This window comes from Eleutherodactylus coqui, chromosome 6 (genome assembly GCF_035609145.1).
Source record: "Eleutherodactylus coqui strain aEleCoq1 chromosome 6, aEleCoq1.hap1, whole genome shotgun sequence".
Taxonomy (NCBI): domain Eukaryota; kingdom Metazoa; phylum Chordata; class Amphibia; order Anura; family Eleutherodactylidae; genus Eleutherodactylus; species Eleutherodactylus coqui.
The window spans coordinates 95,129,545-95,201,633 of record NC_089842.1 but is presented as its reverse complement, the minus strand read 5'-3'; the positions used below and the strand labels follow the sequence as shown (position 1 = coordinate 95,201,633).

Sequence of the window (72,089 nt, the reverse complement as noted above, 5' to 3'; positions counted from 1 at the left end):
TGGAGTACCCCATTCTAGTGATCCGGTAGCAAGTCCAGCAGTTACACTCCCAGCAACTTAGCATTTATCATCTAACCACAGGTAATAAATAGAGATGAGCGAGCACCAAAATGCTCGGGTGTTCGTTACTCGAGTCGAACTTCCTGCGATGCTCGAGGGTTCGTTTCGAGTAACGAACCCCATTGAAGTCAATGGGCGACCCGAGCATTTTTGTATGGGACCTATGCTCCGCTAAGGTTTTCATTGGTGAAAATCTGGGAAATTCAAGAAAGTGATGGGAACGACACAGAAACGGATAGGGTAGGCGAGGGGATACATGTTGGGCTGCATCTCAAGTTCCCAGGTCCCACTATTAAGTCACAATAGCGGCAAGAGTGCCCCCCCCTCCCAACAATTTTTACTTCTGAAAAACCCTCATTAGCAAGGCATACCTTAGCTAAGCACCACACTACCTCCAACAAAGCACAATCACTGCCTGCATTACACTCCGCTGCCACTTCTCCTGGGTAACATGCTGCCCAACCGCCCATTTCAGTAATAGTAGCAGTCAAGACAGGCCCCAGTAACAATTCCAAAGCAGCAGTATAGGGGGAGTACAGTATTAGTTCCATTTCAGTAGTAGTAGCAGTCTGGGGTATTAATGAGCGACTACTACCCCCAGCAGACACGCAGTAAACTGAACATGGTCACAGGCAGCCCAAAGATTTTTTTTTCCAATTTTTTTTGAAAAAGCCCACTGCCTATATAGCCAGTATATCTCTTTCCCTGTACCACTGTCCCTGCCTCACCAGTACTGCCCCTATACTCAGTAAAATGACTGCAGACTGAAGACGCTATGGTCTGCACGCCCGATATAGAAAAAAAAAAAAAATGTGCAAAACTGCTAAAAGCAGCCTCAACAGTACTACACACAGTCAGATGTGGCCCTAAGGACCGTTGGGGCTCTTGAAGACGAAGATAACAGCCTAACACTCTCCCTATAGCAGCTACAGCAGGACGGCACTTTCCCTAATGTCTCTCAGCATGCATCTGTGGCGAGCCGCGGCCGGCCCCAGTTTAGATACTCGGGTGTCACCTGATCTCCCCAGCCACTCACTGCAGGGGGGTGGGATAGGGCTGGAACTTCACAGGAGGAAGTTGTAATGCCTTCCCTGTCTTTCTATTGACCAGAAAATGACGCAACCTTTTCTGGGAAGAAAATGGAAGTGACTCGAACACCGCATGGTGCTCGTCTCGAGTAACGAGCATCTCGAGTACCCTAATACTCGAACGAGCATCAAGCTCCGACGAGTATGCTCACTCATCTCTAGTGATAAACAGAATATCACTTTCTATGGAACAAAAAATGCACATCAAACAGTAAATTAATTTAGTTCTGACCTTTGTTGATGATTCTGACTCAGAAAGGCAACTATAGGAGCTGCTGAAAAAACAGTCATGCCTAGGCCCTTATGCTTCTGTTATATCAGAAGACACCAGTATTACATACAGCACATAGTAGCTGTCAGGCCGTTTGTGTTGGGCCAATGTCAGCACCCGGAAACCCAGGCAGATGTCAGGGCCCAATGAGCCAGGGTGGCGCACTCCACCTGCTGATGAGAAATGAGTCACAAGGGGTCCCAGCCTAAATATCACATGATCGCACAATGCAGGAGTCGGGGGGAATAGCGTGCCCATTACAGCTGCCAATGGTGCGACACAAGAGGGGAGTATGTTATTTTTTCTTTTTCAAATAAAATACAAGGGGACATTGGGGCATGATCTCTAAAAAGGGAGCATTATAACTAAAAGGAGGCATTATTACTAAAAGGGAGCATTTATACTGAAAAGAGGGCATTATTACTGTATTACTAAAAGGGGGCATTGATGAAAAGGGGGCATTATTTCTGAAAAGGAGCAAACAAAGACATTATTTCAGAAAGTGGGCAAACAAACATTATTTCTGAAAGCTGGCAAAATCGGGCATTATTGCTAAAAAGGGCCATTGTTAGTAAATGGGGACAAAGGGGGCAGTACTCCTGAGTGGAGGTAAAAAGGCACTATTGCTAAGTGGGGGCATTTTTACTGGGTGAGGCGCACTACAAGCAGCACATACTATGTGGGGCCAACAGTGGGAACAAAAAATGAGACAGAACTACTGCTTTGGGTCTCACAGGTGGCATTATTGCTATCTTGGGTACCATAGGAGGGAAGATTGTGTAAATGTGTATCTATATATATAAAATTGAATGTCTGTCTGTCTGTCTGTCTGTCTGTCTGTCTGTGTGTCTGTTTGTCCTTTATGCGCTACTACACCATTCATCCGATCGCCATGAAACTTTGGGAAGTTGTCGAGTACACTCCTGGGAAGATTATAGGCATAGTACAACTATCCTACGATAAATGGCGCGCGCGCGAGCGTCGTCGAAAGTTACGCCCCCCCCCACGTAGATCGAATAAGTAAGCCACCTGCTACTGTGATGTCATCACTGCCATTGTGATGTCATCACTGCTGAGGTAACATGAAAGCTGCGCTGTGATTGGTTGTTATATATTATACCACTGAGGTAACCTAAAAAAGCTGCGCTGTGATTGGTTGTTATCTAGATATATAAAAACGAATGTATGTCTGTCTGTCTTCGCAGCAACGCCCCCCCCCCACGTAGATCGTTCGATTTCCATCACTGCCACTAATTCTCTCACTTTCCAATGTCGTAGAAACATGAAATTTGGCAGGAGCATTGATTATGTCATAAATAGGAAAAACTAATGGGTCCCAACTCGATTATTCAATTCTAAGCGCCAAAGAATTAGCGTCCAAATTTTTACGTACGGAATCTAATTTTCTCGCTTCCCAATGTCATAGAAACGTGAAATTTGGCACGAGCATTGATTATGTCATAAATAGGAAAAGCTAATGGGTCCCAACTCGATTATTCAATTCTATGCGCAAAAGAATTAGCATCCAAATTTTATGTACGGAATCTAATTTTCTCACATAGAAACTTGAAATTTGGCACGGGCATTAAATATGTCATAAATAGGAAAAGGTAATGGGTCCCAACTCGATTATTCAATTCTATGCGCCAAAGAATTAGCGTCCAAATTTTACGTACGGAATCGAATTCTCTCTCTTCTTAATGTAATAGAAATGTGAAATTTGGCACGGGCATTGATTATGTCATAAATAGGAAAAGTTAATGTCTCCCAACTCGATTATTCAATTCTATGCGCAAAAGAATTAGCGTCCAAATTTTACGTACGGAATCTAATTTTCTCACTTTCCGGTGTCATAGAAACTTGAAATTTGGCACGAGCATTGATTATGTCATAAATAGGAAAAGTTAATGGGTCCCAACTCGATTATTCAATGCTATGTGCAAAAGAATTAGCGTCCAAATTTTACGTACGGAATCTAATTCTCTCACTTTGCAATATCATAGAAGCGTGAAATTTGGCACAAGCATTGATTATGTCATAAATAGGAAAAGTTAAAGGGTCCCAACTCGATTATTCAATTCTAAGCGCAAAAGAATTAGCGTCCAAATTTTAAGTACGGAATCTAATTTTCTAACTTCTCAATGTCATAGAAACTTAAAATTTGGCATGAGCATTGATTATGTCATAAATAGGAAAAGTTAATGGGTCCCAACTCGATTATTCAATTCTAAGCGCCCAAAAATTAGCGTCAAAATTTTACGTACGGAATCTAATTCTCTCACTTCCTGATGTCATCTATATATTTAAAAATGAATGTCTGTCTGTCTGTCTGTCCTTTATGCATTACTTCACCATTCATCCAATCGCCATGAAACTTTGGGAAGTTTTTGAGCACATTCCTGGGAAGATTACTGGCATAGTACATCTATCCTACGATAGGTGGTGCGCGTGCGAGCATCGTCGACAGTTATGCCCCCCAGACAAAGATCGTTTAAATTCCATCTCAAGCGCGAAAGCAAAAAGCATTACGAATGACGAGATGCGTGTTTAACTACAAAATGATGCATCCGCCGAACGTTTCGCAAGACAATTGCTGGATATTGAGAATGCTGAGGTAAAATGAAAGCTGTGCTGTGATTGGTTGCTATTTCTTATACTGCTGGGGCAACATGAAAGCTGTGCTGTAATTGGTTGCTACTTCTTATACTACTGAGGTTACATGAAAGCTGCGCTGCGATTCGTTGTTATATATTATACCACTGAGGTAACATGAAAGCTGTGCTGTGATTGGTTGCTATATATTATACCACTGAGGTAAAATGAATGAATAAAAGTTGCGTTGTGATTGGTTGTTATATATTATACCGCTGAGGTAACTTGAAAGCTGCGCTGTGATTGGTTGTTATCTAGATATATAAAAACAAATGTATGTATGTCTTCGCAGCAACGCGTGACGGGTAAGCTAGTATAATATACAGAAGGTGATAGAAAAGCAAGGATCCAGAGATCTCTGTGTATCAAATTCCACAGAGACACGTTGCGGCTTGGAGAAGTTGTCATGATGGTCTGGGCCAGATACAGAATAAAGGAAACCGAATGACTCCAGTCAGAGAGGACATCACCTGTGATCACTGGATATAATGGTACTGTAATCACTTATATGGTCTGCAAAGCACCTGTGTAAAGCTGGTATTTACCATTATATGGTCAATGTATGCACCGTTGCAGATTTACTGCCGCATGTGTCATGACACACTGCAAAGGGGCCCACCGAGACTCTAGTCTGGCCATCTCTAATGCTGAGTCTTTTGTATAATGTACAGATAATAATACTGCACGCTTCCTTTGACACAATACAATGATAGGAAAAACTGTTTAGAAATAGATCACATTTTCTATTTAAGTCGTGGCAGGTGAACTATTAAAATGAAACCATCTGTTGAGAAAAAGATACAGAAACTCAGACTTCTGTCTAATGAAGCATCTATTCCTATCGAGTGGCTTTAATGGTGCCGGTGACATCCTGCTCTGTTGTGCTAAAGTGCCACGCAGCTGACCAAGATTGTTAGCGCCTGAAGGTAGAGAAATAGAATAGCACTGTGCCCAGGCTTGCATGCCCCGCAGGTCGTGATGAGGCATTTGTTGCTCTCATAGGTGCACGAGTGTTAATATTTTACATCCTGAATGTCAGATCCTAGTCCCAGAAGCTGTGTTTCATTTCATTGTCTCTGGTGGGGCATCCCAGGTGACTAGCAGAACAAGAAGGCCCACACACAGCGAGGAGAACAGATTTGTGCTGACACAGATTGTGACCATCCAGCTGTAACCTGAGTGCTCTATACATTATAAATTAAGAACTACTCAAGCAACGAGCAAGTGTACTTATGTAGGAGCAGAGCAAGCTGCCACATCTGTAATGACAATCCCTGTCTGATAAGAGGAAGACAATGGACTAGAAAGGAAAACACCACTCAGAGGCTATGATTCCAGCTCGAGAACATCATCTCCTCTCTACCTGCTCTGCACACAGTGGTACTGCATGTACGATAAAGATCTTGACTGAGCCATCGGGCGCGGGTGTACTTACCATATAGGTGGAGTCCAATTTTGGTCCATATAGGCTTGCACATGGCCTTAGGCTCAAGAATTAAACAAGTCAAACCCACACTGTTACAGGGGGGGAAAAAAGTCATGCCGCTCTTGTGCCCTTCAATAGAGGAAAAAAAGGCAGAGACTAACCACTCATTGAGTAGGATATAGGGGTATGAAGGTGTAAATGAACACAAGGAGGAGGACCCGATTTTGATTTTTGATATGGAGCCCTTAACTTCTACAACTAGGCATTCATGAAGCTGTACATACTATAAAATAAATAAAGTTAGACAGTCTCTGGCCTTAAGCTATATATTGCATTATGACAACATGCATGTAACTTATATATCTGAAAGCAATGCTCCGGTCCTGCACAGATATGGCCGCACCAGTTCTCTGACTGCCTAAGTATACATCATTAGTCTAAATCACTACAGGCTTTTTTGATTAGTTAGTACTACTCAAGAGAGCAGCACTGGCCAGTCAGAGTAGCATGTAGTGCCTTTAACTACTGGGGCATACTAATACCCAGTATGCATCAGGTAGTCGGAGAAGCGATGCAGCCATCTTTGTTTGTCCAGGACCGGAGTGTCAGTTTAAAGGAGATGTCTCGAGGAAGCAGTGAATTTTTTTTTTTGCCCAGTCCCCCTAATTAAACATACATTACTAATTACCCCTGTAAATGACTTTCCTAGCTGGTTTCTACTTACCGTTCCAGCGTTTCAGCAACTTATAAAACTTTTTCCCAAGATGGCCGCCAGCTCTTTTCGCATCGCTTGCTGTAGCCCGACGTGCGCGCTCCCGAGACGCTGCCAGCTGTGTCTCCATGGCAACCAGACGCCCCGCAGCCGCCGACCGGACCCCTGGAGTGAACACGGCCGACCTGTCACCCACCGCCAGGCAGAAGGTAACCGGCGCAGCCCCCCCCCCATCACAGCGGCAGCCCCCCCGGCCCAGCGACAGCCCCCCCCGGCCCAGCGCTAGTTCCCCCGACGCAGCGACAGCCCCCCCCCCGGCCCAGCGCTAGTTCCCCTGGCCCAGCGCTAGTTCCCCCGGCGCAGCGACAGCCCCCCCCCCGGCCCAGTGCTAGTTCCCCCGGCCCAGCGCTAGTTCCCCCGGCGCAGCGACAGCCCCCCCCCGGCCCAGCGCTAGTTCCCCCGGCCCAGCGCTAGTTCCCCCGGCGCAGCGACAGCCCCCCCCCCCCGGCCCAGCGCTAGTTCCCCCGGCCCAGCGCTAGTTCCCCCGGCGCAGCGACAGCCCCCCCCCCGGCCCAGCGCTAGTTCCCCCGGCGCAGCGACAGCCCCCCCCCGGCCCAGCGCTAGTTCCCCCGGCCCAGCGCTAGTTCCCCCAACGCAGCGACAGCCCCCCCCCGGCCCAGCGCTAGTTCCCCCGTCCCAGCGCTAGTTCCCCCGGCGCAGCGACAGCCCCCCCCGGCCCAGCGCTAGTTCCCCCGGCCCAGCGCTAGTTCCCCCGGCGCAGCGACAGCCCCCCCCCCGGCCCAGCGCTAGTTCCCCCGGCCCAGCGCTAGTTCCCCCGGCGCAGCGACAGCCCCCCCCCGGCCCAGCGCTAGTTCCCCCGTCCCAGCGCTAGTTCCCCCGGCGCAGCGACAGCCCCCCCCGGCCCAGCGCTAGTTCCCCCGGCCCAGCGCTAGTTCCCCCGGCGCAGCGACAGCCCCCCCCGGCCCAGCGCTAGTTCCCCCGGCCCAGCGCTAGTTCCCCCGGCGCAGCGACAGCCCCCCCCGGCCCAGCGCTAGTTCCCCCGGCCCAGCGCTAGTTCCCCCGGCCCAGCGCTAGTTCCCCCGGCGCAGCGACAGCCCCCCCCCGGCCCAGCGCTAGTTCCCCCGGCGCAGCGACAGCCCCCCCCGGCCCAGCGCTAGTTCCCCCGGCCTAGCGACAGCCCCCCCCGGCCCAGCGACAGCCCCCCCCCCGGCCCAGCGACAGCCCCCCCCCCGGCCCAGCGCTAGTTCCCCCGGCGCAGCGACAGCCCCCCCCGGCCCAGCGCTAGTTCCCCCGGCCCAGCGCTAGTTTCCCCGGCGCAGCGACAGCCCCCCCCCGGCCCAGCGACAGCCCCCCCCCCCCGGCCCAGCGACAGCCCCCCCCGGCCCAGCGACAGCCCCCCCCGGCCCAGCGCTAGTTCCCCGGCACAGCGACAGCCCCCCCATCGCAGCGGCAGCCCTTCCCCCCGGCGCAGCCCGGCGCAGCGGAAGCCCCCCCGGCCCATCACTTACCAGGACAGCTGGACGGCGGGACAGCTGGGCGGCTTCTCCGGACAGCTCGGCAGCTCTGCACCTTCCTCTAACAGAGGAAGGTACAGAATGGCCGCTCCAGCGCGCTCCCGAGCAGTGACAGCTCGTCTGCGCATGCGCAGAAGAGCTGTAGCGGGGAGCACACTGAAGCGGCTCGTGCTGAAACTAGAAGACCGGACTGCGCAAGCGCGTCTAAAAAAGCAAGCTGCCAGCGAATTTAGACGGAACCATGGAGACGAGGACGCTAGCAACGGAGCAGGTAAGTGGAATAACTTCTGTATGGCTCATATTTAATGCACGATGTACATTACAAAGTGCATTAATATGGCCATACGGAAGTGTATAACCCCACTTGGTTTCGCGAGACCACCCCTTTAAGGCTACTTTCATAGCTGTGGTGGGGGTTCCATTTTCCTGCTCCTTTATGGGTTCCCCTGACTAATGGACTTTTACAGTACAGTCCTCATTCATAACCTCACAATAACCGCTGATATCTGCCAATTACTCAAAACATCATCAAAATTGTCTACCCGCTGTCATCTTCAAAGTATTAGCCAGCTCTCATAATCTACTGAATCATGTGATCCCATCCTCTTAGGTTGTAAATTAACTTGTTTGTCTCTTGTATCTGTACTTCTTAACCCCGTAAAGGGGTTTAGGTCATTTAAAAAATAAAATCAATACTCACCTATTCCTCCCCAGGCAGTCTTCTTACTGCCTCTTCTTCTCGCTGAGCTTCTCCAGTCCCCTGGGTCACCTCACTGCAAGCTATCCGGATCCTCTACTTCTTGTTATGGAGCATTCTTTCTTCTTACGGCAGGTCAGTGAAGGTTACATCACTAGTGATGTAACCTTCACTGCCTAGGAAGGAATGCCGACCTATGGCCGAGACTGTGTATACGCACTGTCTTGCCACGAGAGTTCATATACTATTGCAGAGAGACAGCGTGGCACTCCCTGCTGGGCTATGAATGTTACGTCACTAGTGACATAGCATACATTGCCTTGCAGAAGGGAGCCTGCAGAGAATGGACGCTTTCTAACCGGAAGACGAAGAATTGTCCGGCTAGAGGTGAGGTCACCCGGGGGGACTGCAGGAGACGGAAGAAGATGTGGTAAGAAGACTGACGGGGAAGGAATAGGTGAGTATAGAATTTTTGGTTTTAAAGACAGAACCCCTTTAAGGATGCGGCCCTTTTTTTTCAGTTTCAGTTTCTTCTTCCCACTTTTAAGAAATCATAAGTTTTTTATTTATCCATCGACGTTGCTGTCTGAAGGCTTGTTTTTTGCTGGACAAGTTGTATTTTTCAATGGTACTATATAATATACCATACAATGTATTTAAAAACATTAAAAAAAATTCTAGGTGGAGTGAAATTGAGAATAATAAACAGCATTCCACCATCTTGGGGGAAGGGGAGGGGGCTTGTTTCTATGATTTACAAAAATGACATAATAACCTTATTCTACGGGTCTTTTTGTAAAAAAAATGACGTTATTTTCTGCCGATATTTTCTGACAGCCATAACTTTTTTGATTTTTCCATTTACATAGTTGTGTGAGGACTTGTTTTTTGCAGGACATCCTATCGTATCTACTGGTACCAATCTGGAGTACATATGACTTCTTGATCACTTTTTATTCCATTTTTTGTAGAGATGCGGTAACCAAAAAAGCGCAATTCTGACATTGTGTATTTTTTTTCTGATGATGTTCACCGCATGGGGTGAATAATGTATTACTTTGATGGATCTGACTTTTATGGACACAGCAATACCAAATATGTTTTTTGTGGTTAGATTTTTTATTATAAATAAGTTTTTTATTGCCAATGAGGAAAAGTTTTTTTTTTTTAACTTTTATTACCTTTTTAAAAAAAACTATTAATAAAACCTTTAATATCATAGTATTACATTATACCACAATCTGACAGGCAATCTATCAAGCCACGTCACAGGCATAGCTTGGTCTTGCAGATAGACAATCTGCAATGGCAGCCCTAGGGCTTTCAGAAGACCCCCAGCTGCCATGGACCCCCAAACTCTGATCAGAACATTAAAGGGTTAACAGCTGTGATCGGTGACAGTACAGGTGTCATCTGTAAGAAACAGATGGCGCCATCCTTGTATTAAGTGGGATCGGCTCCTGATTCACCTCCATACAAACCCCATACCTCCATGACGTTACTGTATGTCATAGAGCGTTAAGGGGTTAAAGAAAGATTCCAGACAAAACTGATACATCTGTTTAATGCAAGACCTAAGGAGGCGGAGCATGATACCGAGACTCAAAGAGTGCCGAAGAGAGAATCCTTGTGTCATGCTCCACCCCCTCAGGCCTTGGCAGTATATCTAGTTTTATCTGGGAAAATGCCAGACAGCATGACGGTATACTAATGGACCCATTCTAATTAATGAGGTTTATTCAGAGCCATTTGTTTTTAACAATAAATTATACTTAGTGAGGAACCTGAGAGGGTGGGGCACGACATAAACAAAAGTCCTGTGTCATGTACTGCCCCCTCTGGTCTTGTACTAGGCATAGCACAGTGTATCAGATTTCCCTGTAGTGTTCGTTTAACATAGTAAACTTAGTAAAGGTAAGGTTGTGTAAGATCTTTATGGAGTTCTGCAGACTCCCTAATATATACTTCATAGACGAAAGTATTGTGACCCCCACCAATCTTGTGCTGTCAGGCGAAGGGGATATGCAAATTGGATGTGTGAGCGTAAGGTATAAAGGAGAGTATCACACAGGCATATCCCAGTACTGAAACCATCAGAATGCCACGAGGTGTAGAGTTGACCGACAAACAGGAGTAGGATGGTGGGATATCACCTGAGCAACTAATCCGTAAGGGATTTTACAGCACTTTTGGACCTCCAAAGTCCACTTTTCAATTTTTTTCAGAAATGGGAAATATCTGGCATATGTGCAATGCAGTCAAGTTTGGGGAGATCTCTAAAACTGACAGAACATGGACAATTGAACCTTGTATGAGCTGTGAAGTTACCATGGATGACTGGCTGCACACAAGCCCAATATCACAACCTCCGATGGTACTTGGAGAGTTGCTTTTGGACTCTGAATCACATTGCACCAGTATCACAGTATTGTGAACAGCTGAATCACAGTGCACCATCTTCCAATCAGATGACCGCACTTGGGTGTGACAGATGGCTGGAGAGCGGTTTGTTCGCAACTGCGTCATACTAATAGTGAAGTTTGGAGGAGGTTCTGCTATGAGTGCTTCTCCTAGGAAGGACTATAAAGTCCACTGTCAACGCCAATGGGTACAGAGACATTCTAAACAATGTGGCATTACCTATCCTGCGGCAATACTTTGGTACAGCTCTGTGTCTGTACCAACATGACCGAGAACAATGTCATACAGCATGCAGTATTGAGGCTTAGGCCCAATGTCCATGAGCGGAATTGAATTGCGGGATCATCCATTCCCCCACACGGACGATCCACAGTTCAAGCCACCCATAGAGAATCATAGGTGCCCACAGCTGCATTTAAGCATGCAGATTTGATTTGCGGACCTCTTGGTTCGGAAAACAAATTGCAGCATGCTCCATTTTGCTGCGGGTACTGCACAGACAGCTTCCATTGGAATCAATGGAAGCTGTCCAATCCGCAGTCCGCCCACAGCTAGCACTGCAGGCGGGCCGCAGATCCTGCAAGAAAGCAGGAGATTTAAACAAAAAAAAAACTCCACTGCGCCCGCCCACATCCACAGTGGAGGAGATGGAAGACCTGCACAGCCAGAGGATCCGGACGACTAAGTAATGTCCTCTTACCGTGGGCAGGGTTGTCGCAATACTTTTGTCAACATAGTGTATTTGTGTATATGCTATTTGATAGGGAGTCACCAGAATATGTACTCAGTCACAGACAGTGGGTTATACCCCAGATCCTCCGTGTACCTGTAGAAATCAGCCGCGTCACATGCTTTACTACAGATACTACGGGTACTGCTAATCATATTTTATGTAACCAAAAGACTGAGAAACAACAACTAATATCAAATTTGATGTCATGGTCCAGATTTTCATACTGTGGAGTATTGTGTATTATTACCAGGGGCTGCTGGCACATTTTAGCCTGGGGGGACAAGCACACAGCACTGGAGCATGAGAAGCATCCTACCCCGTGGGTGGAAGCACAAAGTCCAGCTGGCTACACCTAACCAAAGTGTGGTCACACAGATTACTAGCAAAATCATACGACATGGGGATGGTTTGGCCATGTGCAGCCAGACACACTATGTCCTTCCACTTTTAACCAGTTTATCTATTTAACATAAATACAGCACCAGAACTAACGATACACAGCACCAGAACCAAACTCATAACATAAATACAGAACAAAGAGCAAAGTAAAATCATGTATACTGCACCAGACCCAAGTTCACACCATTAATACAGTACCAGGGCCAAGCTCATATAATAAATACAGCCAAGATTATTGCAGAAATACAGTACCAGAACTGAGTTCATTACATAAATACAGTACCAGAATGAAGCTCATGACATAAATGTAGCATTGGAACCAAGAACTATATTCTTTCTCTATATGGCCTGTTTCAGACTAGCATATTATGGGTGCATTTTACAGACGAGTATTCCGGCTCGACTGTAGGTGTATATTTTATAGTTGTTTATTTCTTCTCTCTGCACCCAGACCACCACTAAGACTTCTTTTAGCCAAAACTTGCCTCTGACCGCTCTCTTGATCCTCCTGCCACAACCCCTAATAATCTTCTCTCAGTTAATAGCAATGCACCAACTGTAGTCCTACTAAGTAATAGTGGCCCGATTAAGCAATAGTGCCTCTACTTTGGCCCCACTAAGCAATAGTGACTCTGCTGTGGTCCTACTAAGCAATAGTGCCATGGCTGTGGTCCCACTCAGGAATAGTGCCACTGCTGTGGTCCCATTAAGTAATAGTGAACCTCTTTAGCTTCACTTAGTAATAGTGACCACCTCCATGCACCAATCTTTTCTCCTTAGGGAGAGCACCTAGAGGGTGGGAGAGGAGACTCAAAAGGCCATTGATGCTCCTCTGGGTAATATGCAAATAAGGGAGATTGCAAAATTACCCCCGCAGTGCCACCTATCCGAAGGCAGCATTCCTACAAGCCAAAGTTAGGCTCTTTATACAAGCCTTGTAAGGAATGCCTTGAAGGAATGCTGCCTTCCAATATGTGGCACTGTGGAGGTATTATTCCAATTAGTCATAGGACACCCTCTGTGCACCAATTCAAAATTAGACCCCTCTCTTTGCTCCAATTAGTAATAGCACCTCTTTATGCTCCAATTAGTATGGGGCTTCTTCTATAGCCTAGACTTTCATGGCATATCCGAAAGGGCAATATTCCTTTAACTCTATGACTAACCCCAATAGTTGTAGAATTACATACTGTAGATAACAATGAGGACAACATGGCTATCCCTATTATATGTCAGCTTTCTTCATGCACATAAGAAGGTAGCCATATCCTCCTTGTGGTGTGGAAAACATCCTTCTTGGCATCAAAAAAATGCCAGTCACATTAGACCACTTCATTATATACTACAGTGATATTCTCTAGTCTTAGCCCCCCCCCCCGCCCCCAAGTAAGTGACATAGGCTGTCAGCGGAACAGTTAATGCAGGTCAGCTGTTCTCTAGGGTCATAGCAGCAGATGTCAACATTCATGGGGAGCCCCTTATTATCACAATGCTTATTCAGGAGGAAGTATAATTTTAGAGCTAATTAATAAATCTGGGTCAAGACTGTTTACATTTCCCAGACTCGTTGTATATGTGACTAGCTGGACATATTTACACGGGTCTGCGAGAACCTATCAAGGACTAGCTTGATATCAAATCCTATAAAATTATTTATTTACATGTTTTATCTCCAGGGTATAAAAAAAAACCCATCAGCCATAAAATGTGCACTATTATAATTGTTTACACAGAGAATTGTTATCTCCTGCCTTACTGGTCCGAGTCATGATACTCAAGTGATCTTCAAGTGGATGACTTAGAAGTTCATAACCCTACTGAGTGCAGGTGATGATAATGCTATGTATTAGAGCAGTGGTCTCCAGTCTATGGCTTTCCAGTTGTGGTGAAACTACAACTCCCAGCATTCCCTGTGCATGCTGGACACAAGTTGGAGTCTACGGCATCAGAGGAAGCACACATGTAGAGCTACCAAGATCTCTCCAATACTGGATTCCAGGTAAATATGGTTTGGACAAGTGAGATATTGACCCTAACCCGGTCAAAACTGGACATTTCCATTCTGTCTAGATTTTAATTTATGCATTTCGTTAAAGCGAGAAAAAGGATAATATCTAGCAGGTCATGAAAACGTTACAATTATGAAATTTAGAACTCCGACTTTTTAAACACTTTTGCTTTCCACAGCAAACAATGGAAGGGAACGGAATAGATAACATAGTGGAGACATTGACGACCCAACATGGTAAACTGCTGTCGCAGAGCAGGTATGTCTCAATTCTGTGCTCCTAACACCGTTGGCTGGCAGAGGCATTTTGCCTAATACTGCTGTGTGTCAAATACAAGACCTCGTTTAGTGATTATGTATTTGCAGCCTGGTTTGGACCCTGACGATAGTTGACAGGCCCTGCCAGAAACCTTAGTGGCTCTCTCTTCACCCAACAGACCATGGCTGATAGTCAGGGACTGCTGTATTCCTTCCTCATCTTCTATCTCTTTATTACTCTTTCCTCTGCCCTCCCTTCCGCATGCATTCCCCTACTCCCTCCCTTTTTGTATCTCTCTTTTTTTTCCCCTCTCCCACCCATCCCCCAACCATTCTGTAGAATTAAGTTCAAACATGACATTAATGGTTAGTACAAGTGTCACCAAGATGAACCATCCTGTTGGTTTTTCATAGCTCCCAGAACTTATTTATTCATTACTGCTTCAGAGTGGCACAGTCATTTGGAGCGACTGCCAGCTGTGGGTGAAGAAGACCCATATGTGTGTGGAGAGCAACCAAGAACTTCAGCCGCTGAAAGGTGATATAGAGCTACACACTTCTTACTCTGCTTCAGACCTACTGTAGGGCTAAGTGACTATTGTACGGGCACATGTATGCTTCATAGTATTATTCTTTATATCAACTATTTTTCTGAATATGTGCTTGTAATTTGGATATTTACCTTATATAGGGTCCTTATTGGAAAATAACAGATATTTTATATGGGCCTATATATACAGAATATCTATCTATCTATCTATCTATCTATCTATCTATCTATCTATCTATCTATCTATCTATCTATCTATCTATCTATCTATCTATCTATCTCCTATCTATCTATCTATCTATCTATCTATCTATCTATCTATCTATCTATCTATCTATCTCCTATCTATCTATCTATCTATCTATCTATCTATCATCTATCTATCTACTATGTTGAACTTTTATTGATAGATCATTAGAGTAAGATATTTTTTAATGCAGATTTTTGGTATTTAACTCCAATTACATTTTTCAGTGGATAGGTCAATTTTGTATTAGCATTTGTATTCTAAAACAAATGCAAAACATGTATTAAAAATGTAACAAAAATCAAACTTTTCCATTTAATATAAATAAATATATCTATTTAATTATTTAGAATTTCTTATTGTATTTGGATTATTATATCTTTTCTGCTTTTTAACTGTGATAGTAAGAAGAAACAGCCAGCGAGTCTTCCTAAATTGTTATTCCTCACTCAGTTGAATATGTTTCTTCCTGTTGAATGTATATGACAAACTTCTGACCTTGAGAGTAAAGCCAGTAAAGGTACACTACAGAACTTTATAGGAGCTCGGAGCTGTTTCATTCCCACTTGACACAGTAATTGGCCGTTTTTTTATGGCAGGCATGAGATTCTTGGTCTAAATTGCACTGATCTATACAGAGGGATCGGAATAATAGAAGTGATTATTGTTGGCTGCCCAGTGGCGATCTCATTTTTGTTTGATGAGCCTGGTTGGAGACTGATTGACCAGAGGCAAAGGAGCCCTGAGATTTACTACAGTTGACAAGTTGTATAAGGCAGGTAATGCAAAGTGCTTTGCTAGGCTTTATAATGATATGTGGATTAGAGGCATTATCAAGAAGTTGTTGCTGTCTCTCTATCTCTTTATCATACATTTGTTATCTAATATCTATCTATCTGACATATATATGTAGCAAAGCTGAATTTATAATATCAACTGTTTCTTTGAACTGTGCCAAATGACAAATGTATACAAAATGTATGTCAGATAGAGAGATATTAGATAACAAATGTATGTATGATAGATAGATAGCAACAACTTCCTGATAATGCCTCTTATACGTTATAGTGCTATACAGTAGACTAGTATGTATCTGTAGAGCATATAAACACAAAATATTTGGACTTATTGATTCATTACTTTCCCATAGTTTACCATTCATTTATAAAGCACAGACATTACTGATGTTACAGAGCTAAAGTTCTCAGCTTTGTTTTCAGTGCTGCATAGTTTGTGTATTGGGAGGTATGATAACACACTAGATTTACCTGTAGTTCTATGTAAATGCACAGGATGAGATGTATGGGTCAAATCCAGCTCTGCTACATCTGATGAGCTGACATATGGACATATATGAATTTGGTGCAAAATCACAGCGCCATTCATTCATTGTAGTAGAGGATATAAAACAATAAAAGGACAACACTAACAAAAATGTTTCACAAAGTATGAGGGGGTGTAGGAACATTTCCTGCACTCCTACTACCCCTTTTCATAATACCCTTGCAACCATTTGTATTTTTTAGTAGCGTGGTGTGATATAAATACCCTAAAAGGTGACATTTTGGGGTTTGTACCAAAACTGCAACTTTCTGGCATCATAAGAATAATAAATAAGCCCCAATATATGTGTATCTATATATAACACTGAAATTTAGAGGGTAGCTGGACTGTTATGGAAAAGGTTAATATCTGTTACATTATAGTACATTATAGTACAGCCAGTATATTTATTTGTGTTAGAAAATTTACTTCAACAAAAAGTGCGCAAAATATTTTAGAAGACCTCTACAACATATGGGAGCACCGCTGACTGACCAAAAATATCTGCTTAGAAAATATCTATATATATATCTATATATATATATATATATATATATATATATATATATATATATATATATATACACACATTTAGCCTAGAAGATGCAGCACACCCTTTATGCATGGGGCGCACATCTGTGCTATTATCAGCCACACCCACGCACAAAAAAGTACCGTCAAGAGGAAAAATACAAAAGAACACAAATATCATATCATGTGTGCATGCTATATTGAGTGCTACTAGCATCCAAAATATTCTGCCATTTTTTAGTGATATCTCCTATAGGCTTAGGGACCTCATTGTATTTCTACTCTGCACAAATATGGAGTTTATTCTAGTTTCATCTTATAATATTTTACATCAGTAAAGGTAATAGAGCTGAGGATGTTGGATACAGGAGGTATAAATGATGAAGGCGATCAAAGATTAATATAGGATTATTAAATGGAGTAGAAATCCAGGGAACTGGGATTATTTAGAGGGAAATTACGTTACAATGTATATATATACACAGTAAGCAAAGTTACAATTAGAGCTGGGCAAATCTGTGAAGGTGGTTGTTACACATCGGTGCTCCGTCTGCACTGTCTTACATGATAGAAATAGTGTGTTGCTTGTGTAATAGCAGATCCTCTTATCTTTAGTTACTATGTATTGTTGGTAAATGTCATTTGTATGATGGCTGTCAGACTGATGTCTGTCAGATTAGATCAATGGATCAAAATTGTCAATTAATGGCCATTTGTCTAAAAGAAAGCAACCAATTATATTGGCCGACAATCTGAAAAAAATTGTATCTGTACATCCCATTATTTATCTCATCTCGTTACTATTGACTTCCAGCAGTTTTATGCTGTTACTATTAGGCTCTTTTAGGTTATTATAGCGCTGATGCCACAACAGGCCACCTAGCAGTAATTTCAGAGATGAATGTTACTAATGATTTCCCACTGAGATGTTTTCTCTAATGTGGAACATAAACTGATGAGTAAAACAAGGCTGTGTGGAAGCGTTCATGCGGATTAAGTGGTTTATAGTCACAGTTTACATCGGTATAATAAACACTCACACAATGAATCCCGAGGGCTATTTGCCTGGAAGCGTTGTGTGTGGTGCTAAGGTAAAGATAGCAAGTGTTTTGTTCTACACTTGGTAATGGAAGATATGCTGCATATAGGTGGCCTCCAACCTCTGGTTCTAAGCTATTGTGAAACTACAACTCCCAACCTCACAGGACATGCTGGGAGTTGTGGTTTCACTACAGTTTTAGAACCAGAGGTTGCGGACATCTCCATAACAAACCCCTTTTTTTCATTTAAACCACATTTATTCATCTGTCGTCTCCTGACTTTTATGTTTATAGACAAGCAACTATGATGCAGAGCATATCCGCTTTTATGATCAAAGGAGCACAACAACCCCTGTTGGTGCATAGACTCCGGTCTGTTAGTCAGAGCAAAGAATGGCACCCCCAAGTGGAGAACTCTATTATATTGATGTCCGTTCATTGTAATGGGTGCCATTTTTCTTCAGTGGTCTCTACAGGGTAAATGTTGGGCTGTCCCCAGCTTTCCATTCAGTTGCCAGCCATGAGGCAATAAGATCTATATTGTATTATATCCAATCTTAACCTGATAATCCTAAATATGTTATGTTGATCCATAAGAAAATAAAACCATCTGCCAATTTTAACTTTTTGGTGGTGATAACAGACTCTTTCCTGGCTTCATATATATCAGTGAATACTTTAAAATGAGTTCCATGGTCCAAGCTCTGTAATTTCATTTCATGGTGGTATCCAGAGCTGGAGCTAGGAGCTTTCCTTCCCCTGGGGCAAAAATTTAGTTGCCTGTCCCTAACCCTGTAATAAAAGGCCCTGTCTGCCCAGCATCCACGGCACATGACCTAACAGCCCCCTATGTTACACTACTGATGGTAACTTTAATTCTTTGCAAGGAAAGAAACTACTCCTTTAGTAAATATGTCGAGTGAATCTACCATTACTCCGACTGTTAACAGTCAATCCAATGGCCATTCCTATGTAAGCAGTTGACATTCTTTGTTCTTGTTATGATAGTTGTCAGACAGATCTATTTGTTATTCTAACATAAATGTTATCAATATAAAATATAGCATTTTTCATATTAGCCTCCAAAGTTTCATGTAACCAAGTAACTCAATGTAAACAAATAACTAAAAACACAATTTAATATCCATCCGTATTATGGTGCATCCATCCAATCCCAAATAGTAATGGACTAAACATCAGTCTAGTTAGCTTCTGAGATAGGTCTCTTAAAGTAGCAAGGTTATGATCAGCATAGCACAACATGAGAATAATGTAAGTATCCCATAGATGTTGATATAGGAAAGGGTTCTCAACAGTTAGGGCGATTAACTTTTTAAGCTCTAATAAATTACATCAAACTTCCCTCAAATTTAGGATTCACTAGTAAAATCTTAGTGTAGCATGAGGGCAAAGTAAATACCTCCTAGAAATATACACAGGAAAGGGCTCTCTATAGTAAGAGCAGTTAAGATTCTGTACTCAAAATTTACATCAAAGTAATTCAAAGGTGATGATCAGCTAGTAATAGATTTCACATATGGATCGGGCTGAGAATGTAAGCCTCAAAGGGAAATTGGCATATTGAAAATACAGTCAAATACAGGCTGGATGTTTTAGAGCAAAATGTGCTGAGCAGATTGATATACATATAATTGTGGCAAAAGAGTTATTATACCTATTAATTTATCCATTAGGACCTTTGTTTATTTATGGGCTAAGGAGTTCACTCTGTGATTAGCAACTATCACTGTATGCAAATTCATACAGGGGAAGCTATCAATCATTGAGTAGGGTCGCCCACTGGACTCCTAAACCCAAAATGAGTAGAGGTTTAAATGAATAAATTACAAGTTATGCTGAGTCTTTCCCCACTATATATTAATCTGCTCTACCTGCTGTTAGCAGATTGGACTGCACCTTCAACATGACAGGTTTCGTTAAAGTACTCATAATGCTTATCAAATAAGTTCAGTTCTGAATCCCAGAAAGAACGCACATTCAATTCTTGTCTATTGATGTACAATATCTCCCAAAAAATTCTCAGATACCGTGTGTAATTACTAGATTTTTTCGGACAATCAAAGTTTGTAGCTGTCTTTTTTTCTACTTGGATGAGTCTTATGACCCAAGGCATCTTATAGTCCACACAATACATTATTTATATTCGTGCCACACGCATGGGATATAAAGGGCTGTGTCAATCCCTGTCTGCTCCTCTCGGTGACAATGCATTGCGTAATCATTCTAAGATGGGCCTGTCATGTTGTGTAAGAAGCTTGCACGTCTACAGTCTATCTGGTTGATCAAGGGTTTATGCTCCCAGTCAAGTCTTAGTCTTGGCACGTGTTTTGGTCAATCATAGCAAGGACTGCAGGACTTTCCAGGCTTCACCTTGCTCGGTTACATGTCTATAGCTAATTCCTGGTTATCTCTTGTCACATGACTCCAGTGTTACGGTGTAGCTGGCAGACAGTTGTGGGTCCAAGGTGGCATCGATGGCCTTGGTTCAAGTGATGGGCCATGTCGGCGTGTGTTCAGTTTCTGTCACTACTGGTCAACAGGGAGCTAACTATTCCTTGTTGTTAAGTGGTTAATTGACTGGCTGAGGTAGTTGGCTGCTCAACCAGTCAGTCAGTATTGTTTGGTTATTTAGACCTGCACTTCTGAATAGAAGGTGCTGGTTATACTTTCCATTTGGAGGTGTTTCTGGTCTTATCTTCGGCTCCTGGATTGGAACTGTATCTCAGTTAAGATAAGTCTGCTTTTTTTCCTACTTATTTATCTGGGGTTTGTACATCTTTCTCCCTGCACTATTGGTTGTATACATTGAGTTTCATTTTACTTTTACCACTATTCCCAGTCACCATCTAGAGAAACTCAGAGTTGGCCCAGCTTCCCGATGTAGGGCTGTCCTATTCAGGGCAATCACCCCGCTTAGAGGTAGGGACTTCTTGTATTACAAGGTTTAGGCTTAGATTCCCTGTTTTCTCTTTTTGTTGTTGTCTTTCACATATTTGTATTTTCCGCATTTATATTGTGCGTTTAAATATTCGTCTGGGTCAGATGTAACATCTGGTTTATGTACCCAGTGCAGAATTTCCTTGATTTGTTTTTATTACTGGGGAATTGTTTTTAGATTATATTGTATATGTATAACAAAGATCTTATTGTCCCTCTTCTGTACTCTACCCTCATACAATACATGAAACAATTGTTCTAAGGAAACATAATTGTTGCTCCTAGCCAACCAATCAGATACCAGTTAAAATGTAAATTAAGGCATTTTTATATGTATTGACCACTAGGAAGGTGTTTACAAAAAACTAAATATTGCAATACAACTCTATGAAAAATGCATGTTTTGGATGTTATAGTTGGTGTGTTCCTCATCTGTTTTCATTGATGTCCTTGTGTGAACTCAGCTTTACAGTGACTCATCCTGCAGAACATTAACACTGCAGGACTTCATCAGTTCTGAATGGATAAGCTAAAAAGTGACAATTCCAGGAAGCCACCCAACAAAAATGTAAATGTAAATTAATCTTCTACCTTTGTGAAAGTCCCATGTAGAGCTCCTAAAAAACTAAATTGCCAGCAGAATAACAGGAGCTGGCAATTACCAGTCTATAAATTACTCTTTATCCAGTCAGATTAAAATTGAACAGTAGGGTGGGTACATAGTCAAAGGGATGGGTTATATGAAAGCACTGGTTCCAAGGCACACAAAGTTATGGGATTTGTGTGTGTGTTGCTTTTTATGTGTAGGCAGTAGAGATGAGCGAGTATACTCGCTAAGGCACATTACTCGGCCGGCGGGGGGCAGGGAGCGGCGGGGGAGAGCGGGGAGGAATGGAGGGGAGATCTCTCTCTCTCCCACTCGCTCCCCGCCGCAACTCACCTGTCACCCACGCCGGCCCCCGAATCTTTAGAGACGAGCGGGGAGATACTCGGCCAAGGCACTACTCGCTCGATTAATACTCGAGTATACTTGCTCATCTCTAGTAGGCAGAAGTTATTACAATTAGGACTTGTTTTGCCTGTGATTTTATCACATGCTGGTTGGACTATGTAGTATATGCACTTTTTTTGCTCTCGTGGCGTTTACTACATAGGGAGAAAAATCCGCCCGCTGTATAAGGCTACACATATGCTCCTTGGATACAGGTGAGGTCTACCCGGAAGGAAGGAAACATCTTTGGAGTGTCATAATAGAGTGATATCCTTTGCAGGAATTGGGCAGGTGGTAAAGTATCTCCCCTCTACTGATACACACACTTTTCTCAGGCAAAAGGAGACACATTAGATCACCAGGACCAATGCTTTGGGCCCTCTAGGGTTACATTAATGTAATGATCTCAGTACATTTTTGTAATATTTTGTAACTTTGTGTTTACTGCTATGTGGTATGTATTAAGGTCTATGCTTTTGTGTTGTTTTGCCTTAATTGTTGTCTTGTATTTTTCAATTGTCAAATAGGGAAATGTCTCCATGTCTTGATTATCTTAGAAATAAGGTGTATTGGGGGGTGAGGTGGGGGAAGATACTCTTATGGACCAGGAAGAAGCATATGTAGTGTGAAACGCATGATATCCATGCTTGCATTACGTATCCATCACACTGTCCATTTTTAAACTGACAGAATAGAGTGTTTTTACAGATTGGCGAGTGCCACATGGCTTCTATCTTTCTGATGTCAGGCTTGGATTACATTATTTACAGCTGCTGGACTTCCCTGAATGGACCTTGCTGGAAATTTTGAATGGTTTTCTGAGAGTGTCGGTGATCTCTCAATGCTCAAACTGTTGGCTTTTAAAAGATTCAATTTATGTATTGAGGAATGGTGATCCAATCATCAATATAGGAAAGGATTCTCTACTGTAAGTGAAGTTAAGCTTACAAATACTTGGCGAAAAGTAGGTATCCATCTGATGACAATTGGTACTGAGAGTTATAGTTACAAAGTGGCTCCAGAAGGGACCTTATTGAAACTGTCTACAATTTCCCGGGAAACACCTGTAGACAATTCTGATAGTTTACTACAATGTATCAGTATACATAAAATACAGTCTATCATCCTAGAGAGGATTGCTTACACTGGATAGACTTGTAGCAAACGCTTAGCTTTGAGAAGTTTGGGGTACGGTTTTTTAGCCTCTGGACAGAAACAAGAATGTTCTCAATTACTGAAAGCAAGCAAAGATCTTAAAATTGTCGAGGACTTCAAACACCAAGTAAATTAGAAAGTTCTAGAACCTTTCATTGTATAGTAATTAAAGGGGTTTTCCAACTTTAAACTATTGATGACCTACCCACAGGTTTTTAAAGGCAATTTTTGATGCAGTCTTTTTAATACAAAGCCAGAAGTGGATCCAAGGAGACATTTAAGCCCTACCTTTATATTTTCTATTCCTTTTGAATCCACTTCTGGCCTTGGCTGAAAAAACTGCATGAACAACTGCCACAAAAACCTGTGTAAAATCACTCTGGGGCCAAAGGTACATGATTGTATGTGAGTTGTACCTGAGAAACTCAGGCACAGCTCGCATCAGACAACACATGATCACCCATGATCATCTATGTGCTTTCCGACCTACATGGACACTGCACATTGTATGGCCTATCCTTGTCCGTGAAAACTGATGAGAACAGGACATTCCACAATGTTTTTGGTCTGGTGAAAAACTGTGTGCGAATAGCCTCATAGGCTACAATGGGGCTGTGTGCTGTCCATGGAATACACAGACAGTACAAGGGCAGAAAATACAGCTATGTGCCTTTGGCTCGGGTCTTTCACACACAGGTTTTTTGTGATAGTTTTTCATGTAATTTTTTGAGCCAAAGCCAGAAGTGGATCCAGCAGGAAGGAGTATAAGTGTTTCCTTTATATTTCCTATTCCTTTTGGATCCAACTTTTGCTCCAAAAATGCTGTATATTTTGCCAGTTTTTTTCCTCTCGTGTCTTTTGCCACTTTTTCACCAAAAAACGCTACCTGTAGTTCAATAGGGATTTATGAAACACTCTACAAATAAAGCTTACTCACATTTTGGGTCCATGGTGTCTTTTTTTAATGTAGCAAGCTCTAGGCATGGGTTTTTCAGGCGCTTTTCCATAAACTTATCTATAGGAAAAAGAGGCTTGAAAAAAAAATGCACAACTGAAAAAAGGACAAAAAAATTATAAAAACTGCACGAATTGTACTTAAAAAAAAAATCTCACAAAAAAAATCAGTGTCAGCTGTGTGAAGGAAGCCTAAAGTAGTATTCAAATCTCATAAATTGATGGCATATCACAAGGATATTCCATCACTTTATGATTGGTGAGGGTGTGACCTCTGAAACTCCCACGATCCTGAAAATGAAGAGTTTGCAGCCATGATTCAGTACTGTGGCCCCTTCACATTCTTCCCTTGCACCCTGGTCACCCACTGTGTGTAGGGGCATTGCAGTGCAGCTCCATTCATGTGAATGGGGCCAGTGGCAGTCCCCTGAATATCTGGGGCTTGGAGCGGCACTGTTTAGGAAAGAACTGAATCAGCACCGCAGAAGTAGTGCAGTCCCAGAGATCAGACCCCATGGACTATAAAGTGATAGCATATAGGATGGCTTTATGAGATGGGAGTACCCATTTAATCAATTCTATTCATGAATCAGAAGTCTCAAGATCAATTGTTTTGTGGACGCCAACAAAAAACCCCCAAATGCTTGTAGTTTCGCAACAATCTATAGTAGTGGTCTCCAACCTGTGGCTCTTCAGCTATGGTGAAGCCACAACTCCTAACATCGGCATGCTGAGTATTGTACTATAACATTAGCTGGACAGCCACAGTCGTCGGCCATTACCACTGGGGACTTCATGAAACAACCCTTTAATTCTATAATATTTGACAAATACCTCAGGATTCAACGCATACTTACTGTAAAGCAGGATATGCCGTGGGTTATATTTTTTCAGCTGTTCGAGCAGAAGTGTATATTTTATAGGATTTAGGAGACTTGATGTTATAAATAAATTTATCTGTCACAGGAGACTTAGAAAGATTTGTCACTCCTGTGTTTCCTTAGATTTCCATTCCTGTTACAGGAAAAGCAAGCTTTCCGTCCTCCGAGAACACAGGGACCAATTACTGAATTACATTTATACAGATCTCATTTTTGAATGATAATTGAATAAACAAGGGATTCATTCCTATGTCCGCCCAGTGGAAATAGTTCAAACTCTACAAAAATTGTTGTTTCGAAATTGGGTAATTTCCTATAGGTCTGTGCTCAGTGTCTCCACTCTTCACATTCATTACTGAAGCAGTGCCCCTCTCATGTCACATTCAGATGACAAGCTAGTATAGGACTTATCTTTTTTTTCTTTTAGAAAACCCATTTTCATTTATCTTTTTAGGGGATTCTAAGTTAATAGAGAAGAGCCCCCTGCTCAAGATCCTCATCTATTGGTGACAGCAAAGAGCAACTGGAGGACCCAGTATGTCTGTGCATTTCATGGACATCCCATTGAATGTAATTGGGCAGTGCATAATGCTTCAGTGGTGTCAATGTTGGGAAGTTGAACACTTAGGACACCTTCAGATACAGCATCAATGCTGCAAAAGTTTTTGCTGAAATCTGCCTGTGGGTTGTGTTTAGATTTGCAGCTCAGCTCCAATGAAGTGAACAGGGCTGAGCTGCAATACCACATGTAACCTGTGGACAGGTGTGGCACTCTTTGTAGAAAAAGCAAGCCAATTTTTTCTTATCTTGGGCAACCCCTTTAATGTTTCTGGTGCAGCAATTTTTTGTTACCAAATTGAGGATGGATTAAAACAAAAGGAGATGCGTAAGGCCATTGCATATTTTTAAGCCAAAACTATACCAATAGAAAGGAAAAGTATTAAGAAAAGTAAGGATGTAGATACCATGTGGGCTTCTTATGTAAATTTGACAGGCAACTGCAATACCCTTTTAACAGACACTCACAAGACCCCCCATAAGGACAACTTTGGTGTTTACATATAAGCCAAGTGTCCTCCCCCCAACAGCTCGCCCCTTGGACATCACTGAATGACATAAAATGTTTAAAGGGGTTCTCAGGAAATTTGTTAACAAGGTAGAAAATAAAGTGCTTATACATATGTCCATGGATGAGGTATATGTATATAGAGGTCTGGGGAGGGATACACTTGGATAGTTATATGGTATATGATACATATGGATGATATATGAATGTTTATAAACCGCACATTCCACATACCTGCCGCCTCTATGATCTATACTAGGAGGCTGAATATACAATAGCACATCAAGTTTCATAAAATTAATAAGATTACTGAAAGCTCTAATTCTAATTAACATCATAAACCTATCTCTTCAAGCTTATGACATCTAGGAAACAGTGTAGCAGTGACCCCCTTGGAAGAAATGTCCACCTGGAAAGTCCGGTCCTGTAAATCAAACCTTAAATGGGTTTTCTGAGTTATAACATTTTTTTTTTAATGCAGTACAGGAAATGGTTAAAAATAACCAACTAAGTTATAGGCACTGCTCTGACCCCTAGCGCCAACATCCGCAACCTCACAGCGATCTTTGTTTCCAAACTGCTGCAGTGATGTGTCTGAATACACGTGTGACTGTTGTCACCAATCCGTGGTCTCAGCAGTCTTGAACTATATAGCGCAGAGGCTGGTGATTGGCTGCAGAAGTCATGTGTGTATATGGAATGTCACCACTGCAGCCAAGTATAAGCAAAGACCAATGGTGGGCATGGAAGCAGCAGCGATCGACTGGTGGGGGATTGGAGAGGTGAATCTAACTTAGTTTGCTGTTTTTAACTATTTGTTGCCCTCTGTAATTTTTTTAAATAACATAGAAAAACCTCTTTAAGGCCTGCTGCACACGGGGGGACATTCTGCGGTGAGACTTCCAGCAGAATTAGATAATGCAATCCTATGCAGACAGACGCGATTTCACGCGGTAAACAAATCGCGGCATGTCCTATTTCAGCCTCGCAGAGGCCCGCACAGAGACGGCGGACGCGCTGACCCTGCTCTGCGCATGTGCAGGCTGGGCAGCAGCCGGCACATAGCAGAGCGGAGGAGACGGTGGAGCAGGTGAGCCATGGGGGTCACAGCAGGGGCATGGCTCACATCCCGCTGCGAGAATTCTCGTAGTGGGATCCGACCTGGCCGTCTGCATGAGGCCCAAATGAGTTGTCCAATTTAGAAAACTGTTTTCATACACCCTATTAGGAAATATTACGGAAGGGTTCTCTGTGCAGGATCCTCATCTCTTGGCCAGAGCCTCTCTCATTCTGGAGGACCCATCCTGTTTTGCATTATACAGACAACCCATTGAATTGAATTGCAGCTGTGAACTGCTTAAAGGGGTATTCTCATTTCAGACATTTATGGCACACCCGTGCCTATATCAAGAATGGAGTCTCATAATCCCTATCCTACATGCAAAGGAGGCCACCACTTCCAAGCTGAGAATGAATAAATAGCTGGCCATGCATGGGTGTGCTTCTCATCATTCACTTTTACAGGAGTTATGGAGTCTGTAACTCCAATCTAACAGAAAGGAGAGAACAACACATGCATTGCCACTTGTATATTTTCTCTCTGCTTGGATGCATTGGCCCAATTCAGTGATTCCCAACCAGGGTGCCCTTGTACCATGGTGTACTATAAGAAGTTCCTAGGGGGCTGCAGGAAGGAGAGAGAGCAAGAGAGAGAGAGAGACAAAACAAGAGAGAACAAGAACAACCTCTTAAAAGAATCAGTCGCTTTTTCTATATTGAAATTGAAAACAGCTGTATATTTTATGCCAACACAAGAGAACTGAGACTGAACAACATGCTCCATTTTATTGTCTTTCAGATTAAGGCAAAAGACCCCAGAACATGATGCACTGCTGACCTACCATAACCTACAAGTACTGGTGGTTGGCCCATGGGGGCTGATGGCACTGATCAGAAGATCAAAATGCTGAACATACAGAACGCAGCTTGGGGCAGTCGTCAGGACTGGTATCAGGACAATCTAGTGACCAGCCAACCCAATCCAGGTATTATTACTTCTCCTTAAGAAGAGAACTACATTGGCTCTCATCCTTTATACCAGTGGTCTCCAACAAGTGGCTCATGACTCGCTACAGTTTGACTGGCCATAGGGGCCCTGAGATATGACCATATGCTCACTTGTTAGAATACGCCATGCACATATATTACAGACATATTCTACCTGCAAAACAGAGCCATCGTGGGTGATGTAATGCCAGTGTGTCCATGTTCCAACTAAAAAATGTATATGCCTGTTGAAAAATCATAATTTTATCATTCTTCGTTTAATATGTTAACATTATTGACTTGAATGTGGCTCCTGACCATTACTTGAAAATTGAATGTAACTCACAAGGTTCAAAAGGTTTATACTAACTATGGAAACATTTTTTATGAAAAACCTTCGCACCTCCACAGAATTTTTTTAGGTGTTTTCTATCTTTATAAAACATTACTGTAGTAATATTATTTGGTTGAGATGTCTATTTCCATATGGTATATCACATATCTGCTGAACTTAATCCATAATAATTGTGTCTAGAAGCCATTTGTGTATAGTAACTAGAGATGAGCGAGCATACTCGTCCGAGCTTGATGCTCGTTCGAGTATTAGGGTGCTCGAGATGCTCGTTACTCGAGACGAGCACCACGCGGTACTCGTCTCGATTAAACGAGCACTGACCATTGAATTCAATGGAGCTGGCAATACAGCCGACTCCATTGAAAGCAATGGGCTGCCGGCGAGCGCGGGATGAATTTTCGGGAAGAGCTTAAAAATATAAGCCCTTACCTGTCATTCAGCTGAGAGCTGCCACTGATTGGTCCCTGCACTGAGCCAATCAGAGGCAGCACTCACTCACCCATTCATGAATTCATGAATGTGTGAGTGAGAGCTGCCTCTGATTGGTGAGGCTGTGACCAATCAGAGGCAGCTCATTCAGCAGGCGGGGATTTTAAATCCCCACCTGCTGAATACTACAGAAAGCAGTTCAGGAGAACTGCCGGCCAGACGCGGCTGAACTCTGCCTGCAGCAGAAAGGTGAGCATGCATTTTTTTTTTTTACACATTTTAAGATGATTTTCAGGTAAGGGCTTCTATATATTTAAGCCCTTCCCGAAAATTCATCCCGCGCTCACCGGCAGCCCATTGCTTTCAATGGAGCCGGCTGTATTGCCGGCTCCATTGAATTCAATGGGCTAACATCGTTCTTCTCTGCCACAGCTGTTACAGCTGTGGCAGAGGAGAACAATCTTTATGCTGACAGTGGGGGGGGGGGGGGGGGGGGTCTTAGTCTTGCCACTATTGTGGCTTAATAGTGAGACCTTGGAGCCCAAAATGCAGCCCTGCATGTTGCTCCTCGCCTGCCCTATCCATTTCTGTGTTTTTTACATGACTTTGGTGATTTGCTAAGATTTTCACAAATGAAAACCTTAGCGGAGCACCAGTCATATACAAAAATGCTCGAGTCGCCCATTGACTTCAATGGGGTTTGTTACTCGAAACGAACTCTTGAGCATCACTGAAAGTTTGACTCGGGTAACGAACACCCGAGCATTTTGGTGCTCGCTCATCTCTAATAAGTAACCCATCCCAAATCTTCCTGGCCTTAGTTACCCCAACGTTCTACGCTTCCATTTCTATGCAGGTTCCAGCTCAGGGTATTCTTTGACTGGCCAGTTCATGTAAGCCCCTTAGTACATGACTTGATTATATACTATGCTCCTTATTTATTTGTTCTTTTGTTTTATATATCTTCTTGTCATATGAAATATCCATACAGTTTATGCTGTTATTTTACTTTTGTTAAATCTTAAAAGCCTTTGCAATCCAATTTTGGATTCAGGGTTTTCTATGGGTTTTTTTCTTTCTGCCATTTTACAATGGCACTATCTGCTGGCTAGAGCCAGTACTGCAGTATGTGACATGTCGGAGAGGCCCCCAACAACACAGCGGCCAGTAATATACAGTAAGAATACCCTGCCGGACGTTTTCTGACATTGAAGCTGTACAGGCTTCAATCAGAATGTAGGAAGACGTCATACAGTGAATTGGAAAGGGTAATACTACTGATTATACCCAGAACAATAAAGAAATATTTCAGTAAAAGTTGCAGAAAGCCAAACATTAAATGTTGCCAAGTTAGTTTTAACTCATGGGTACTATGGAGTAATTGATTCAACATAGTTCCCAGATGATACAGTATCGGCACTATCATGTTGCTTTATACAGTATAAGAGTTTACAGGTTCTATTTTGTATTTTGGGGTTATGTATATATTTCAGTGCTGAGTCAGTAAAGGTAATGCCGATAGTTTGGTGATATCTATGTCTTGCGGTGCTGTGCTGTGGTCGAGGCAGGAAGCTCATAGACTTGTGAGCTGTCTGCAGATGTGCACATTTTGCTGTTGCATGGAGCTTGAACTAGTTGTCTATCTAAGAACTTGTATTTTTTACATTACTGCTTTAGGTTTTCTTTCATCTTAGAATGATTAGTTTCACGTAGACAAAAACACTCGAATATTCCCTGTTCTGCAAAAAAAAAAAAAAACGAGCAGATGAAGCTTGTGGTGAGGTGAGTGATAGCGTTCAGAAAAACAAGCTGAGATGTTTTCTACAAGTTATATCAGAGGTGATTTATCATCAATTACATACAGTGAGTTTTAAAGGACCAGTGCACTTAAAATAAAAGCTTGTTTATATGAAAGCTAGGGATGGATTACATACAGTGATTATTGTGATCTGACTGATATTCATAATATCTCAGGATAGGTCATCAATAGCTGATCGGCAGGGATCCTCCGCTCAGGATCCTCTCTGATCAGCTGTTTGCCGGGCTGCTGTCACAGTGTATGGAGCGGGAAGCACAGAGCTCCATACATTGTGCAGTGGCACGGCTTGGTATTGCAGGCAGGAGTGTGGGATACTGTGGACAGCACCAAGTAGGTGTAAGGTGACTGATAGGCCATTTTGGTATGAAAAAAATATGGTATGCAAATTTTCGTTAACCAACCAGAACCGTACTCTGCACTGATGAGGGGCAAAAAGCCTAAAACAACTGTCTGTACATGGGTATCTATTCCTTATGGAGAAGATTCTCATTTGGCTTATATCCTTGGTCATGTTGCAAGGCCTGTCAGGTCAGACATTGACTTATGGTGTATTCACATGGGCGAGCGCAATTTCAGTTTGAGAAACGTGGACTGATATAGCATTTGTAAACCTGCGATTTGCCCTGCATCGCTGCACATGCAATTTTTACACAAATGAAAATTGCATGTTATTTCAATAGGAAAAATACAAAATTTGCATCTGCATGCAGAGTATGATGTGATTTTTTTTTTCTCTCATAGGAAATAATGTCCAAAGTCACCCAAAAATTAGAAAAATAGTAGCATGTCTTATTTCACAGCATCGCTACAAGAGAAGAATACACCCATTACAAATAATGGTTCCATTTGTATGTGAGTTTTGTGTGTCTCACAACACACAAAACTCGTGTAACAATATCAACCATGTGAATAAGGCTTCATAGGGAAGCTACTTTCTAATAGGTGGTGCTGCAGACACATTGTAGCATCTCCCATTTGCATACCTAACTTATAAGTGCTAGATATGAGCTCTTTTGGTAGAGGGCCTTGCATTGCAAAGGCTTTAAAGAGACTCCGTCACCATCTTTTTGCACCTCTATCTAAGGACATCGGAAGGTAGTGACAGTCACACTGATAATAGTGATATATCTGCTGTGTGGATCTGTGAAGAAGTTTTTAAGTTGATTTTTTTTTACAGTTTTTGCCTTGCAGGTTAAATAGTGCATTCAATTTATTGTACAGGTTTTTACGGATATGATGATACCACTATGTTTGTGTTTTTTTTTAACTTTTAATTTTTTTGATGCAAAGAGGAGAGTGCGCAAAAAAGGGGTTTTGGTTAGTACTTTTTCATATTTTTTTTACTATTTTTATTTTTTTTACATTTCTAATGTACCTGTCGAACCAAAATAGCTATGGTCGCTATGATAATACATTTCAGTACTTCTGCATTATCTCTTAAAATAGTGATCACAGACCATGGCAGGCCTGGACACTGTAGTCTGGCAATTCAGTTACCATGGCAACTTATCGGCCCTCCGAGATTACATAGCAGAGGCCCGGTGACGTCACAGATTGAGTGCACTCTCTCTGTGAACTCTTTACATGCCGTCATCTACATTGATCGCGGCATATAGAGAATTAACAGGGGGGATCGGTGTTCGCACAGATATTGTGTGGGTGAAGGAGGGGGAACATAAATCTTGGGGCTTGTGCCCCTGATCTCTTAAGATTCGAGCAACACCCCTGGCTGCTAGTGCGTTTCACATGTTTTTTCAATGTGTATTTGAAGTAAAATCTGCACCTTTTTTTGTGCACGTGAACTTGAAATCCACGTGCGGAACACACAGAAGTGATGTCCATTCTTCAACATGGATTCTGCATCGGAAAACTGTACATGGATTTTTCCTATTGACTGTGCTAAATCTGCATGTGGATTTGCAGCTCTAACAAAAATACCTCCCTAGAAACACTTTGGGTATCCTGTGCACCCCAAAAGCTCATACAGCCCCCCCATGCACTTTTCAATGGCTCTTCACCCCTGAAGTTCCCCCTGTACCTCCAGACCTGCTCTCCACTGGCTACTCCTTTCTAGGCCCGCCTCTGCCAGAGTCATGTGACTGGGGAATGTTAGTTGACCTGCTGATGTCAGGCCTCCTTTAGCCTACTTCACCCTGGCCTCTCCCCAGCAGAGACTTTGCCTGAAGCAGCCTGGAAGAGTGAAAGAGGCGAGTATAGTACTTTTTAAGTTTTCTGACAGCTGACCAGGGGGCAGTGTAGGAAACAGAGTCACAAGGGGAGGGGACTGGGTGAGGGGGCCCTAAACACAGAATTCAGTGATATGCAAATCTCATATAACCACATTTTATTCACAACAGAACACATCAGAAGTTGAAAGTGAGACATTTTCCAATTTTATTAAAAAAAAAAAAAAAAATCATTTAAAGATCGATGGCAGTGGCACATCTCAAAAAAGGGTGTAACAAGGAGGGAAAAGTAATTGGTACTAATGAAAACAGCTGGAGGGTCAGTTTTACACATAACTGTATAAAAAGAGTATGTTAGAGAGGCAGAGTCTTGCAGAGGCAAAGATGGTCAGAGGTTTACCAATGTGTGAAAAAAGTTTACGAAGACTATGAATATCCCACCATCTACAGGACAAAATCTCATCCAAAGATTCAGAAAATCTGAAGAAATTCATGCGTGCGAGGGACAAGGCCGACAGTCAATACTGGATGCTTCAGATCTAGGGGCCCTTAAGCATTACTGCATTAAGAACAAGCATAATTCTGTAAAGCAGATCCCTACATGGGCTCAGGAATACTTCCAGAAATCATTGTCTGTGAACACAGCTCGCTGTGCAATCCACAAATGCAAGTTAAAGCTGTATCATGCAAAGAGGAAGCCATATATCAACACAATCCAGAAATGCCTGCATCTTTTCCAGGCCAAAGCTCATTTAAGATGGACTGAGGCAAAATGGAAAACTGTTCTGTGGTCAAATAAATCAAAATTTGAAATTTCTTTTGGAAACCTCCGACGTCATGTCTTGCAGACTCAAGAGGAGAAGAACCATCCAGCTTGCACATAGTACAAAAGCTGGCATCTCTGCTGGTATGCGGTTGCATTAGTACCTATGACATGGGCAGTTTACACATCTTGAAAGGCACCATCTTTTAGGGAAGACTTTGCATATTTTAGCATCACAATGCTAAACCACATACTGCATTCATCACAACAGCATGGCTTCCCAGAAGTAGAGTTCAGGGGCTGAACTGGTTGCCTGCAGTCCAGAACTCTGACCTATAGAACACATGGCAAAGAAGACCCAGCAAAAGAGGAGCAAGAATCCTACCTCAGACAAGAATGGGGCAACATTCCGCTCCCAAAACACCAACAATTGGTCTCCTCACTTTCCAGACTGTTGTGAAAAGAAGAAGGGATGCTACACAATGGTAGACATGACCCTGGCCAAACGTTTGTGAGTTGTGTTGCTGCCATCAAATTCTAAATGTGTTCATTTTTTTTAATGAAATGGAAAAATATTCTCTCTCTCTCATTCTCTCTCTCTCTCTATATATATATAGGAAAACTCTCACTGACTTACTGGCTCGCCACTATTTCTCTAACTTCCCGATATTGTACACACATGAAATTTGGCACAACCATTCTTTATGTCCTAAATAGGAAAAGTAAAGGGGTCATTGCTCAAAAATTCAATGCTAACTGCAAAAGTATTGGCACCCCTATGTAATGTAACTTCCCGGTGTCATACACACATGAAATTTGGCACAACCATTCTTTATTTCCTAAATAGGAAAAATAAAGGGGTCACAACTTGATTATTCAATGCTAAGTGCAAAAGTATTAGCACCTCTATGTAATGTAACTTCCTGGTGTTGTACAAACATGAAATTTGGCACAACCATTCTTTATGAGGAAAGTGGGAGGGGTGGCACATTCTGCAGAGGGACATCCGTACATGCAGCCTGAGGAGAATCTAATGCTCCTCTATATGTATACATATTTTATTCCTCAGTTACTCTAAAGTAACCTTGACTTCATAAAATTTTCCATGCAAACAACACGTAAACACCTGTATCAAATTAACTCGGGCGACGCTGGGTATATCAGCTAGTTGTACATATAGATATACTGGCTATGTGGTATTATGAGCCTATATAGAGATATACTGGTCATGTGGCAATATGAGCCTACATAGATCTACACTAGCCATGTGGTGATATGAGCCCATACAGGAATATGGGCTAACTACCATATGTATTATTGTGAGACATTCTATATCTATCTAACTTATATGTGTATAAGTATATATAGATACACTGGCTATGTAGTAATGAGCCTATACAGAAATTTACTAGCCATATGGAAATGTAAGCCTATATATATATATATATATATATATATATATATATATATATACACACATATATATATATATATATATATATATATATATATACATATACTTTGTGTACAGATGTATCCTTTCTTATTTTGATTGGTGTGAGACTTTATGTCATTATAGTAGCACACCTATGCTCTATATGTAACCCATTTATCAACAGATGGGCCATGCAAGCAGTATAATGTGCTAAACAAAGATTCAGTACTTTATACAAACAGATGTATTGTGCCGAACATTTGTTTGTTGCTGTATTTATTTGTATAGATCTACTGGCTATGTGGTAATATGAGCCTATGCAGAGATATACTGAGTATCCATCATTTTCCCGATGTGAAACCGCACAATTTAGTTATATGGATCCTTTAAAGTATCAGATTCTTGTATACTTGTACATTTGTGTATAGTTTATTCTGGAGTTAATGAACAGAGGTTTATATTGACTTTGACAGTCGGGTGACTCCACCCAAGCGTGAATAGTTAAATCCCATCCAGGTCACTAGGGGTTCTGCAGCACTATGTGGTCAGCAGCCGTCACTGTTGATTGACTGGTTTTAACACCAGATATGACTGCAGCTTATAGCATCTTGTGTTGGTGAGTGACTTGCGCCCAAAGAAATTTGTGTCCGACATGACACTTGTGTTTCAGGCACTGAACGCCCTGCAGCCTGTGATAACTATAGTAACATACAACATCCAGCGGCTACCCGTGCCGGTGGGCTTGTGCTTTAGTTTAGTTTCTTTGATTCCAGCATGCTACCGCCGTGAGGGCTGGCTGCTTGCGGTTACACAACCTGTTTCGTTCAAGTAACATAGCTGGTATCATCCTGTTGGTATCTGATGTTGAGCCCAGGGGCTGTACGTTTTTTTGCCTCCGACAGCGAGATGTGACTTGCATCATGGATACTAAAGTATGTTAGTTATTCGCAGTGCTTTGTTGCATTTAAAATAAATCAACTGTATTCATCTGCTTCATGCTGGGTTAACTAGTAGAGTAGCTAGGAACTTACATTTTCTAGTCAACGGGCTAACAAGTTAAAGGGGTTTTCCAGTGAAATACTGGAAATATTTCCATCAATAGTTTATCGGCTAGGGTCCATCGTTTAGGACCCCGACCAATCAGCTGAGTGGGCACATGCTGTCAGCGCCGCAAATACACAGAGATCGGAGCAGAAGCAGCAGAAGTCTCTGCACCGACCTCTGTGTAGTGGCCGACGCTTGTAACTGAAGGCACAGTTCTGATTGATTTCAATGAGAATCGTGCCTGTAGTTACAAGCGCCGGGCAGTACATGGGAGGTCGGCACAGAGACTTCCTCCCCAAATACACAGAGGTCAGAGCAGAAACCTCGGCGCCGAGCTCCATATAGTGGCCGGCGCTTGTAATTGCAGGAACGGCTCCCATTAATTTCAATGAGAGCTGTGCCTGCAGTTACAAGTGCTAGCCACTATACAGAGGGCGTCAAAAGCTTCCGCTCTGAACAATCAGCACTTGCTCAGCTGATCGGTTGGGGTCCTGAGCAGTGGGCCCCAGCCGATCAACTATTGATGACCTATCCTGTTGATACATCATCAATAGTATTTCACTGGAAAACCCCTTTAAGGAGCCCCGTTAGGGACCTTTTATAGGAAGCAATATGTACTCCAAAATGTTGCTACCAAAAATGCAACTTCTCCTGTAAAAAACAAGGCCTCATATGGCTCCGTTGATGTTACAATTAAAGTTATAGATTTTGGAATGTGGAAACAGAAAAATGTAAAAAAAGTGGTTTCCTTAAAGGGCTTGCACCAACATTTAATGTTACTTGCAAATGCTGAAAGAAGGCACTATGTGGGAACCCATATTCTTCAGTTAAAACATTGTTTTGTCCTTCGCTATGGGGCCTGCCACTCCTATTCTATCTCTCACCACTGTCTTGTCTTTCCATGAAATGTTGGAGAGCATTTCACCAAAACTACCGGTAATTCTTTATGTATTCTTCCTTCTAAGCACATCTCTGTAGAGGTAATTTCCTTAGCCATTCTGGTCTAAATATTGATGCTTGGTCTCCTGCGGATATCTCTGTTCTAGACCAGATTTTTCTACAATTCGTCGGGCTAGTAAAACAATTTTGCCTATCAAAGGGCGTGTTTCATAAGTCTTTACAGATAAGACACTTCCTTGCTATACACAGCCTATTAACATTAAAGGGCAATCAAATGATGTTTGATATGTACACAAAAGGCATTTAGGATCTAAAACCAATTTATATCCTACCTTATGAGCACTCCAAGTTCCATAGGATATATTCGATGAGAGTGTGGAAGAGAGAACTAGGCCAAATGTTTAATGAGAAGGATAGTAGATAGTAGTACATAGATCACCTGTATTGAGGTTGTATTTAGCACATGAGCAATTAAATCAAATGTATTCAAACACCTCATCTTTGTACTGGAGGAAGTGTGGCGGCAAAGGTAATTTACAAAATATCCTATGGAATTGGCCAGTCATTGGACACTTTTGGGCCTCAGTGTTTGGGTTACTATCGTCCATCTTCCACCAGAATATTAAGAAAGTTCCGCAACTAGCTCTACTGAACATCGGGACACACATAATCCCTCCTAAGTTTAGGATACTAGCAATCAAAAGATTTGTAATATACTAAACAGTGATAACTCAACACTGGAAATGCCTTGTGTCTCCAAACCATATGTCTGAAAAATAATTACATATGGAAACTCTATGGTACAGAAGTTTCAGTATGTGTGGCAGGCAAGGGCATGACATGGCAAGTGCCGAGCTAGAGGCCTACCTGACCACCCAACTAGCTAACCCAATAAAAACACAAGACAGTCATACTTCGTTGGAAAGGTGAATGGCCATAGCTTTATTAAAACACTTATTCTTAAAAATACAATCTGAAAGACAAAACATTGTAAGTAAAAAAAATAAAACAATTACAAGTGACTGTATGTAATCCCAAAGCAATGTTCTCGACAGCATATCAATATTAGGAGAACCATAATCTCCAGTCATAAATGTAGTCATACATAGCTTAATGAAGGTACTAGCCACTAGCTCCGAACCTGACAAGCTACAGTGATGAAAACCAGGGATACTTAAGTAATGTGGGCAATAACCAAATCGAATCTGCCCCCTAGAGAAACCCAATGTAGCATTCTATCACACATGAAGTACATATAGCATTTGGGTTAATAATAACTGACATAATCAGCTGCTGTCAAGAACCAACCACAAGTCACAACCAAGAAAAACACCTCAATCCACTAGACTCTACCCAGAAAGGTAGGTAAAGTCCCCTAGTGCAAGCACATGACGGACTCCTAGGGTGACGTCACATTGTGACATTTTCCTGGCAGACTGTTCTTGTGGGGTGGTTTGCCATTGCCTTTTCCAGTGATCTTTTACCTCCCAACAAGCTGGGTACTCATTTTACCAACCTCGGAAGGATGGAAGGCTGGGTCAACCTTTAGCCAGCTACCTGAACCACGTGGGAATTGAAACCACAACCTTCAGGTCGTGAGTGAGAGCTTAGGACTGCATTTCTGCTGCCCTAACACTCTGCGCGACACGAGGCTCATAACAACAAAATAATAACATAGAAAAAGAACCACTTGTGTTCCTCCTCCCCAAATGCCACATAAATGACCATGTACAAAAATCATCTCTTCAATGCCCTCTTCTCTCTGAGCCATATACCTCCACAATTAGGTTCCAGAGTTATTCCATGCCAAATGCAAATAAGTAGGGAAGAGTCATCTGGCTGAGAAGAGTCATGCTGATTCATAAGCTGATGAGCTAACCACACACCCTGTCTTTTGGTAAACAGCTCAATTCCTCCCCACTTACCCGTTATATGTGAAATCCTATTTACCAAGAGAGGGTGTGTGGTTGCGATCATCTCAGCAGCACCTGAATTAGTATGAGTCTTCTTGGCCAGATGACTCTTCTCTGCTAGTTTGCATAAAGCACCTGAAAACTTTGAAACTTAATTGAGACGGTATATTACGAAAAGTAGAAGTGGAAAAGTAATTTTTCATTTACTGCTGGCAAGTGAGGGGTTAGATGATGAGGAGGTTCCCTCTAAAGTTGGAGGGCTGTATTGCGTGATGTACCCATAGACTATAATTGCTCAAAAGTTCATACTTTTGACTATCTTTGACCTCCCTTATGTTTGTCAACTTTTTTTGTGGGATAGAAAAGTGTATCATACCATGATTTTCTGTCTCACAGAAACGTATGCTTGACAAACATTTTTTATGGGAAATACGCAGCTTTACTGTTCCATAGCTTTGGCATATACATTTTGGTTCTCAAATGCATAAAAGGGGTTAAATTAAAAATTTCATTCAAAAGGAAGACTTTACAAACATGTATGTTTTTTAATGGAAAAATGAACTCAAACATATGGAAATATATAGCTATACATTTAACGTACATGTTTTGCTTGACATGTATGCTAAATGAACATTAAAAACGTGATGTAAGCAGACTCTAACATTAGCGGAGTTCGACCCAGTGCCCGGCTAGTGACCCCTGCATATTCGTCAGCGCTGCGGATATGCCGGCTGCTGGTCCGTCAAGCATGCGCAGTAGCCGCTGGCGTTAGACGATGTTGCGTATCCCACGATACTTCTACAGTGCTCACTGCGGAAGTTCCGCAGGACGGACAGCTTCCACTGACTTCAAGGGAAGCTGTCTGTGCGTAGCCCGCACAGAATCGCAGCATGCTGCGGTTTATTTACCGCAAGCGGAAAATCACAAGCGATACATAATTGTATAAGATTTCATTACACATTGAAAAGTCTTTATTTTTCTAAAATGGAGTGCTCATTTACGTTTGGCTCGGGCTGACATGGGTGGACCGGATTCCGCATGCAGGAGGCCCGCAGCGGATTCCGGCTGTAAGCCTGGTCGGCGACCTTGCTTAACTGAAATTACTGTAATGTGGATGGCTGTGGCGGCTCGGCATCAGTCATGCGCAGTACAGTTTATTTTGTTTTCCCCAAGATTTGTATTTCCCGTGCCACCGCTTAGCGTTGATGTGGGTACCCGCAGCCCAAACGCAATGTTAAATGCATTGCATATGGGCTATGCGTCGCACGGCCTCCATTGACTTCGATGGTGGCCGTCCGCGTGGAATCCGCAGCAAAAAAGGGCACGCTGCGATTTTTCCTCCCCTCGCAGAACATGCAATTCGTATCTGCAAGTGGGAGAAAAAAAGCAAAAGTACATGCCTTACAATGCCTGTGTTTTGTAGTGGATCCTCCGCACAGACACTGATCGCAGATTGCGGAATTACAATCTGCCTTTGTGAGCCTAAGAATCACACATACTGGTTTTGTAGCAGTTTTTAATACAGATTTTTAAGTGAATCAAGCAAGAAGTACAAGTCCTTGTTTTGCCATTTACACTGAATCCAATTTTGGCTTTGGCTCAAAAAACAACTTAAATGCCTGCTTGTGTGATTCCAGCCTTAAGGCATCTATCCAATCAGTTGCAGAACACTGATATGCAAGTCAGTCCCTACAGGGAATGGTTACCTGCTATTTTTTGTTCTCAATTCTTGCTCTGCTCTATTTGCACAGAGCTGTGATCTGTGACTGCAGTTTATCCACTGTGCCTACAGGGAGTCTGAAGTAGTCTAAGCCACACCCCCTATTTCATTATTGGCTCAAGCTGATGCTCCCTCCTTCCCTTGAAGCTCTGTCTCCTCTGATTGGCTGCTTCATAATCATTTTGCTCTTGCTGTGATAGAACCCAGCATTTCATGCACCGACTACATGTCTGTCATATGTTCACCAGAAGTCGGTGCATGAAATGCTGAGTTCTATCACAGCAAGAGCAAAATGATTATGAAGTAAAGACCAGTGAACCACTGATAAGTAAAATACAAAAACTGTATGAAATCATTGATTGGTAGTGACTTTGCCTTTAGCGTGGGTTTCATAAAGACACAGAGACCTAGGGTTTTTGAAGCAGCAGCTCTTTGTCTTTTACTTATCTTTTATGCTAATCATTTGTTGCCTTTTACCATTAGAATTAGTCTGAACTTCTCTTGTATTGCTGTCTGATCTTTTAGGATGATGGACCTTAGAGAGCAGCAGAGAAAGTGTGCAGAAAATACTCAAGGATTGGCAAGATAGCCCTGAGACGTTCATATTGGCCAAGCCTGCATGTTAACTGTAATAGAAAAAGTGGATAGATGGTCACCTAAGACTTCTAGGGACCAAAGGGGCCCTTTGTTCTATGGGGAACAAGGGGTCGGACAAATTGAATTTTTAAACATGTTCGGGCCTTATTTGTCCAGCTGGGCTGACCCATACATGTCATGGATTTACTCAATGTGTGTATCCGGCTTATAACAGGTCACAGACATAACAATTTTGATAACATTTTAATTTAAAACTTGTACAAATTGTCTTTGATTATATAGTAATTGCTTTAAGTATTATTTACAATTGTCATCTTTTTGGTCAGATCAATAATAAAGCTGCTCCCTCTATGTCCAGATTACACTTCTAGGTCAATAACAAACTGTATCAATCATCACTATTACTACAAAAGATTCTTCAATGGGTACCGGTACTTCTTTCCCAAAAAGTCTAATTTTCCTGAGCTTCTTTCTATTACAGGCAAGATGATGTGATAGTCAAAACCCACCATTATTTCTTTTTCTTAGATGATTTTTGTTTCCACTTCTGTACTCCATACACATAAAAGGAATTTACGAAAACCATTTACAACCATTTGTATTTAATATGCAACCCAATGATCTGGAATTGGGCAGGACTACTTTAGTCGTGAACGATTAGCAACAACAACTTTAACGATGAGGTGATATATCAAAATTCATCACAGAAGGGGAAATCAAGAATTAAAACCAATCACAGAAAAATGGCCGTTACTTACTGACTGAGGAGTGCATATAGATGCATCCTCCTCTCACCATTTGGTAGTCAGCTACCTGCATGGTGAGAGGAGGATGCATCTATATGCACTCCTCAGTCAGTAAGTAACGGACATTTTTCTGTGATTGGATATATCAAAATTGACTGATTTAAATCTGAGCTGAGGTTTTCAGAACACAGTGATCAGAGCACGGTTTCCATACTGTAGGTAGACCAAACCAAGACAGAAACGCATCATAACCAACTCAAGACAATTCAGTATAAAGTCTTTTAAGTATCAACAAACCATGGACAAAGTCACGAAGCCAGGAAGAAACTAAAATCATATCAAAGAAGTGACAAAAACAAATCATAGAACCTCTCTCGTTTAATAGTTGGTAGACATTTCTTATCCCAGCTAAAGTCATCAATGAGTACCTGAACTTTCACCTTGGGAGCTCTTCTGCACCATTGGGCATTTTTGGCTTTTCCCGACTCTATGGGGTCGTATTCAGCTGCTGGAAGGAGACAAAAATGGCCGACAGAGCAGAAGCACTCCAAAAGGTGAAAGTGCAGGTACTCTCTAACTGTTACAGATAAGTTGAATACTTTCTGTCGAAATTCACAAAGCTCGATGTAAAGGTAAGGAGACATGCCGTCTATATTCAGCTGACATAAATGTAAATACATACTAGCTCAAATTCTGATGTCTGAAGATCCTTTCAAGGAGCAGAAGTAACTAGTGGCAAGGCCAAGTAGCCTGCTGACACCCCTTGGCATTGGTGGCATATGGTTCCTGGTCTTGGTATACTTTGACTATCTACCTCTGTACTTGATAGAAGCCACAAAGGAAACACTGCTATGAATTTGTCCAATTGTTTCAACTTGGTTGTTGACTATTTAACTACTCCTTGACATTATCACAGACATTAGCTTCTGAACAAACTGTGTAATTCTCTTGAAAATTGATGATCTGCTTCCACAGTATTGTCCACTTTCCTCTCGTTCTTAAATGTCCATCACTAGTGTTTTCTGAGGTGACATTTGGCCAGCCACATATGTGACACTGCCTTTGTATATGTCTTGCATCCCACAGACAGTTGTCAGCAGCTGGACAGCAGTCTAGATTCGGAACATCAGACGGGCGCAGTAAATGATGACCTGGATGACTCCCAGATCCGGTTGCAACTGAAACGCAAACTCCAGCGCAATCGAACCTCTTTCACTCAGGAGCAGATTGAAGCATTAGAAAAAGGTTAGTAGAATTTAACTGGCTACAATTTCTGCTTACAAACAAAAAATGTTGGATATGGGATGGGAAAATAGTGAAACCATCAGTATCGTATATAGGAAGTGGGCGACTAGCAAACAAACTTCATGTTCCTATTAGGTTCTGCTTTGCACCAGCACAATCCCAACCACTTGGGAATTTTTTTCTCTTTACGCATCGGGTACCACTCAAAATCATATGACTATTTGATAGGGGCAAGAATTTGCCTTTAACAATAAGCCATAGAATTCATGTATTGTGAATTCTGTATGGTGGGTTACTAGACATTGAAGAAACAAGTAGATAGAGATCAGTTTTGAACTCTGTATGATTCAGAAGGTCTATTTCTATTCGGTCTGGTGATCTGGAAAGCCATTAGTAACATCTGAGTGTTCATGAAATAGTTGTTGAAAATAGAGAGGGAACACTTTTGCACCAGAGGACACGTCATCCAAAGCTCATTACATAAACTATCATCAATCTTAATGATACCCTGTACTATAAGGATCCACCATTTTGTCTAACCATTGGGAACTGCTATTGCAGGTTGAACATATACTTTGGCTTTCTCCAAAAAAAAAAGTTTTAGCTATGAGTGGGTTACAGAGATGCCAATTCTATTATGATTCAGCACACAAACGTTTTCACCCTGACCGATGGTCCGAGTTTGAAAAGTTGCTGCCTGTCCTATCCTTGTGCAAGTCTCGCCTGAGAATAGGACATGTAATGTGCAATATCCCGCATATCGGACAGCATATGGATGAAGTGTCTCTGTACTGTGCAAGAATCTCATGTGCAACTCACAATTGGCCATGTGTATACAACCTAAGGGCTTATGCTCTTAACTTTTTAAAGCTCCCTCCGAGCCCTGAGATGTAGAAATCCATTATATGGCTCCTACTGAAGTCTGGCACTACTGTCGCTTTGTATGTCAGCATGGAAAGTTTTTTTTTTCTGTCAAATACATAAGTAATCGTATGAAGTCCCAGTGGATAAAAAGAGATTTGCATACTCCACTGGATGTCAAACTATGGATATATTCTTTTGTAGAAGCATTGCTTCTAGTAGAGTAGTATAGTAATGCACAAAGGCACCATACTGTGGCACCCACTGTAGAGTGATTATGGCTCCATAATATGGAGCTGTAGGGACCCTAACAGCTGCTATAAAGATCTACTGTATTCCTTAGTTTGCATTCACATTATGTTTGCAGTGCACTTCTGGCATACGTGACAGGAAAGCTCCTACGGTATACATGAAAGGCCCCATTTCACCCATGTCTTTTTGGTCTTCATCAGGCTGGTACATTGGTATAGCTTTTTTGCTGAACAGTCTACTCAACTATGCTATTCTATACAGAGGCATCCACTTAAAAGTCATATATCACATGGTATATATGTTTTTTAATATGGCAACCTATGGGCAATGTATGCCACGGCATGCCTGTGAAGTAGAAAGCATTGGAGGTATCTGTCAGAGATACATTGCAAATATACCCTTAATGTTGGGCATCATCATTTGTGAGATTTGAGTACAGTTTGATGGCCATGGCAGCCTGGGGCCTTCTGAAGGCCCCCAGGGCTGCTATAACTGATTGTGTATCAAGACATGCCTGTGGCACATTTTGATAGACTGCCTCTCATAATGCAGTATAATGCAATAATTTGTATTTATTTAGTTTATTATCGTGAAATGTTTTTTATCACTCTAAATTCTTAAGTGTTATGTATCTAGAACATGGAGGTTGTTTACTTACAAAAGGAAGAGAGAAACATCTCTATCGAAAGCTGAAAGGCCCAGGGCTTCCACGCCTCTTATGGTGCAGACATGGAGGGGGTGCAGATACTTAGGTGCAATGGGTCAGTGACTTAACCCTTTCCAATCCAATTTGTATCCTGGTTATCCAGGGGGCTTACTCTTTTACTGCCGTTATACAACGGTGCTATCTGCTGGCTAAAGTCAGTACTGCATGAGTTGACATGTTGGATAGGCTCCGACAGCAGAGAGGCTGGCAATATACAATAAGAGAACCCCGACGGATGTCTTCCAACATCAGAGCTGTACAGCCTTAAATCATAATGTCTTCAGACGTCAGACAGTGGATTGGAAAAGGTTAAATCACACTTAGGAGTACAGGCAGCATAATCCTTACACCGCTCACTCTCCCACTTCAGCTCACTGCACACACCCAGCCCGGGTGATAAAGTTTATCTGGGGGCCCCCAACTTCTCTTAACTCCTTAATGCAGAGGCGTAACTTGAAGCTCATGAGCCCCAATGCAAAACCTGTAACAGGGCCCCCCAACTATAATGCTTTATTCATAGTACTAGGCTCCGTATATGGAGAGGAGAGGCCTTATGGGCCCTCAAAGGCTCTTGGGCAACCACATCCCCTGCATTCCCTATAGTTACGCCAGTGTGGACAGGTATCCTGAACGAGGGAATCCTTAATCCGCACTTTTCTTACCATGGACACGCTAAAAACGCTCACTGTTGCCCTCATCCACTCTCGGCTCGATTATTGCAACTCACTGATGATCGGCCTCCCCTGCACCAGACTCTACCCCCTCCAATCCATCCTGAATGCGGCAGCCAGGCTCTTCATTCTGTCCAGCCGCTATTCAGACGCCTCTGCCCTGTGCCGGTCACTGCACTCGCTGCCCATCAAATACAGAATACAATTTAAATTCACCACCCTCATCCACAAAGCTCTCCAGAGCACCACACCACCCTACATTGTATCCCTCATCTCAATTCACCACCCAGCCCACGGTCTCCGCTCCGCTAATGAAATCTAATGAAATGAAGACTAAGTGCCCCTTTAATTCAAACCTCTCATTTCCGCCTCCAAGACTTCTCCAGAGCAGCACCAGTCCGCTGGAACGTGCTACCAAAAGCTATCTGGGCAATCACTGACACACTAAACTTCAGGTGTGCTCTAAAAATGCACCTCTTCTTCAGGGAGGCATATCATATCCCCTAAACCAAACCCCTTTGCACTCAGCCATAATCAACCGGCAGCTGCAGTTATACCAACTCAGCCATTATAAGGCCTGACATTGTCTGTGTGTATAGCATCCCACACTCTCCACTTCGCCATACCGTGCACATCTCTAGCCCCTTTACCTTCTGTATCACCCCATTATCTGTAGTATGTAAGCTCGTTGGAGCGGGACCCTCACCCCTACTGCCTCTATCAATTGATTACTTCATGTAAAAATTGTGGTCTTGTTTTTATTTCCCCTGTCTTGTAAGCTCTGCGGAATATGTTAGCGCTATATAAATAAAGATTATATTACTAACATACAATCTCCTAAACTCATTTGAAACAAGGTTTCTAAACCAGACTACTCTTTCTTCATATAGCTCTTCATATTAAACAATAAGAATAGTTGAGCAGTTGGGCATTTATGGTACAAATGAGCACATTCACCAAGAGACCATAAAGGAAACACTCTGCAGACATGGTTTATGACTTGCCAACCACAACTGTGTGTTCCATGTGGCCAAGCAGATATGATTTCAGTATGTGGTTTCCCAATGTGCAGATACCCAGGTGAAGGGCACAATGAGATAGTTTTAAGGATATCCTGACTCTTATAGCAACATCCTAGTGGGTTGACTAGCTTAGTATACAAAAAGAATGATGTTCAAAGATGGTTATGATAAACTGCATGTTTGCTAAATTTGATATCTTATCAGTCACTTTAGACTGGGAAATGGCTGATTACAATGTAAAATGACAGTTTGGATGAAATTTATCAGCCCAAATTAAGTATGGATAAATGAGCAGCTGTAAGATACCTTTGACACCATTTAGTTCTGAGGATAGCAAAAAGAAAAAGTCTACGTAACCTGATTTTTTTTTCCCTGACGTAAGACACTGGATGATCGTTTAACACCCCATATACATGCGATTGCTTTTGACAAAATCCTAAACATTGTTAGTTCTTAGCAGGTGGCCTCTGAAGTTACAGCATAGAGTAGCACTTTTAATTGGGTTTAAAGGTGCTGTGCAGTTGTAAAGTATTGATCATCTATCTGTAAGACAGACCATCAATAATAAATCTGTCGGGGTATGTTGCCAGGGACCCCCACTGATCAGCTGTTCGCTTGGTCTGTCCATGCACTAAGCTGATTTCTGCAGAAAGCAGACAGCTCCATTCTCACCTCGCTGGCCAGGCTAGGTATTGCATCTCTCTCCCTTTCAAGTCAATGTAATACCTAGCCTGGTCACTGCAGTGGGAACAGAGCTGTCTGCTCCCTGCAGAAATCAGATTAGTGCATGGACAGACCCATTACTATGTTTTAATGAAATAGCTCTATAAACAGCTGAGATCTTTTTAGTACTACTCAGACATTTCTGTTACTGGAAGCCTGGCATTCTTGGCACACTTTAATTGATTTCAATGACATTTGGCTTAGAATTTGACAGATTTCCAATAACAGAAATCTCATGAAATAAGTGGTAGTGTAAGACAGGCACAGACCTCACTAATGTGATTTTCTCACATGCACCTATATAGTAAAAGATTCTTTTGACCGAATTACCCCTTTAAGAAACAATCTGAAGCTATGGACGTGTTCAGCAGCTAGAAGACTTTTGCAAACAAAAATCTTTGTCTGTCTATAATGTGTCGATTTGCACCCTCTGCACACACATGCTGGTAAAGGAAGGAGTCAGTAGTGCAGAGAGCGGATGAGACCACAAGGCACCCAAGGGAAACCTGCTGGGGTGAAACCATCACTGTTTCCGCTGAGCAGCAGAGCTGAGAGGTGCTCTGCACTTACTCAGCAGCCTCCCAGACTATCGCTGTATTTCTAGAATTTTCCACTCATATGGCCTCCAGTATATCTCAGTTTCCAACAAAATATTTGTCCTATTCTTCCTCAATACTTCCTCATCAAAGTTCGCTGAGCTACAGCTAAAATTCTTTAAAGCATACCCCCACTTTCAGATGTCTTTTCAGACTAAATTGCAATATGTATGTACATAAGAAAACTATTTCTGACCATTATAGGACTTGTATGCTGTATCTATCATCAGTTTTTCTCTAATTATTTCCTCACTTGGTGGGTGGAGACTAGCTGCTACAATTTTTACTTCTCTACCTCTCTGTAGCAGACACATAAATAACAGCGTCATGGAGGACATTATACAGCATGTTGCTATGAGATAAAACACTTAGTAGAAGTTGCAGCAGAGTGTTTATGTTATGGGCTATTAACACAGATCGATTATTGCTTAAAAGTCATTCAAACGAACAGCTTTGAGCAATAATCATTACGTGTAAATGCTCCTCGCTCAGCGCTTCACATAGGAGGTGAAGCGCTGACTGAGAAGCCTGCGATCTAGCAATAAGTCCTTGTCTAAATGCTCTGCATGAGAGCTAATGACCTTACCGGTGACATCAGTGCTCGTGCAGTCGTTTAGACGACTGTGTCAACCCATGTAAAAGGGCCATTAGTCTCTCTGTCTCTCTTCTGAAGCTTCTTCCATAGACTTCTATGGGCAGCATGTGACAATAGCAAGCAAAAAGCACTCACACACTCACACACACACCACACTATACCACACACACTTCCTGTAAACTGTCTCTGTATGTGTTACTGGAGAAGAATTTCACATAACAGGCAGTGGACAACAAGTTAGAAGAAAGGGAGACCTGTCTTGGCCAGCACATTGGAGTGAGTGCAAAAATGTTTTTTTTAGGTAAATAAAGTGATTTGCACTTTCGCTAGTTATCACATAAACACAAGTTTGTTCAAAGCACATGACCAATTAAACAGCTTGTTCATTGTTAACCTTTGTACCAACAAAGTGAATTAACTAGTCTCTCTAGGATATGTCCAAAGTCACCTATTGCCCCTGCATCATACATATCCTAGGACACCACTTCTGTTACCTTAGGCTGTGTGGGCAGTAGGGCTTAAAGGGAACATTTATTTAAAGAATGTTAACCAATGGTGTACTATATGGGATGCAGAGGTAACAGCGGAACCAGATGCCTCAGTGTCTGAGGTCTCTCTGATACATAAGTTAATGTAAATCTCGTAAGGTGCCCGTATAGAAAAATGATGTTATTTAGGACTCTTATGGCGCTTCACACATAACGGATTTGGTCTGAATTTTCCTATAGTCACAATATTTTCCTCAACTCCTGCAAGAAAGAACTAAGAAGGTAATGGCACCGCTTTCTTCTGGGTCTTGGCATTGGGTCTGGGGTGACGTCACTACGTCAGCTCCGGATGACATCGCTCACATGTTTCAGTTGGCCCTGGTTGAGGAACTTCCTGTCCAGCTAAAGTATTCCAGGTGTTGGCAAGAGAGTTGCCAACACCTAGACCGAAGGATAGGGTGCTGCATATTCAGTGAAGCTCAGCCCTGAGCGTCTTACAGATTAAGTGTGCTGATGAGTACAGCACTCTGTCTCCATGAGCATCTCTTTCCTCTAGCATCTAGCTTTGACAGCTTCATTGAATATGCAGATACAAGGAATCATCTACATATGTGCTGTAAAATGTATTGCTGACAGAACGTGAATTTTATTGTTCTCAGCTATATTCATTTACTAGTAACTATTAGGACATTATACAGTACTAGTGTTTCTGGTGCCGAAATGCGCCACAGAGCTCTGCTACATGCACGTCACACATACACCTCTGGTACATGTACATCACATACAGCTCTGCTACATACTTTCTTCATACAACAGGGATCAAAAGCAAGACAGCAGAGTCCTGCACGCATTTATCACCCCATGGTCATGTGACCCCGGACTCCTCCTACACAGCTGACTGATCTCATGACGGTGACATCATCACAGGTCCTGTAAGCACCTAGCCAGACAGCAGCCGGGTGCTTACAGGACCTGTGATGACATTACCATCATGTGATCGGGGGGGGGGGGGCATGTAACTCACTCAGGATGAAAGACCTTTGATGACGTCACAGTCATGTGATCAGGGGCAGAGCATGTAACTCACTTATGCACGGACAGACAGGTCATATGTCCATTGCTATGATGTTCCTAATTGAGGCACATGTTGATGATGTCAGTGGGTGTATAAATGAATACATGTGCACAGTGTTTGGCTATGCCTGAAAAAACTACGCTTAGCCGAAATATCACACCTGCTTTAGGTCGGCTGCACACCGGGTCGGATTCTGCATCTGCGAGTCTCAGTGGAATCCGAGCTTGTGCCCATCCAGCATCCGCGCGTACCTGCTTTTCTTCTTCTTTTTCTGTACTGGCGAGCTGTCGGATATATGCCGTAAATTTTATTATTTTTTTTAATCCCGGCTTTTCCGCGTCCTCAGTAGATGATGACCCTGAATCCGCAACCTTTCTGCAGTGTCATTGCGAAAGGGCCGTGGGTTGGACAGTTTCTATTGACTTCAATGGAAACCGTCCGTGTTGCATCCGCACAGAAATACAGCATACTGCGATTTTAGCTCCGCAAGTGGAAAGTCACAATTGATTTCTGCTCGTGTAGAGGAAAAATCTTCTTTTCATAGCATGTTATGAGCTGTATTTGTTGCAGAATCCGGAGGCCTACGCTTGTTCCGGATTCTGCAATGCAAATCCGCCCATGTGCAGCTGCCCTAATGCAACAAAAATACCCTTTTTTGGCACTGCATTTTGACAACTGCCCACTACAGTTTTTTGATGACTTACAAGGATGTCGCTTTTCTAGGTTCTGCATCCAGTCCTTGTGTAGTTTCCGATACGGTTCCACTCAGACTTCAGACCTTGCCACTTTGTGGTGGGTCATGTTAGGGAGGTTCAGGGTGTTCCATTCATATTGGCACCCCCGTGTTCTGTCCAGTTCTACATCTAGCTACCATTTTTTCACATATACCTTCTGTCCAGACTGCTCTGGTCTCCTACTCAACCTAGTTTTGTCAGCAGTCTCGGAAAGACGTGACACAGGGCTTACACATGGCCATAGCAGTGTGATTTCTGGTGGAGACTCACAGTGACTGGCACACACTAGCAGGGCGTCTTTTTGGCATCTCACCTGAAAAGCCACTGCTTAGAGGAAATGAACCCTAAAGAGTATATAAAAACCTGCCTGAGAAAGAGGAAGTGTGAATAAAGCACCTGTTACAGGATGTCTTTACAGACCTCCTCCCAGTCTGCAGGGCGATGTTACCCAGAAACACTGCAGGCGCAGAAGATTAAATGGAGAAGCAGACAACCAATATGTATCATTTCATAATAAGACTTTGCAAATTATTTTAACCATTCGGGGAACTGAAACTTTTTTTCTGTAGAAAGAGCAGAATTGAATTATCATACTTGTACCATCCTTTGTCATCACAGCTGTTTCTTGATTTTTCCTAAAAAGAATAAACTTTTTACAGCTTTTTTTTAATTAGCAGTGAACTACTTCTTAATAGATATTATAAGCAGACCACCTCATTAAATCAGTTGTAAAGTTGGTGCAATCCCTTATAATAGTAGCAATGGATGAGCTGGGTCCTCCAGAGGGGGAGTCCTTCTCAACTGCAAAGAGAGAGGGGTAGGCTGAGAAGGCAGCCACCTTTGGTGCCATAAATGCCTTTAATATTATAGCACAGTCAAATGTGCAAGTTACAAGTACAATCAGCATTGTTGGCTAAATAATGTCCATCTGTGAGCCAGCATGCTTAACATGAATGCAGATGAGGTTTGTCTTGGGCACAAAAAGAACTTGACCTGACTCTTTCAGGAAGAAGGAGGGGGGTGGGGAATTGTGTCAAAAGCAGAGGACTATTAAATCAATATGCTCTAATAGGGCATATGGATAGTTGTCCTGTTGCTGGTGCAGTGTCCGAGTGGGGCGCGTCTATGTGGGGGAGACCACGAGGAAGCAAGATGGATGTCACAGGTGGCTCTGCGATCTCTCCTTGCAATTACGAAATAACTGCCATGAGTCCTGGTAGTTTTGATTAGTAAACTGGAGGTACACAGTTTTATTTCAGCTCAGTTTTGTAATTACAAAAAAAAAACAATGGTAGTCTTGCAGCAGTAGCAGAGATGTCACTTTGAAGCCAATGACATGTTGATCTACAGTTGAATTCAGTCTAACGCACGTAAATCTTCAACGCTTTCTCTCTATTTGACTTTAGAGGTTACTTAGTAGAATTCTCACAGTCCTAGTTATCTGCTAGGGTTCCACTGGAAGACTATAAGGCAGACAAGGAAGTTGATTTTAAGATGGGCCTCTTTCACTTTCCCTGGCTTTGATTTCACCGGGTTTTGTGTCACTCACTGTTTAGTAGACAGGTCCCAAACTTTCTCCTCTGTCGATTAGGATGCTTGTAAATTCTGACTTTCCACTTCAGAACATGTTATCTCTGCTCACACTGCACGTCCTCCTTGGACTACCTCCTCCCGACTCTCTCCTCCGAATGTCATCTCTTTCTGTCTGATCTACCATACGTTCTTTATACACCTCCCCCCTGACATCCTGCCTCACCCTCATACTTTCCCGTTCTGGACTATCACACCATCCCCTTCCACCAATCAGTGGTAGCATGACAAGCAGCCAATAAGCAGCTAGCTGTTGCCAAGCAGTTAGCTTTAGCTTTGAGAAGAAAGGGGAAAATAGGGTTTTTCCGATATTTCCAAGAAGCACATAGCTAGGTGTTACAGGACAGATGATTGTGTGGCTATACTGGAGGACTTTCCGGGCCACTACACTGGATATCCAGATTTGCTTACTGCTGATAATCACATCAAAAGTGTATTTGTTCTACTCCATAATCTGTGAGGGACCTGTAGTATAGTCCAGTTAATCCTGAGCATTCCTGGTTCATGAATATGCTGGAACTAGTGTTTCACGGGCAGGGCAGTGTGGCAGGTAGCAATTATGCATAAGTTGCCAGTTTTAGCAGAATGACCTTATTACTATGAAGCTCTGTTTATAGTAGGTCTGTTGTCTCATGAAGATATCTCCTTCTCATTATAAAGCCACCCTAGAGATCTTCTGATCATCTTGGGACCTGCTCCTGGCAATCAGCTGTTATCTGCTTGGCCACGCATGGGACATGTAGTAGTCCTTGCAGCTAGGGCTGAGCAATTAATAATATTAGACTGATTAATCATCATTTTGCTGAGGCACAATTCATCAGATCATGTAATCGATATTAGCCCTGCCCTCTATTAGCCCTACTAATTAGCAAAAAAGGAAGTAAATTGAGATTAAAATTGAGAAGAGATTTAAAAAAAAGTGAGATTTTAATTTCAGGCCAAATCACCCTACTTATAGACATTAAAATAAGAGGTTGCCCATGTAATAATTAGTGTGGGACTCTCTCCTACTCAGTGGCTATCTGCTTCAGATTAGGATCATATAACTTTAGGATGTAAATGGTTTTCCTGCACCCAAAAAGTTTATGAAACTTACTCAGGGTGGTGGAAAAATATTTTTAAAAAGTCATACTCCTCTCACCTGCTCCCGTTCCACCCACGCCGATGATCCGTTGCTCTTTACTTCTGTCTATGATATTCTTAGACAGTAAGTTAGCTTAGTATGATTAGCGTTTATACAAGATACTTTCATCGGGAAACAGGTTTCTCTTCAGCTACATGGTTAAGGGCTATTTCACACGAGTATATGCATTTTTACATTCACCCGCACACGCCATAAATTTGTATGAATGGACGATTTTCCGCAATCAAGTCTCGAGCTTAATTAGAGTTTTCTTGTCCATTCACATGGCCTGGTGTGACGTTTTAGCGAAAAAATGTGCCACACCCTGGAAAACCCTTGCTCGGCATAAATCCTCGGAATGACTTCAAATGCCTAAATAGAGGCACCTGTAAGCGTTTTGCAGCGGTGGACGCTGCCAAACTGATCTCCCCTCTCTTTTTTCCCAGCTCCCATAGGAGTCTATGGGAGCTGTCAGCGTATATCGGTCGAAAGATAGATCCAGAACTATCTTTTCATCCAGCGTATAATAGCAGGCACGGATTTCAGTTCCGCGCGTTCTGTTTTTTATGGTGCGACATTTTTGCGCATCATAAATTCGCCCATGGAATCCAATGCCTCAGATGGTCGTGTATATTGGCCAGGTGTAAAACGCGGCTACATAGCCACATATGTTGGTTCGTGTGAATAAAGCCTAAGAGTGTTATTACAGAATGATATTTAGTTGTAGTTACATGTTAGACGTCTATTCCGCATCCATAGAGAACAATAGTGCTCTAACCCTCATAAAACACGGTAAGATATGCTGCATTCTTTTTTACGCGTGTATTATATGCAATGAATAAACGCAAGTGTTTATAGATCAATGAAAATCTACGTACTTTCATTGACTCCATTCACCGCGTATTATTCGCGCATAATACGCAAAGAGATTATGGTTGTGTGAGCCGAGAAAATTCAGAGGGGCGGCGGGGGGGAGCAGGGTGGAGTGGGGGGGAGAGTGAGAGAGATCTCTCTCTTCCCCTGCAATCCCCCGCCGTCCCCCCCCCCCCCCCCGAATTTTCTTGGACGAGTATGCAGTTACTCGAAAAGACCGATGCTCGCTCGAGTAACTGCCTTAACTGAGCGTGCTCGCTCATCTCTATTCATAATGCATCATTTGGTATCTACACCATTGTATCACTAGTAACTGTGTATAGTAGAGCTGTAGTCAGCCTGTTAAATGGGGCCTCAAATCTGAACTGCACCAGTGACTTTATGAGATAGCTGCACCTCACACTTAAAGGGGTTGTCTCGCGAAATCAAGTGGGGTTATACACTTCTGTATGGCCATATTAATGCACTTTGTAATATACATCGTGCATTAATTATGAGCCATACAGAAGTTATTCACTTACCTGCTCCGTTGCTAGCGTCCTCGTCTCCATGGTTCCGTCTAAATTCGCTGGCAGCTTGCTTTTTTAGACGCGCTTGCGCAGTCCGGTCTTCTGCTCTGAGCACAAGCCGCTTCAGTGTGCTCGCCGCTACAGCTCTTCTGCGCATGCGCAGAAGAGCTGTATCTTCTCGGGAGCGCGCTGGAGCGGCCATTCTGCTACCATCCTCTCTTAGAGGAAGGTGCAGAGCCGCCCAGCCGCCCAGCAGAGCCGCGCACCCGAGCCGCCCAGCCCAGCCGCCCAGCCACCCAGCAGAACCGCCCAGCCCAGCCCAGCCGCCCAGGTAAGTGATGGGTGATGGACTGACGGGGGTGACGCGTGATGGACTGCCGCTGTGGCCCCGGAGCCTACCGCTGTGGCCCCGGAGCCTACCGCTGGGCCCTGGAGCCTACCGCTGTGTCCCCGGAGCCTACCGCTGGGCCCCGGAGCCTACCGCTGGGCCCCGGAGCCTACCGCTGTGGCCCCGGAGCCTACCGCTGGGCCCCCGGAGCCTACCGCTGGGCCCCAGGGCCTACCGCTGGGGAGCCGGGGCCTACCGCTGGGGAGCCGGGGCGTAGCGCTGGGGAGCCGGGGCGTAGCGCGGGGAAGCCGGGGCCTAACGCCGGTTACCTGCTGCCTGGCGGTGGGTGACTGGTCGGCCGCGTTCAATCCCGGGGTCCGGTCGGCGGCTGCGGGGGCGTCTGGTTGTCAGGGAGACACAGCTGGTAGCGTCTCGGGAGCGCACACGTCGGGCTACAGCAAGCGACGGGAAAAGAGCCGGCGGCCATCTTGGGGAAACTTTTTATAAGTTGCTGAAACGCTGGAACTGTAAGTACAAACCAGCTAGAAAAGTCATTTACAGGGGTAATTAGTAATGTATGCTTAATAAGGGGGACTGGGCAAAAAAAAAATTTCACTGCTTCCGCGAGACAACCCCTTTAAGGGGTCACATGAATAGATATTAATTTACTTTATGAGAGTGCATTCACGCAAAATTCACATTTCTGTGGGAGATTTTTCCGCCACATGTAAAAACATCATGGATGGCAAAAAATATATATATTTTTTACTTGGAATTTTAAAAACCGCTCCTTACATGTTTGGTTCCAAAAGAGAATCAGAAGAACACCAGGGGGCGCCAATATATACTAATTATAATCCATATGGTTATGGAAACAAATTAAAAGATACACATGCTGGGGACCTACAAAGATATCTACAGCGTGTTTCAAACACAATGCCATGACTAAGGACTCATATCGCAATGCATTGGATATTTATTTGTGGGTCACCAGCATGGAAATCTTTTAATTTGTTCCAATAAAGACATGAATGGTAGTTAGCATTACTTGTGAGTTGGATCACCAAGTTCATTTCTGTATATGGCTTTACCATCTCAAGTTCAGGCTGGATCCAGGAGTACTACAGGAGTACCACATAAAGGGGAGCTGGTGTCATTTTCTTTGGCATAACTAACCCTTGGTTCATAATTTCAAAATTGGGTCTAGTGTCACCACAATAGTGAAAGCGAGAGCTAAATAATACGAGGCAGACATATTACCCCCTTAAAAGACCTCCACAGTGCCTCATTCACCCATCCGCGCAGCCATTCTAATCAGTCTTCTTTCAGTAAAAAGTTTTAGCATGTGTCCATTTGGTGTTTGCTCAAGTAACATCTCCCTCCTGCACCATAGAGCAGTATTGAAGGGAAGGAACAAGGGAACCATCATATGTGCCATTAAAGGGGTATTCTAAGCTGAAGCATTTAACGCATATGCCATAAATGCCTGATGGTGAATATGGAGTAGAAAAAGCAGTGGAGCTACTCCAGTGGTGGGCGAAAGGTACTTATCATAATTAGGTATCCTAGGGGTGAAGTAGTGAAAGAGGTATGTGCATAGAAAATTGGGTGCTGCCAATCCAGTATCTGTACAACCCGTGGGTTGATGTATAGTAAATGTATCTAAGGGTTGTGCCTTAATCCCATTTTTTTTACCTTCACCACTACATAAATGCCTGATGGGTCCAGCTCCTACATCTGCAACTCCTAGTTATATGGAGAACGAGGTCCCTGACCACAGATGCATCACCTTCTAATGAAGTCTACGGCATTTAGGGAATGAACCAGGTGCTGCTCTCTTCTGTAGGGATTGGCAAACAGGAGATATGGGACCCTTGATTTGGTTGAAACAAGTTAAAAAGCAAGGAGAAATAACCCAGAGTTGGATGTATATAACACTGGATTAGGGATTTTCATGCAATGTCACCACACTGTATAATTGTACAATTGTGTTGTATGATATTTGCTTACTTTTTACTGAATTGTTATCATTATTATGTTATAAAAGGATCGGTTAATCTAATGCTTAAAATAAATATTAGTGCGTTAATATGATGTCTACCGGCACAACTATTCACATTGTAGTCTACCCGGCTGGATACCACTGCATGGGCAAAACCAATTGTGTAGGAAAAGAATGGCAGGAAACAGATGTAGAAGAAAGCTGTCAAATCTTTCGAAAACTACTATGTGGGAGCGCTCTCTTATCATCTTGTTTTTTCTCTTAAGAGTTTGAGAGGACACATTACCCCGATGTCTTTGCCAGGGAGAGATTAGCAGCAAAGATTGACCTACCTGAAGCACGAATCCAGGTAAAACTACAATTAGTATTGGTAAGTTCGGTTCCAGCTAGTATCTGATGAAAAGCACTTTCTTGAAAGAGACATCACTGATTATAGCGGTTGTATCAAATTAGAAATACATGGGAGTACTACAGTTTGAAAGCGGTTGAGCTGCAGTACCAGACAAAGTCCACTGAAAGGAGAGGAGCTGTTCTTGTAAGAAAGTGACCATGTTTCTCTAATCTGACACAACCCCTTTAATCAATCATGTCTGTTTCAAGAAAATGCTTTTCATTAAATATATGTGAGCACAAATGGTAATCATTGGTTGCATTATTTAAAGGAGTTTTCCGAGACTCAAATATTGATGCCTTATCCTTATAATATGTTGTTAATATCAGATCAGTGGAGGTCTGCCGCTCGGGACCCCCGCGAACAGCTGCCTGAAGAGAGAGTGCCATGACCTCTCTTCAGGCATGTAACGTCACGTTCATTGGTCATATGGCTTTAGAGCAGCTAGTCCCATTCAAATGTCTATATTGTCATTATGTGATATTAGAAGACACTACAAGGACTGGGTATAACAGAAGTAAAACTAGTAGCACATCCAGGCTGTTATTATAGGATGTCACAAGGTATAAGAGGAGAGAACTGCAACTGGCAGTGCTTCCACTGCTGTAAGAGCTCACCCTTAAAGCCATAATCACAGAACCTTCAGTTTCGACTGCTGAGCTCTGACCCCTCATAACATCCTCACAGGTCCTTTTTCAATTATCATCTTCACATCCTAGCAGATCCTTTCCTCTTCTCCCTATCTGATGCGCTGCCCATCTCTTCCTGTTAGGAGGTGCCGCCTGAGGCAAGAGGTTCATCTTGCCTCATGGATGGAACACCCCTGATTATGAGCTGAAATAAGGTTTGCGCTTTGAGGCAAACACCCTGTATTTCTGCACTTGCAGTTTGGTGTCCTGTGAGTCCACATGGCGTGATAATAGTCAATGGGAATCCAACCATAACTCTTTATTACAGTTAAGGAAACAAAAGACAGAATATTGTGACATATAGGCTGATGGGTGGGCCAGTGTCCACATGATAACTTGGCACGTTCAGAGCACAGGAGAGGAAAGGTCATAGAGAAGCACTTCTTATAGGAGGCCTGCAAATTTAACTGTTCAGCGGAATAATAAAAAATACTTTTCATGTATTTTATAACACACTGCAAAAACTTTTATATAGAAAAGGAGCATGCAGATAAGAAACTAGCGACCTACTGTCACATTATACTACAGGTCTGGTTTTCCAACCGGAGAGCCAAGTGGAGACGAGAAGAAAAACTAAGAAACCAGAGACGACAAGCGGGTAATGCTTCCAGCCACCTTTCCATCAACAGTTCATTCTCCAGCAGTGTCTATCAGTCAATACCACAGCCCAGCAGCTCAGGTAAGGCTGACGAAAGGGAATATGTATTATTACCAACCACCTTTATTTATAAAGTCACCAATATATTCTGTAGCGCTTTAGAATCGGGAGGCAGTAAATATGTTGGTGCAATATAGGACCCTGCCCAAAAGAGTTTACAGTCTAGAGGGGATGAAGGAAATAATGCAGTAGGTACAAATCACTAAATGTGTTCACCAGTTATATGTAAATTGGGGTGATATAAACAAAAATGATATTTTTGTGCTGAAAAATCCTTCTAAGGGCGCCTGCACGTGAGCGGAGATTCCGCAGCGGGATTTCCTGCGGAATTTCCGCCCCTGGAAGCTGCCATAGGATTGCGTTAACAAACACAGTCCTATGCAGACGGCCGCGATTTGGCCGTGCGAGATCTCGCGCGGCAAACAAATCGCGGCATGCTCTATTTCTGTGCAGGGCTCGCAGAACCCCGCACAGAAACGTCACTCACCGGACGCCGGCCCCGCTTTGCGCATACGCCGGCTGCCCGGCAGCCAGCACATGAAAGAGTCGGGGCCGCAGGAGAGGTGAGTGCCCGTGCTACTCTCTGCAGATGCTTGGGTCGGGTCCCGCTGCGAGTATTCTTGCAGCCGGATCCGACCAAACCGTCTGCAGGCGGCCTCAAGTGCTGGCTATTAAGATTCTTCCTTCCTTCTAATTTACTGTCCACTGTCTGTTGTCAAGTGAAGTCCATTCTAGTAACAGAAATAAGACAGAACAGGAAGTGAAGGATGGGATGACTCATGCTTCCCATATAAGTCTATAGAGAAAAGAGGGAGAAGGTGGGGGAGAAAGGAGAGAGACTCAAACCCTGCAGCAGCTAACTGGTGAAATCATATCTACACTACTCAGTACTTCTGAGTGGGACTGGCACCCTTTATATGCCTTATCTATATACAAGTATAATACGAAGAAGTCACTCCCCCCTAATATGTGGTACGTATATGAGTGGTTATTCATTAGTATATTGCACCTGTACAAGCTCCTCCATATATCAATCTGCCTGCTTGCATAGTAAGAGCTGTGGTTCTATACCTGCCCTTGGATTTTGTATCAGTATTTCAGAAGTATGGCCGTCTTCTATGATTTTGAATTGATATGCCCTTTCTCTGTGATTTGTTTGCATGCTCACTTAACCACAACTTTTTTTTTAGGGTCCATGCTGAGCCGCAGTGAAGCAGCTATATCAAACAGCTATGGTTCTCTTCCTCCTTTGCCAAGTTTCACTATGCCAAATAACCTCCCCATCCAGGTGAGAATATATATATATATATATATATATATATATATACATATGTGTATGTATATGTGTTATAGAATTATCTTGGTGGGTGGACTTCTAACCTCTGTTTCTAACGATAGGTACAGTATGTTAAGGATTTATTCTCTTTTAATTCTCCACAGCCGGTAGCCAGTCAGACCTCTTCGTATTCCTGCATGATACCACCTAGTCCTTCAGTAAGTGTCCGCAGTTATGATGCCTATACACCTCCTCAACTTCAAACTCACATGAGCAACCCAAATCTGGGGTCCAGCGCTAGTGGCTCTACAGGTAAGTGTTCGTCAAAAGACATAAAATATCTCTGTGTAAGAAGAGCTAGAAGGGAAAATATCTCCAATCATTCCCATGATGAATCTTTAGCTAAAACATATGAGATCTCAGGTTGGCATATGTGGACACTGCTCCGGTAGAGCACAGTACCTAGTACAACTGGGCTATGTCTTATGGGGGATCCATGGTCTACCATGTGGCCTCCAAAGAGCGTCTCAGAGATCGGATGCCCTTTATTATCCAGTCAATATCTTAAATGAGAAAACCTGCGATCTTTGAAATTTTTGCATGGTACAGAAAATTTAGTAAAGTTCTACTGTATAATTAAGACACCTGCCCCTTCTTTCTATCAGTATTCATCAACAACTTCCATTTCAAGGCCCACTGCCCTTGATGGCAATAATTGCTTTATAACATATACCAGGTAATGAAAAATGGGTTTCATTTAAGAAGAAGAAGAAGAAGGCTCCACTACTTGCACTTTAGTAATATTTTTTTTTCGAACATCGTCCTAATATTTATTTCAGCCTCTGTAACATACATGAAATAAAGAAGTTGTCACATCAGGTTACAGAGACTGTTTAATGCTTAAAGGGGTTGTCCCACGAAAGCAAGTGGGTCTATACACTTCTGTATGGCCATATTAATGCACTTTGTAATGTACATTGTGCATTAATTATGAGCCATACAGAAGTTATAAGAAGTTATTCACTTACCTGTTCCGTTGCTAGCGTCCTCGTCTCCATGGTGCCGTCTAATTTTCGGCGTCTAATCTCCAGATTAGACGCGCTTGCGCAGTCCGGTCTTCTTCTTTTCTCAATGGGGCCGCTCGTGCAGGAGAGCGGCTCCGTGTAGCTCCGCCCCGTCACGTGCCGATTCCAGCCAATCAGGAGGCTGGAATCGGCAATGGACCGCACAGAAGCCCTGCGGTCCACCGAGGGAGAAGATCCCGGCGGCCATCTTCACCGGGTAAGTAAGAAGTCACCGGAGCGCGGGGATTCAGGTAAGCGCTGTGCGGTTTTTTTTTTAAAGTCCCTGCATTGGGTTTGTCTCGCGCTGAACGGGGGGGCTGTTGAAAAAAAAAAAACCCGTTTCGGCGCGGGACAACCCCTTTAAGTCTCACCCTCCGGAAGATCTGACATTAATGCCACACTTGAAGAAGGCTGAATGTCTTTCCAAAACATTTGTGGGTTGGGAGGGGCATTGTCTCCCCAAAGAGAGCACCCAGAAGGGGTGTGGAGACAAATAGGAGTTGAGTGAGGAGACTTATAAGGCCATGCATGTTCCTCTGTGTAATATATGCAAATAAGGGAGATGGCACAATACCTTTGCAGTGCCACCAATTGAATGGCAGAATTTCTGCAAATCAGTGTACGACTCTTTAAACAAGTCTTTAAAACAAGGATTGGGAAACGGAAACTAAGCCAGAAAACCATCCACAGACAACAGTTTTGGGGTGTTTGCCCCTCATCAGTGTGAAGTAGGTTTCTGGCTTGGCTGTTAAAGGCCTGTGACGTGGGTCCGAATGGGTGTCATCTCTCCTTAAGTAGAGCACTCAGAAGGTGTGTGGAGACATCTAGGAGGTGAGTGGGTCAGGGGGGCATCATATCCTAGGTGTCTCCACACACCTTCTGGGTGCTCTCCTTACAAAATAGTTGTCTGTGGATGGTTTTCTGGCTTCGTTTCCTGTTCCCAATCATTATTTTAAAGACATGTTTACATTAATTTGAAGGAATGCTGCCATCCAATAGGTGGCGCTGCAGGGGTATTGTTCCATCTGCCTTATTTGCATCGAAAACATTTGTGACATCAGATCTCCCGATGAGTAAGACCTCGGCATTAAACAGTGTATGTAACTTGATGTGCTAGCTTTTTTTTTACATGTATGTTACAGAAGCTGAAATAAATATTAGCACGATGTTCAAAAGAAAATATCAAATAGTATGATATTCACAAAATTATCAATAAATTCTATTTCCTCATACAGGTCTAATCTCTCCAGGAGTTTCTGTTCCTGTCCAAGTACCGGGAGGAGACCCAGATCTCACTCAATACTGGCCTAGGCTTCAGTGAAAAAAAAAGACAAGTGTGGATTAGAACTGGCAGCTCATAGGCTTGTGTAATGGAACATCAATCACTATCATCAATCAATAGACCTCTACGTTAAAAAAGAAAAGAAAAGAAGACTGTTATATTCACCAGCTTTCTTAAACAGGACTCATTCATTTCATTAACAGAAGAACATCCAACCTTAAGAAGTCTACAATGGTCCTCTTTGAAGGATCCCCAAGATGGCTGCAATCCCGCTTTCCTTGACTTATTGAGTAATCTTGCCATAAAACATCTGTTCCTGGTGAAGACTTTTTTCCTACAACCAGAAACTGATCAAACAATCTGATTCTACTAAAAAGAGCTGTTGAACAAATGGATATTGTTGAGTTTATGTCTAGAACTCCACACCTCTGTCTTAAGACATTCTGTCTTTAGCAAACTTTCTGGTGTTAAGAACAGTGCTTTCAATATTTTTTTCTTTAAGATTTAACCCCCTACAACAAAAAAACCCAGGAAATAAATTATGTAACACCAGAAGAACTTCTAACGTTGCACCACCCAGTGCTATATAAAGTAGATCTTCACTAGCATGTTTGTACTGCACTGATATCTCTCATCTGGGTTGGTGTCTATTCTTTTTTTAAGGATGTTCAGATGCACTATCATGGAACACAGTGTTGACATTGCCTGAGAACAGTTTTTACAGATATAGATCACAGGCATATATTTGCAAAGTTGGATGGACATATAGTATTTGATCTGAGTGTTTGTCTCCACTAGGCACTGTACTAGAAAATTCAGGTTTAAATGCTAAATATCTCAGTCTTATGACTCCTAAGTTATACTTTCAGATGTCTAGGGAACTAAAATCTGGGATGGGTTTCCAAAAGAGTCTCACACTGAAAAAACAATCTGGTGGTCACCTGTAAATACTGGTCCCTATGAATGGACTCCAAGGGTAAGAATTTTGCCTCTTTCACTCTCTAGATCTAATACTTGGGGCAGTGGTCCTCAACCAGTGGCCTGGGAGCCACATGGAGCTCATGACTCCTTGCTTTGTGGCTCGCCAGGAGATTCCTGATTTATAATCATATGCACTGGCAATTGACAGTATTGTAGACATATCCTAACCACCACACAGTGTCAATTTAGATGGCATAATATTAGGTGTAATACTTTCTGCAGATGCACACAAGGTCTACATGGTGACTTTCAGCATGACACATATCGTATGGACAAAGATTGCACTATAGCCCTTCTACATTGCATCTGGATGCAAGTGAATGCAGTCTTTAAGTTTGAATTTCTTGCCAGTGTAGCGTTGTGGCAACTTGCTAGTCATGACATGATCACATTCACTTAAATTGGGTTGTGATATATCAGGGCCATGGTGCAATCTTTGGCTGCATGACAAGTGTTACACCTAAAAAGGTTGTATAGTCCTAGCCTTTATATTTCTCTCCATCTTTGAGTTGAATGCTGCTCCTGGCCATCACTCAAAGTCGAATGTGGCTCACAAGGTATTAAAGGTTGGAGACCACTGAACTTAGGGAATCAAGTTCACTGGTGATAACCATTTGAATATTTCATGGCACTGGGGTGCTGAAACAGTTGTCCATTATCCAAGTCCTGTAGAAAAGTATGCCAAAACTACAAGGTCTCCAAGTATAACCTGGAGGTCAGTGACAAGATTGGGCTTCATGAGGCTAGAACCTGGAATTTTAGTTGCTATAATGGAGATTACCTTCAGATTACTTTTTCCCTCTATATTGACCCTCCAACCCTATTGTCCAGAAAGTTCTGGATTCTTTTCCAAAACAAGTCCCAAAATAATTTATGAAGTGATGGATGCTGTTGTTAATTTATATATTTATATACTGTGTTTTTTATACAGAGGAACTACTTTTATGCAGCTCTACAAAATTGTTTGGCATAGCTTCAGTGAAAGATAAGGTAACACTTGGATTCTGACTCATGCTCTACTCTATCATATAGTAGACAACACCTGCAGTAGATGTGGACATCTTCCACAAGTAGTCTTACTGAAAGTCTCCTTTAAATTTTGTAGTTGACATTAAAACCTCTGTGAACAGGAAAAAGGTGAAAAAATATGTAAAAATCACCAATTTAAACAAAACGACGGAGGCGTCCTTTGTTCTACCAGAAGCTTGAGCACTGGAAATGGATACGTCCATTACATATTGCTATTACTCAATGACATAACTAGATGAAGCCACCTTCCTGTTTACAGCTCATATCTTGAACTACCAAATGGCAAAAAAAAGGATATTCTCTGGACATCATCCAGTATCTGCCGCACTTTAAGGATCTTTTTCACTGCACGTGGACATATCTCTCATACATGTAAATATTTTTCATGTTTTTTTCCAAGATGTGTACACAAATGATTAGCATTCTGTAAAAACATGGTTTGAAGGGATGATCTGTGGAATGAATATGAACAAAACCCATGATAAATTTAATGTCACTTTACCACCAATTAAAAATTTTTGGCCTTTGACCCATGACCCAAAAAATACAAGACTGTATGCAGGAAGGTGTTTAAAGATAGTGGCACAGTACTGCAAAGGCAGGCTATAACGCAAAGAGGGGAATATTGGAGAATTCTCATTGGGTAGGCTTAACTCCTTCATGACCAAGGCCTTTGATGTCTAGATGTCCACATCAACATATGTTAATATTTTTTATTTGATGCCCAATTTTTTTTTTGTGGCAAGGATTGGTCTTTCTTATGGTAGCATATATACGTCCGAGCTGCACAGTGCATCAACAGTTAGAACGTATTTATAGAGTGGACGTGAAGGGGTTAAACAGGTTTTTCAGATTTAAATTGTTGATGACCCCAGATAGCCCCTTTAGGGGAGAGCTTAAAGCTATTTGCTCTACTAATATGTCCCATTCTTGGACTTTTTATACTTTTTATAAGCTTGTTCCAGGAACTGCTCCCTCCAGATTAGGGTAACTATATGAGATCCTATCAAAATTGAACTAGTGGACACAAAAAGAATCTCACCAAAATGAATACTTTGGGTTTTACTTATTTATACCAAACTTGTCAGATTTTTCATTAATGGAGCACTGAGAACAGTTAGAACTCTTTCAGCCCTCCTTGGGATACAACATAGTTGTAATTGCACCCTGCATCAATCTGTGGTTCACAATCAGTCTACACAATGTAGAAAATTAGAATTAGGTGGACTTGTTCGTCAAGGATTCTAAGCAACCTTACCAGATTCTAAGTGAGCACATATCAGAGCAAGCAAGCCACATATATTACCTGAACTAGTGGAATTATTACCAGGATACATGAGCATCCCGTGTACACTAAAGCTAGGACTACACTATGACTTTGGTTGTGATACGTCACATGGTCAAAGATCACAGTTTCCCACTCCTGCGTCACATGTAATGAGGTTGTGCTGAGACTCGCAATTTGCCAAGACTGCGATCCAACAGAAGTATTTATTTACTGGTACATAAATTAATACTTAGTGGGGCCTCCTTTTGCCCTAAAGACAATGTCTGATACACTTCAGCTATTTTTTTCCCTCCAATCTTCCTGCAAACGTCTGGCAGATTACCTCAAACTCAATGGACAGTGTTCATATTTCCTGACCCAACTTTCCAGTTCATCCCAAAGATATTCAGTAGGGCTCAGGTCAGGACTCTGTGCATGCTAGTCCAGTCATAGAACATCCAAATCCTCAAACCAACATAAAACAGCATTGGATTTGTGACAAGGCGGGTTGTCTTATTAGAAGTATTGCTGACCATTCCCAGAGTATTGTCACATTGTCAGCTGCGCATTATTGTCTAGAATGTTAGGGCACACCTCCATGTTCATGGTTGTTGCCCCTACAACCAACAGACCATGCAAAACATCCCCATAACATAATGGAACCTCTGCCTTACTTAACTATTGGCACAACACACTCAGGCAAAAGGCGTTCCCCAGGTATCCTTCACACCCAGGTATGTTTATCTGATTTGAATATGGAGTAAGTAGAGTAATTTGTCACTCCATAGAACGTTCATTCATTGCTCAACTATCCAACGATGACATGCTTTTCTCCATTGTAAAACTTGCCAGAAGTTTGCAGGATGAATGGAGGGAAAGTGAAGTGCATTAGATGTTAGTATAAAAAATGCTACGGGAAGTATCCAATGTCATTAGGGCTAAAGGAGCCCCACTATGTATTAACATACTACTTTTGATACTCGTTCAGGTGTCCATTTACTTTTGGCAAGATAATGTAAGTCTAAGTAGCAAAAGGGTAACAAAAATAAAGTCACAAATGGTAGATTTTATATTTACTGATACACATGATATACTATCAGCTACTGTGCAGAGGACTGCAGCACTCTCCCATAAACGTCAATGTATTTATGTTGCAGTCCCCTGGATGAGCGGCAGTGCTGCACTGCGGGGAAAGCTGAAGATCCCTTCTCACTTAGTTTTCAGAATCAGATGGGTCCTAGAGGTCCGACCTGCACAGACCGTAATATTCTAGTAATGAGAGCCCCCTTTAATATTCATGACTAGCAGTATTGGCGATTGCCCCTATTATTCAGGGATTTCATTAACTTTTTATAGTCTTTGCTACTTATTTTAGTATGATTAGTTTAACAGAAATGTATGTGTCATAACCAACGTGAGACTGAGATTTTTTTGGATGCTGGCAGATGTTCTTATAAACTGCCATAATGAAGAAACCTCAGCCACTGGCCCCACCCGCAATATATGGTAACAGGGTATATTTCTAATTGTATGCCACTGCTGTCATTCAATAATGGTGTATATAACTGTATTTAATGTGATTTTTTTTTGTGTTCTTGACTATAATGTTTGGGATTATTAACCCTTACAGCACCGAGGTCCACACTAGAGCTGCTGAGAGGGTTCAGCATCTGAACTTGCTGCTTTGTTTTTGTATGATTTGCCCATGTGCCACTCACACACCCCTATGCTGTGTTTGAGATACAGTCTGGTTGGCATGCATTATCTCCCTGCTGCAGTAATAGTGTATAGCATGACTTGCCCTCTCTGTTCTGCACTGTGATCCTATTAAACTCTGGTCTATCTCTCTAACTACTTATGTTTATTTCCTGTAGTGTAACCGCAACTTACAGGGTGTGTGGTATATATTGTTTATTATCGTGGCCATCCACACAACTAATAAAAGTATTGTTTCTATGGTATATTTTAAAGGTGGGACAAAAAGATTAGGAGGTCATCAAAGGGCAACTTTATGTTAGATGATGACCGGTGCCACAACTTTGTTGGTGCCAGCTATACGGTGTAGTGTCCTGTAGTTTACAAATAACCACACCATATCATGTCTAATTAGCCGTGTCATGCAAAACAGTGTCCATAGTGCAGTGCCATATGTTGGTCAAGTAAGACTTCTCTACAGAGGTGACAGATGTGTATATAACAATGAATGAAGCACTGTAAATATGCACCGTGTTTTCCTGAAAATAAGACCTACTCCGATAATAAGCCCTACCCTGATTTTCATATATGTGTGTGGCTTGAAATATAATCCCTCCCCCGAAAAAAAGCCCTAGCTACACTACATGAAAAAAAGCAATACTCACCTAATAGGCGGCGTTCGGGTCCCTCGTGCTGGTCTCCAGTGCTGCTGCAGGCTTCCGTGTAGTCCCCTGCGGTGACAGAGCATTTCTTCCTGGTAGGGGGGCTTGAATACCTCGCCTTCAGCAAGCGATTGCTCTAATTGATTCATCAAGCGCCGCATTAGTGCTCGATCAACGAATCACAGCCATTCAATGATGTAATTCAATGAATGGCAGTGATTGGATAATCGCGTGTCGGCTCTTAATGGCTGACGTGGCACTTAATGAACCAATCAGAACAATCGCTTGCTAGAGGTGGAGTATTCAAGCCCCGCTACCAGGAAGAAATGCTCTATCGGCGTTCAGGAGTACACGGAAGCCTAAGGCAGCACCAGAGACCAGCATGAGGATCCCGAAGGCCATCTACTAGGTGAGTACTATAAGACATCCCCCAAAAATAAGACACTGTGCCTCTTTTGTGGCAACAATTAATATAAGACAGTGTCTTATTTTCAGGGAAACACGGTATTACACATATGCTGTTCAAATAACCGCTCCATACGTGAAGTAATCTACTACTGTGTTTCCCCGAAAAGAAGATACTCGCATATTCATTTTTGCCCCAAAAGAGGCACTAGGTTTTAGTTTTGGGGAATGTCTTATAATAACAGCGGCAGAGCGCCACAATTTTACCTTCACTTTCGGAGGCAGCATACCTACCTCTGACAGTGACTTCAGCACACCCTATTATTGATGAGGAGGGCTAAACGCAAAAAATAGTACAGACACCGCTTGAAAATCGCGATGTTGGAAAGTGCAGCGTTTGAGCACATCAGCTAAGCTCCCACTGAAATTAATGGGAGCGGTACACCGCGATAACCATGGTATTCAAAACTGGTCTCCAGAGTTCCTGCACACTTGCTTGCAGGTCCTCAGCCGTCGACAATAGATTGCTTCCTGGTAACGTGGTTCGCAAACCCCCGCTTCCAGGAAGCGATCATTCTGATTGGTTCTCAAGTGCCGCGGCTCAACCCATTAATGCTGCACTCGAAGACCCAATCACAGCCATCGCATAGGTTCATCGAGTGCTGCATTGATGTGCTGTGGCTGAGCCGATCAATGCAGCGCTCGAGGAACTCCGGAGACTAGTGGGAGGGACCTGAATGAGCCTGCTAGGTAATGTATTACTTTTTTAATGTAATGTAGCTAGGGCTTATTTTTGGGGTAGGGCTTATATTTCAAGGCCACCTAATCAGGGTAGGGCTTATTTTCAGGGAATCACAGTAGTACTACATCATTTCTAAATTATACTGCTATACAATGTAAAGAAGAAGATGTGGCAGCACACAAGGTGCAATATATGCAATGAAGCTTTATTCCTCCCAAGTCACAAATACATGACGTTTTGACAATAGGTCTTTCTCAAATGATTTGAGAAAGACCTATTGTCAAAACGTCATGTATTTGTGACTTGGGAGGAATAAAGCTTCATTGCATATATTGCACCTTGTATGCTGCCACATCTTCTTCTTTGCATTGGACTATTGAGGAACCGACTGGATCTGATTCCTTTGGTGGCGACTGCATTTTACCTGCTCACCCCTAACTGGGTTAAAGGTAGTGCTGTCTGCAGCTTGTATTTCTACACTTAAACTGCTATACAAATAATGTTAAGATTCCCAATCATGCCCCTTTAAGTAGGGATATTAGAGGCACCCAGTGTGACCACACAAGCTGTACACCCTTAAAGGGATTGCCCCACTGCTAGCTGCTTTGCTGCAGGAAGCAGACAGCTCCATATTGTTAGGTTGTGCTGTTGTGACCTGTTGTTCTACAGGTTTCCAGGAGCACACCTTCACAGGTGTGGGTTAATTGTGCTGGCTTGGTATGGAGTTTCTCTAGCCAGCCATTCCCCACCAGTCTGCTGCACGCATATACCAGCCCCTCTGGCCAGAGGGTGCTGGTTTTCTAATTTACCTTATGTTTGCATCCATGTATGTTTCTTGGTATGGTGTGAACAGCGATGCATTCTGTGTGTCTGTGCAGGTGGCCGAACATGTGGTGTGAACAGTCCTGTTCTGTGTGGTATGCAATCCCTTGTGTGTTGGTGTGAATGGTGTCCTGTGCTGCTTGGATCGCTTACCATCTAGGGCGAGCCAGGTCATTGGGTTCCAGCATGGGTCTGTCCCTATTGGGACGATCAGCCCTCTTGCAGGCAGGATTCATGGAGAAGTTATCTTGTGAGAATTGGAAAAGAAGGATCAGCACTTATCTGTAATGAGATGGCTTTCACTGAGAACAGAGGCTCCAACCTGCTCCCACCAGACCACAACAGAACTGAATTAACAGCAATGTACAAAGGGAGGGGTAGGATTATAAAGCCATACTGATAGGTAGCACAGAGAAGGAACCACACCCAAAACCCTCTCTCAAAGATAGGATTCACTGGGAGAATATCAGCATGCAGCATACATATACTGCTAGCAGCCCTGGCACAACGTCGTTCAACCAGTGTCCTGCTCAGTGACTGGTCTGTCCCTGCATAATGGCCAATGTGCGATAATGCCATTGCGACCGACAAACCGTGACACATATATTGCGCAGTAGCTCAGTAATACTACTTTCAAAGTAAGCCCTGCCTAGGCAAACTGCTTATATTTGCAGGAAGCTGCAGGTGACCCCACATTTTCTCCTTGTAAATGCCCCTTACATAATGTATAGTATACCAGCTGGATCTCTAAAAATGGAACTGATGATATGCTGTGGATTTAGAATCTGCAGTGTATTTGAAATACGCTGAGGATTCCTCGCAGAATTTTTACGCTCCATGTGAATGAGATTTAGAAGATTTAGACAGTTAGAAGACGGCCGTACCAGAAGACGGCCGTCTCTCTCCAGTGCTGATCATAAAACACATGACCGGCAATGGAGTCGGTCACAGGTTCTTCCTCCCGGCGCTGCAGAGAGACGGCCGTCTTCAGTATGTCCGTCTGCTGGTGTCAGTCACACGGGCGCATCGGCGCCGGTGTACGGGTGCCGATGCGCCTGTGTGACTGAGGCCTTATACAATTTGGCAAGAGTACTGAGTTTCAACATTTTCTAGCCTTGGCAGGGGTTCTGCTTTGCATATTGCAGCTTTCTTAGCACTCATATCTGATAAGGAAAGTAAAGAGACAACAGCAATGAGTGCCTCAGAATGGTGTAATGCCTACAAGACTTTACGTAAAAAGTTGAGCACTTCTGTAAATGCATTTCTGTAGTATTCTTGCACCATTTTGGATTTAATTTACGGTAAGTAGTTGGAAGGGACCTCCAGGGTCATCGTGTCCAACCCCCTGCTCAATGCAGGATTCACTAAATCATCCCAGACAGATATTTGTCCCGCTACCAATAACTGTAGCTGCTTTCATAATTCTCTGCCTTGGAATATCATATTGTTAGAATCATCAGTTGTCAATAAGCAGATCACAAGGTTCTCCTTGCTGGAACCCCACTTTGTGTGGAGACCTGACAGTAGGTGCTCAATTCTTCTGCGGCATTGCCACTGAAGTAGATTAGGCATTCCATAAAACCAAGATTAATGGGTTGTCGGTGTAATAGAGGTCAGGACAAGTGCTCCAATGCAGGAGACAAGCTTTGTTATTGCTCTTTCCATTGGACTAGACATAAGGATACTAAACACAAGTTTCCCCTCTCCCTATTAACTCAGAATTCCATAATAGAATGTATGGAAATGGATTTTCTACACTGGACAATGTCTTTAACCACAGATTCCATTTTATTCTTCAAGAAATGTCATGAATATTTCTGAAAT

The 72,089-nt window shown here is 42.7% G+C and overlaps 1 protein-coding gene across 1 annotated transcript; it reads left to right on the top strand.

The window, feature by feature from the left end:
* The first annotated feature begins 27,886 nt into the window (after positions 1 to 27,886).
* LOC136631405 (paired box protein Pax-6-like) lies at positions 27,887 to 63,036 on the top strand. The gene is made up of 8 exons (XM_066605686.1): positions 27,887 to 28,001; positions 33,082 to 33,087; positions 42,996 to 43,154; positions 57,569 to 57,651; positions 58,911 to 59,061; positions 60,231 to 60,328; positions 60,481 to 60,628; positions 62,616 to 63,036. Exons 1-8 carry the CDS (start codon positions 27,887 to 27,889, stop codon positions 62,699 to 62,701), a joined length of 846 nt encoding a protein of 281 aa, XP_066461783.1. The 3' UTR covers positions 62,702 to 63,036.
* Positions 63,037 to 72,089: the final 9,053 nt, after the last annotated feature.

Excerpts from the sequence above, each read along its gene's own strand:
- LOC136631405 (XM_066605686.1), top strand. The coding sequence starts at position 27,887 with ATGGGGGCTGATGGCACTGATCAGAAGATCAAAATGCTGAACATACAG. Across the intron at positions 59,062-60,230 it reads ACCACAGCCCAGCAGCTCAG|GGTCCATGCTGAGCCGCAGT; the intron begins GTAAGGCTGACG and ends CTTTTTTTTTAG. Across the intron at positions 60,329-60,480 it reads CAAATAACCTCCCCATCCAG|CCGGTAGCCAGTCAGACCTC; the intron begins GTGAGAATATAT and ends AATTCTCCACAG.